General features: G+C 39.1%; 2 protein-coding genes and 2 non-coding genes across 4 annotated transcripts; all 4 read left to right on the top strand.

Moving 5' to 3' along the window:
* The first annotated feature begins 14,123 nt into the window (after positions 1-14,123).
* Positions 14,124-14,903, top strand: LOC130949548 (uncharacterized mitochondrial protein AtMg00810-like). The gene has a single exon (XM_057878232.1). It carries the CDS (start codon positions 14,124-14,126, stop codon positions 14,901-14,903), a length of 780 nt encoding a protein of 259 aa, XP_057734215.1.
* Positions 14,904-26,227: 11,324 nt separating this feature from the next.
* LOC130949546 (uncharacterized) lies at positions 26,228-27,617 on the top strand. Its single transcript, XM_057878231.1, has 2 exons — positions 26,228-26,323; positions 26,367-27,617. Exons 1-2 carry the CDS (start codon positions 26,228-26,230, stop codon positions 27,615-27,617), a joined length of 1,347 nt encoding a protein of 448 aa, XP_057734214.1.
* Positions 27,618-39,557: 11,940 nt separating this feature from the next.
* On the top strand, positions 39,558-39,665 carry LOC130953376 (small nucleolar RNA R71). The gene has a single exon (XR_009075546.1). It is a non-coding gene; the product is annotated as a small nucleolar RNA R71 (small nucleolar RNA).
* A 29,442-nt stretch (positions 39,666-69,107) lies between these two features.
* Positions 69,108-69,211, top strand: LOC130953095 (small nucleolar RNA R71). Its single transcript, XR_009075269.1, has one exon. It is a non-coding gene; the product is annotated as a small nucleolar RNA R71 (small nucleolar RNA).
* The last annotated feature ends 2,878 nt before the right edge of the window (positions 69,212-72,089 follow it).

The following is a 72,089-nucleotide window of genomic DNA, read 5'->3' as shown; positions in this document are numbered from 1 at the left end:
CTAAATTAAAATATTATATCCTACATAAATATCTTCTAATAAAAGTTATTAGTCAACCATACATGTATCCATTTCCAACACTACTCCATCTTTAGCCAATAAACCACAATCATAAATGGTTTAATCTTCATTATCATCCTCAATATATCCTGCATAATTATATAGAAAAATAATTAAAAAATATTTATAATGACATTTGCAATTATAAAAATAAAAAATTAAAATAATTATTTAACTGGGCAAAAATGCAAATATAAAATATAAATTAATTATTCATAAGAGATTATTGTCTTGGTAGTTTGCTTTCTATTTTATATAAATAAGCATAAAAAACCCGCCTCCTCTAAATTATTGGGCCAAGATGGGAACCTAAACAGAATGACATCAACCTAAGCTAATTCTACTCTTGTTAGTTGCTACTACTACTATTACTACAACTACCATCAAAGAAACCAGCATTGGGAATGAAATTATAACCCATTCATTCCACAAATTTTTAGGAGGTAACTATTTTAGTATCACTATTGTTCACTACAAAAATTTCGATTGGTGTATAATTACTAGCAAAGTAGTAAGGAGGGGAGATAATGTACTAATGTAAAAGAAATGGCAAAGCTATATTTTTGGAAGAAGAGGGTAATTGACCCATCAAGGGAAACAAAATAGAAAAAGCAAAAGAAAACAAAAACCCTTCCAATGTAGAGAGAAAGAAAGAAGAGAGCACTTGCTAATTGCTATTACCATTATTGGTTAAGCTTGAGATTTGTTAGTGTGTTCGGTAAAAGAAAAGATACAAAGATGAGTATATACCTTTCATTCCAACCTACCATCTAATTGTTTTTTTTTTATAAAGAAAATTTTCTTTTCTATTGCATTATTATCTTTTCTCCTCCAAAAGCATGTTCTAGAAGCCACAAAGATGCTGCCAAACAGCAACAATTGATGCACAACACTTTATTCAACTGACCTATGTATGTGACATTGCAGTAGCAACAATTGATGCAACTCATGGTAAAACAAATATATTAATTCTCAGATCAAAATGTCCAAAGAGACAACCATAATGATGCAAAACCTTGCTATAGGCATATTATACCAATGGTTATAAAAACAGACCTTGATTGAGTCAAAGATCCCATCAGCATCGGCAAGAAGTACACCAACAACAAAAGTCTGATCCTATATGCAAAAGGGGTGACTAAAGGTAGGAGAGGGTTTTTTAAATTAAAAAATATAAATATTTAATCAACAAATTTTATTACCAGATTTAAGTAAAAACATTTCATAGTGGAATGATAGATTTTACACAGCTAGAATGGTGTAAAAATATTAATCATGTAAAGGAGTTTTTGAAAGATAACTTTGTTTCATTGGTGTAAAAAAGGGCCAATTATATATAATATTACCATTAAGTAGTAAGCAACAAGATTATGTAAAGTAGTCAAGCTACAAGAATTAAACTTGATTTTCTGGAACTTACTTATATTTAGTTACTTTGAACAACCGCTCCGGGATTTCACTATTAAGATCATTTGAATCTAACATGCTGTCAAACAGAAGTTTGAACAACCAATCAGCTAATAAAATAGAAATAGCCCAATCATCAAGGAAGTTACGTTTGTGATCTTTGGAATTGGAACTATAGCCCTATACAAAAGTTAATAACAAGTAACTAGATATATTGAAGAAATTAAAGAGAAAAGAATTTCATCATAACTTGTAAATGAATAAAAAAGTAAAATAAATAAGGAAATGAGAGGGGTTAATTGTTTATACAGAAGAATATACTAATAGTGATTTTTGTGGTACTTGTTCCAACCTTTAATATATCATCTTTCAACTTCTATATCAACTTCTGTTGCTCATTAATCATTGTTGTAAGTTCTCTATTATCTTCTGTTCTGCTATTTTCAGTATGGATGTTTTCTCAGAAAATGTGACCTAAAAACAATAAAGTAATCAAGATAACAAAAATTTTAAATAGCCAGTAGTAACACTTCCAAATTATCTTTAAGAACAATCTAATATGCAAAAAATTATTGTTAATTTCACAACATGGACAATGTGTGTAGGAACCACGGGCTTTTTCTAATAAGCCTTGCTTAATGGAAGTTATATTATATAAATGGCTAGATGTATTATGCTTTTTCTTTTTTTTTTTTTTTTTCTTTTGCAAATTATCTTTTTGTTTTGGAGGGTAAAGGTAAGGGCACAATTGTATGTCCCATTGCAAAATAAACCATTCATACCTTCAACTGTGTTAGCTCGTGCTTCATTTATTTTACAGTTCTTAACTTCTTAACAAGCAGAAGAGACTCCATCCTGTTCATTTCCTCAATACTCGTAGCCACTTCCCAGTCTTCGGCCTCAATTGAATTATATCCCATAACCTGTATGTAGCTAACAAAAGGTTAAATAGGTAGATCGATAGACAGTGACACCTAAAATAGAAAGGCCACCAAAATGCACATTAACAAAACTAGAGAAAAATAAATTTACTTGCAAAATCATTACTTTCTTACGCAAGTCATCTACCATTTTTTCTATTGGCCTTGCTAGAAGCTTTTTCTTCATTGCTTCAAGAGCAGCCTCCTATATTAAGTGGAGCACAAAATAGCAAGAGCTTAAGGTCGGGAAAAGGAAATAAAACTATAGCACATGGCACATAATATAATTAAAGAGAGTACTTTGAGAACAATTATATAGATTCTATCTTTTTTTTTACAAAAAAATAGGAGAAAAACAAGCTAAAGAAAGAATAGACAAAAATATATAGCAATAAGGCATAACTTTTCAATCTCTCAATGAGTTTGAGAGGTTAAACATCTATTAGTCCTAATTCATGTGTCATGTAACAGAACATAGAGTTTTGTATAATTGCTGATATTTCAACTAGTAATGCATCTGATGAGCACTAGGTTACTTAAAATCTAAAAATGTGAAACCAAAATCTTTAGGTATTCACAATCACTTATGAGATAACATGAACAAACCTGTATTTAGAAGACTTCAAATTACTAAAAATAACCTTTTCCTTGAGCATTGCAGTAAGTTTCTTGACATCATTATGTTCTTCTCTTTCATTTGATAAGGTTGTTTCAATATTATGTAGCTCCATGTTCAGTTCCGAGATTTGCTTCTTCTTAGCATTTAAAAAATTTTCAAGCACACTATTTGAGTCTAAATTGTCACTGCAAGATTGCAAATTGGGTAACCTTACCCAGTGAAAGTAAGAACCGCTGTGTGTCCAACAAAGAGGGTAAAATTTACATTATTCTCTATGAACTAGTTAACTCAATCAAAGTGGTCAACAGAAGAAACAAATAAAAAATAATAGAATATATACCCATTTTGGTCCTCAAAGAATTTCAAATCAGACATTTTAGTCTCCAACTAAAATTAATTACTTGATTGGTCCCTAACAATTAATTCCGTCAGTCACTTAGGTCCTTGGCTCCGTCAACTCTAACGGAAGACAAAATGGTCACTGAAAACTCTAATATGGGACAAAATGATCACTGACAACTCTAGCAAGTGACAAAATCATCCCTGACCCCTTTATTCGATAACGACACTGTTCTTTTCCAATTTTTATCATATCTCGCATAACCCTAATATTTATACTCTTCTTCTTCACATTCACAGTCTTCTTTTCCATCTTTTTCTTCCTCCTCTTTAACTCCAAAATTAAACCATAGTGTAATTGTCACACGTGTCGCACCTATCTCAACATGTCATGAACCACACACTTCCTAAATCTTTGTGACTGGTACATCCACCTCCTCTGCACTTGACCCACCAAAAGCATCCACTTCCAAGTCTTTGATAACATCACTTCCGACCCCGACAACGTCCACGACATCCTTAAGACCAAGTTCCACAACTACTCCAAGGGCACGCCTTTCTCCACTCTCCGGCAAGCAATATAGATTATTGGACATTAGGACATCATGAGAAGATTCTCCTTCGACATCATATGCAAATTCTCATTTGAAATAGACATCGAGTACTTCATTCCTTCTTTCTCGGAGTCCAAATTGGCAGGCAGCTTCGACCTCGCATCCAAGCTATTACAACGAGCGATGTCGCCGGTGCCGCTCATATGAAAACTAAAGCGATTACTGAACATTGATTCGGAGAAGAAGGTGAAAGAAGCGATCGGAATGGTGGACAATGTGGTCATGGAGATGTTAGGACAGAGGAGGAGGGAGATGGCAATGACGACAATAAGTCTTAACAAATCAGACTTGTTGTCTAGATTCATGGGATCCATTGAAGATGACAACTAGTTGAGAGACATAGGCATTAGTTTCCTGAGTATGAATTGGTTAAGAACAAGTTAAGGATTTTTTTTCTTGTGAACATTAAATTTATAGAGTGTGCATTGTGTAGTTTGAAGTTACAGTGTTAGACTGTTAGTGTTATGCGAGATATGATGAAAATTGGAAGAGAACAGTATCATTTCTGAACAGAGGAGATCTGGGACCATTTTGTCCCCTGTTAGAGTTGTCAGAGACTATTTTGTCATCCGTTAGAATTAACGGAGTAAAGGACCTAAATGACTGACGGAGTTAATTGTTAGAGACCAATCGAGTAATTAATTTTAGTTGGGGACTAAAGTGTTCAGTCTAAAATTCTTTGAGGACCAAAATGGGTATATACTCAAAATAATAATCAATTCTCTATGAACTAATTAACTCAGCGAATTACGAAAATTAATCATTCTATAATTTACATTGAAAATTAAGAAATCAAAGGGAAAATACTAGAATCAGCGTGGAGAACCAGAGATTATGGAATCAGTAACTACCAACGTCCAGAAGTGCACCTTAGTGGAGAAGCCTTGGAGAACTTGAAATTCAATAGAAAATCAATCAAGACAGTCTAAACAAATTGAAATTCCAGACCCAAGAAACATAATAGCATGCTTAATTACCTATGAACTAAGATAAATGCTGATCAGAGAATCCTAATTTTAATCTAAATTAACCTAATAAGCAACAACTAGTTTGACTAAATAAAATTACTAAGTAAAAATTAAAATCTAACTAAAATGTAATAAATTAAATCAGAGAATAGAAAAATGGTGAGAGGAAATGGTGAGCGCAGAGACAACGAGGTTGAGCAGCGACAGTAAGCGCAGATATGACGACGATGACCAGCGATGATGAGAGCAGAGACTACGAAGGTGTGGTGACAATGAGTACAGTGGTAGGTGAACGCAAGTGAAGCAGATGAGGAGCATGGTAGCGACGAGTGGTGGTGAAGGGGAAGTAGTGAGTGGTCAGTGGTGAGTGGAGAAAGGTGAAAATGGTGAAGGTGAGGGTTATGCGTGTGTGCTTCTGGAGGGAAGAGGGTTTGTTGTGTGCGAAGTGGGTTGTGCGTGTGTGCTATCTGGAGAGAATTGAAATGGGAATAAAAAATTATTAAGATTTGACCCTACATACATTAGGAGTCACTTTTAAAGCGTACCCAAAACAAAATAAATAAGTTACTCTTTAAAAGCATTCTCTTTGATGCGAAAAGTGGACACATAGATATCAATCTACGGCTACGCTTTATAAGTGATTTCTATAATACCTAAGGCTACATTTTTTAAATGATGCCACAATTATGTATTCTTTTCTCTTATAAAAAGGCAACACGGAGAAAAGCGTAGCCTATTCATAGAATAGGCTACGCTTTTCAAATGTAGCTTAAAAAAAGTGTGGCTAAATAGGTATTTTTCTTGCAGTTCACGAACCATAATTGCTAGCATTTAGAGTAATTGAGATTAAAGGATTACCAGGATTTTTACTTGGATGAATGTAGTAGGGGCTAGATGGATCTTGCATTGGATTGGTATTGTTCTTTGCCATTTGAGCTTGAAATGTTGAGATTTGTTCTAGAAAGTTGCAATTGACTGAGCATCTAATGGATTAGAACTTGCTCCTTGATTATCAGCCATTACTGGTCAAGAATTGAAAATTGAAATTCAAGGATCGAGAATTGAAATAGTTGAGAACTTGCATATTTTCTTCGAAAGAACAGAGAAGTGAGAGGCCACAAGTGAGAATCGATGAATCTATTGCAACGTCAAACCCTGAGCCTTCTGTCCTCAGTCTCCTTAATCGGAGATTCACCTCTCCTCCACGCTCACTGCACCATGTAGAAATTAGTGAAAGAGAGGGTTCACTCTCATCAAACACTGTTAAATGAGTCTGAGAACAAAGAAAGAAAGAATGGATAAAGAGAAGGAGGTGAGAAGAGAGATGGTTCGAGAGAGAGAGAAAGGAAGAAAATTAAACAGAGAGCCAATATTGAAAAGGGGGGCTGAATGAATTTGATAAACCCCAATTTGACGGTTTATCTTGTATTGAATTTAGAGTATTTTGTAGACCTTTTCTCACATTTACCCAATGAATTAGCATGGTTTTGTATATTCTCTTTTAATTGTGCTTAAGAGTAAAAACATGCTTTTTAGGTCTTAAAGTAAATAAATTTAATTCACCTTGATTCCATTAGATGCCTTGATATGTTTGTTAAGTGATTTAAGGTTTAGGAGGCAAAGATTGGATCAAGGGAATGAAGAAAAAAAGCATGTAAAGTTGGAGAACTCATGAAGAAATGAAGAAACCGGAAAGCTGTCAAGCCCGACCTCTTCGCACTTAAACGACCATAACTTGAGCTACAGAGGTCCAAATGATGCGGTTCCAGTTGGGTTGGAAAGCTAACATCCGGGGCTTCGAAAAAACATAAGATTTGCCATAGTTGCATGCGCACAGTACGCGGACGCGCCGATGGTGGCACATGACCCACTTAATGCAAGACGTGGCCAGCGATTTTAGAAGCCTTGTGGGCCCAATCCAACTCATTTCTGATGCTATTTAAGCCAAGGATTGAAGGGGAATCAATATACATTACATACTTTTGATCATTAGTCATAGTTTAGTTTTAGAAGTAGTAGAGTTAGTTTCTAGAGAGAGAAGCTCTCACTTCTCTCTAAGATTAGGATTAGGATTAGGTTTAGTTCTTAGATCTAGGTTTTAATCCTTGCTTTCTTCCACTTGTACCTCTCAACTTTTTGTTGCTACATTCATCTTCTTCTACTCTTTTGTTGTAATTTCCTTTAGGTTGTTCTTATATTTTGTTGTAGATCAAGTATTGTTCCTTCTACTTTCTTCCAATTCAATAAAAGGTAATTCATAATAAATGTGTTTCTTTTAATTGTTGTTGCTAATTCATTGCAATAAATGTTGTTAGATTCTATTCATGTTGTCAATTTGCTTTGCTTTTCTTTTGTGCCTTCCAAGTGTTTGATGAAATGCTTGGTTGGATTTTAGTGTAGGTTTTGTTCCTCTTGGCCTAGGTAGAGTAATTAGTGACTCTTGAGTTATCTAATTCTTTTGTTGGTTGATAATTAGAAGTTGCTAATTAATTTGAATGCCTCTAAAGCTAGTCTTTCCTTTAGGAGTTGATTAGGACTTGAGGAATCAAATTGATTCATCCACTTGACTTTCCTCCATGGTTAGAGGTTAACTAAGTGGGAGCAATACACAATTCTCATCACAATTGAGAAGGATAACTAGGATAGGACTTCTAGTTCTCATATCTTGCCAAGAGCTTTGTTAGTTGTTAGTTTATTTCCTTTGCCATTTATAATTATTGTCTATAATCTCAAAAACCCCAAAATAACTCACAACCAATAACGAGACACTTTATTGTAAATCCTAGGGAGAACGACCCGAGGTTTAAATACTTCGGTTTATAGATTTTAGGGGTTTGTACTTGTGACAAACAAATTTTTGCATGAAAGAATTATTGTTGGTTTAGAGACTATACTTCAACGAGATTTCATTTGTGAAATTCTAAACCGTCAAAAATCCAATCATCAAAATGGCGCCGTTGCCGGGGATTTGCAATGGTGTTATATTATTGGTTATTGTACATATGTGAATATTGTAAATAGCTTGTCTTTTGCTTGTTTACTAGATTTTGTTAGTTTTATTTTGTCTTTCCCTAATGAATTCTCCCTATGGCTATGAGTTTGGTTCTAGTTTTGTTGTAGGAAATGTGCACCTCAATAATGATACTCATTATGGATGGAACCAACAAAGATGGGAGGAACCTCAAGGAATTGATCACTCCTATTGGCAACAACCTCCGGATACTTATTGGTATAATTTCCATCCTAATGCATGCCAATTTAATGGCTATGATGATTCTTTTTGCGACACTCAACAACCACCATCATATGCCTATGAATCTCATCCTCAACATGAACCTCAACCATTCTTACAAGCCATTCATTACCAAACACCACCCTATGATCCATATTCACCATATCACCAATCATCCATGCCATACTCTTATGACCATTATGAGCAAGAACCCTTAGAACCACCACAACCCTATCAAGATTACTCCCAAGAACCACCTCAATACACACAATCTCCACAACCTTACTAAGAAGAACCACCTTCCTATTATGAACCCTCTCTCCAAAATGATGAACCTTCCTACCCACCCCAAGCCCCAATAGACGATCCTCTCACTTTGTTACTTCAAGGACAAGAAGCTATGAAGCGGGATACATTTGAGTTTGTGACCAATTTGACCAAGGTGGTGCATACTTTAGCCCACCAATGTTTGAAGACTCAAGGTAATTCCGTGACCACATGTGAAATGTCAAAAGAAGAGCAAAGCATGAAGGAGAAATTGGAAAATTCGGTGGAAAAGGAGGAGTCAAATTTTGTGTTAGAACATTTGGAGAAGCCTATGATCATTGAAGAAAAGGGAGAAGTGGTTGAAGATTTAGGAGATGTTGAAAGTCCATAGGAATGTAGCATCATGGAGAACTCTTCCAAGAAGCTTGATATTGATGTTGAAGAGGGTGCACAACCTCCAAGGCATATCATCGTTGGAGACTTGGAAAAGGCTTATCAAGAGATGGATTCAATCATGGACGAATTTCTCTCTACAATGGAATCCTTGATGACAGGTCATCATATACCCATTTTTCAAGCTAATTTCATTTGTTTTACTAGTCTTTATGCACTTTCTTGCATCCTAAGTAAGCAATTTGGAATGAAAATGCATAACTTCTTTAAATCAAACAACCACCATTAAATTGATGCTAAATCATGAGGTTTGAGCTAAAATTAATGGAATTTTAATGAATTATAAACCTTATGAGTTTAGAGATACTTTGATTGGTTGTTTTGGTTTCTTGTAGGTGAAGAAAGGAAGAAAAGAAGAAAAATGTGGCTTAAGAAGTGTGACCAAGAGATGAGAAGTGTGGTGCAACATAGAAGGAGGAAGAAAACACTGCCCTCCACAAGAGCACACTGCCCTCCAGGGGAGAAGCATAATGAACCAAGCCTTGAAAAGCATCACTGCCCTGCCCACAATAAGGGCAGAGCACAATTTGATGCCAAGGACCAAAGGAAGCAAAAACTCTGCCCTGCCCTCCTCAAGAGCAATATCGGGCTTTCATGGAAAATAATTCAAAGGAAATTGCTTCCCAGTGCTTCCTATGGGTTTCGAACCCAAGAGCAAGGAGGAAAGAAGTAGCGCTCAAACACAAGGAAAACAAGCAAAAATTGGCTTGCTTTCAAACTCTAAGAATCGAACACGGCACCATGAGGAAGCAAGGAACTAGGCGTTACTTTGGTACCAAGAAAACCAAGGAAAAAGGAGCAGCATGTGCCTCCACCGAGTTTCGAACGTGGGACTTCACCATTTGCACATTGCCCTGCCCTCCACAAGGGCAGGGCAGCATTTCTTGGTGCATGGCACAAAAATTGGCGCGGCCAGCATGCACAATTAACGCGCACCAAGGGAGTTTTGGCCAGCAACAAGTGCGCACGGACAGCACTTGGCGCACCATAGCAACTCTGCCCTGCCCTTCACAAGGGCAGGGCAGCATCCTGACGCATCACACGCACCATGCGCACGCCATGAAGCCGCATGCACCATTTCCTGCTCTGCCCTCCACAAAGGCAGGGCAGCCTCCTGGAAGCTACTTTCTCATGGGCTGAAAATTGGATTAAAAATCCAATTTAATTCATTTCTTCACCAAATCAAAAGCCCATCCAAATTCTAAAATCCAAGAATAGAAAGTGTATAAATAGGAGATAGTTTGATGTAATTAGGACCTTCTTTTGATTTTTGAATTCCTACATTTTGAAACTTCATTTTTCTTTGAAAGCTTTGAACTGAGATCTGAGAGAATTGGGAAGGAGAATTGATCTCTCTTCTTCTTGGTTTCTGCTTGAGCACTTGTTACTTTTCTTGTTTGAGTCTTGGGTGTGAAGAATTGAGGAATTTCTTTCTCAATCTCCATTTAAGATCTCTGAGATTTCTCTACTGCATAATTGAGTTGAATCCCAATTCCTTTGCTGCTTCTTCTTTAATTTCTTGTTAATTGCTTTGTGAATTTGGATCTGGGAAGGCAATTGAGATCTAGACTTTGCTATCTAGTCTCTGGAGTCCTGAGATCCCATTTTCCTTCTGGTTCTTCTGTGAATCCCTGCTACAACTAAATTTTCCCTTCTGTTTGAGATTTAACAGAATTCAAATCATCTCTTGCTTTGATAATTGTTGCAATTTAATTTTCCTTGCTTGAATTCTGAAATCCCAGTCCTCAATTCCTTTTCCATTCAAGCAATTTATATTTCTTGCACTTTAAGTTACTGCAATTTACATTTCTTGCACTTTAAGTTTCAGTCATTTAATTTCTTGTTCTTTAAGATTCAGCTCTTTTAATTTCAGTTCTCTTTAATTTCTGCAATTCAACCCTCCCCCTTTACATTTTCTGTCATTTACTTACTGTTGGATACAAAATCACTCAACCAATACTTGGTTCGCTTGACTAAATCAACCACTGAACTAAAATTGCTCAATCCCTCAATCCCTGTGGGATCGACCTCACTCCCGTGAGTTTTATTACTTGATGCAACCCGGTACACTTGCCGGTGAGTTTTGTGTTGGATCGTTTTCCACACATCAATCCTCTCCCATTGGATATGGAGTTGAAATTATAGAAGAGTGTGCACAACCTCCCATACCCTTGGTGAACAATGAAGAAGAGCGTGAATCAAAAGAGAGCTACCAAGAGGAAAAAGTTGGCATGGTGTATATCAAAATTGAAGAATATGAAGAGGTTGATCAAGAGATGGATTTATTCATCAATGAATTCCTATCCAAAATTGACTCACCTCCCATTGGGCAAGATGAAGTTCTTGAAGACAACACCAAGCCAAGTGAAAAAGGGAAAAAGGTAGAAATTGAAAAAGCTTGCGAAGAGGTGGAAACAACTAAAGAAGAGCCTAAAGAAGTAGACCTTGCATTGTCTAAGTGTGGGGAGGTCTCCCTCCCCAAGTCACCATCCAACACAATATTCAAGTGGGTAAAACTCTTATCCCTAAGCTTTACTTTCTCACTTGAATATGGTTTAATTGAAAATGATGGTCAACTTAGAGCTCTTTGTGGAGTTAAAAGTATAAGAGAGTTGTGTAGTGGTTGGAAACATCATTCTCAGCTCATGACGGTTGTAAGCTCAAAATTCAAGAGCAATGGTTGGTGTAGAACCAAATTGCATGGGTCGAGGAAGTTGTTTGGAAGCTTCTTTGAGAATTCTAAGGTCATGCCACCCACATGGACTAATAATGATCAACTTAAAGATGGGTGTAGAAACAAGATATGGGATCCCGATATACATGAGGATCAACTTTGGGAGCCCCAAGCTTGTGAAGAACTCCATCAACACTTGGTGCAACAAATAAGAATTCTTGGGGCACAATGGAGAACCAAGCATTAGTGGGAGTTCCAAGATGAGTACAAGCACAAGCCACCTTGAGAGGAGCTCCCCATAAGTCCAACTTAAGGACAATAAACAAAAGTGCTAGGTGGGAGACACCCCACCATGGTAACATCTTTTCATTTTCTTTCTTTGTAAATATTGGTAGAATTAGTTTAATTTCGTGTTTTTACTGGTTTGTTAAGTTTAGTTAGAAGTATAATATGATAAATAAGGTTTTAGGGTGTTTTGGTAGCTGTTTTGAGGATTGAAAGGCATGGATTGGTGCAAGAACTTAGAAAAAATTTTGAAAAACAGAACACCATCCACGCGTGCGCGCACAGCACACGTACGCGCACCTGAGCATTTTTCGACCATCCACGCGAACGCGCACTGTACGCGTACGCGTGGATGTGAAAATTCTACCCCAGCCAAAAACCCGAGAGTTAGGCTTGCACTGTGCGAACATTGGGCCTAAGGCACAAGTCTGTGCACGCGTACGCGCACATGATCTTAAATTCGCAATGCACGCGCACGCACACTGTGCGCGCTTGCGTCGATTGCACAATCTGCACCCCCGGTACTTTAACCTGAGAGTTGTGCCACTTTTGGGCCAACATTATGCCTCTCGCCTAACTCGACGCACGCGTGCACGCATCTGGCGCGTACATGTCCTTAGGCCAATATGCACATCGACGCGTAAGCACGCATGACGCGTACGCGTCGGTAAAAAAAAAAAAGAGTTTTTTTCTCATCTTCCATTTTCTTTTGTTCATTACATTCGCATACTTTTACTCTTTCCATTTTCATTTTGTTTCTATAGCGTGTTTTCAGTTTTTTTTCTAAGTGTCATTTCAATAATGGTGTTGAATTCTTATACTCAATTATTGAGACTCTCTTGCTTTATCTTGGTGCTTTGTGATCTGTTTAACATTAATTAAAATGTTTGTTCCACACACAAGGTAGTGCTTTAGTCCTTCCTAACTCATTATCCTTTGTTTTTGTGCTTCATCATCATTGAGTTAGGTTGGGACCAAATGCCCTCATGCTTATCACTAATCTTGTTTGTGTCAATTCTTATTTGATCTTGATGCTCAATATGTTTTTCATGCTTTAACTTTACTCTTGCATCATGTGTTAAATCCTAGGGAGAACGACCCGAGGTTTAAATACTTCGGTTTATAGATTTTAGGGGTTTGTACTTGTGACAAACAATTTTTTTCATGAAAGGATTATTGTTGGTTTAGAGACTATACTTCAACGAGATTTCATTTGTGAAATTCTAAACCGTCAAAAATCTAATCATCAGAATTCTCAAAGAAAAAGTTAAAAAATACCTTAATACTATTTTTTGTTTGAATTCTAGAAACATTTTTATTTCAAAAAATGTTGTCTTCTATGAGGATTGCTTTTCATATTCTGTGATTTCTGATCATTCTCATGGACATGACCAACCTCAATTTGCATCCAACTTGAATCAAAATACCTTTGACCCTTTTATTGATGACACTACTAACTTGTGGCACCCTTTGCTAACCAATCCTGCACAAACTGCATCTCCAAACATTACAAGTGGGGACAACTATCTCTCGAGTCCCATTTCATCACATGCATCACAAACTACTCATGCATCATTCACACCTCAGCTAGCGCACAACTCTTCATTAAACACACAAACACCCCCAATTAAAGTAACAAAATCTTCAAGAATAAAGAAAATGCCAACATACCTTAAGGACTACCATTGTAAGATACATGCTACAACATCTATTGTCAATTTTCTTTGCAGGTACCCGATATCACAATATATGTCTTATGATGTACTTAGTCCCAAACACAAGTTCTTTTCTTTTGCTGTTGCTACAACTATTGTGCCTAGCAATTATGAGGAAGCAATTGTTCATCCTTGCTGGAGAGAGGCCATTCATAGTGAATTGGAGGCTTTGAAGCAAAATCAAACTGGGTGCATCATAAAACTCCCTGCTGGTAAGAAACCTATAGGTTGCAAATGGGTGTTTTGGATGAAACTTCACCTTGATAGTACCGTTGAACGCTACAAGGCCAGGCTTGTAGCAAAAGGGTTTACCCAAATAGAAGGAGTTGATTTTATAGACAAATTTAGTCCAGTGGTTCACATGACAACCTTGAGAATTGTATTGGCCTTAGCCGCGGCCAAGCAGTGGCACATCAAGTAGTTAGACGTTAACACTGCTTTCCTTCACGGTGATTTGAATGAGGAAGTATACATGAAACTTCCTCTTGGGCTTGATCATCCGGATGTGCAATCAGATTCAGTTTGTAAACTTCAAAAATCTCTTTATGGCTTGAGACAAGCGAGTCGACAATGAACTTAAAGTTGACTGAAACTCTCACCACTGCGAGCTTCACCAAATCTCAATCAGATCATTCTGTATATACAAAAATCACTCCTCAAGGGGTTACCATCATTATGGTTTATATTGATGACCTTGTTTTGACTGGTGGTGACTTGGATGAAATTGAGAGAATCAAAAAGTTACTTGATCTGCGGTTTAAAATCAAAGATTTTGGTGATTTGAAGTATTTCTTAGGAATGGAAGTGGCTAGATCCTCCAAAGGAATTCACATATGTCAGAGGAAATATGCGCTTGACATCCTCAAAAATTTTGGGTACTTAGATTGCAAACCTGTTAGCACGCATATGGATTACACTTGTACTTCCAAATTGTCAAGAGATAGTGGCATTGCTCTACCTGATCGCACTCCTTACCAGCAGCTCGTTGGAAGACTATTATACCTAACTAATACACGGTCAGACATTGCTTATGCTATGGGGCAACTTAGTCAGTTCATTGATTGCCCAACTGATGAGCACATGCGGGCAACTTTTCGTGTGTTAAAATACTTAAAAGGATGCTCGTCCATTGGTGTTTTCTTTTCAGCAGACAATGACCTCAAGCTTACTGGTTTTGCTGGTGCCGATTGGGCAACATGTGCAGATACTCGAAAGTCTATCACTGGCCACTACTTCTATCTTGGAAGTTCCTTAATTAGTTGGAAGAATAAGAAACAAAGTGTCGTCGCTAGATCCTCCTCCGAGGCAGAATATCGAGCCTTGGCATTGGCTACTTGCCAAGCTCAATGACTATCTTTCATCATGCATGAACTTGTACTGCCCTTAACGGAGCCCATTACTCACTTTTGTGACAGTAGATTTGCTATTCACATTGCCACTAATCCTATTTTTCACGAACGCACAAAGTATATCGAGGTGGATTGCCACATTGCTCGGAATTAGCGCCTTTCCGGTCTCACTCACTTGATGCCAGTCTCCTCATCCAATCAGCTCGCAGATTTTCTGACAAAAGCTTTGCCACTGGGTTCTTTGCGATTAATCTTTCCAAACTAGGACTTCTAAACATCCACATCCCTAGTTTGCGGGAGGATGTAATTTGAGTCATAAGTTGCTAATTATGCGCTATTTGGCATTTGGTTTGTTACCCCTAATGCCTCGGCAAATCAGTTATTCAATTATTGTTATTATGTACATATATATACAATAGCTATTTGGGTATTTTTTAACTTTTTATTTGAAAATTCATTCAACCCCATTTTTCAATATTGGTTCTCTGTTTACTTTCCTTCCTTTCTCTCTCTCTTTAGAACCATCTCTTTTTTCACCTCCTTCTCTTTGTCCATTCTATCTTTCTTTGTTCTCAAACTCATCTAACAGTGTTTGATGAGAGTGAAGCCTTGACGATGGCCAAAAGCATAGGTTAGAAATTTGATTATCAAAATGGAATCGGCATTGTAAGTATAGTCCTAACCCAACAAATCTACCATCAATCAAATGTTATCACAATTAAAACCAAATATAAATCGGGAGTTTTAAATCCCAGGTCGTTCTCCCTAGGAATTGCAATTAAGTGTCATATTATTGGCTATGAGATCAAGGGGGTTTGGATGATGGCACGGAAATGTAAATAGCAAGAAATGTAAATATACAAGAAGGTAACTTAACATGCAAAAAATTAAATGAAGGTAAGTAAAGGCAATGAAAATAGAAATTAAGTGCTAAAAAGGACTCTTGGCAAGAATTGGGTAATTAGGGATTCCTATTTTAGTTGTGGACCACAAACATGAAAATTATGTGGAATCAATCCAAACTAGTCAATCCTCCTTGAGAATTAGTCAGAAGGGTGTAATTGATCTCAATCCATAAGTCCTAGTCAACTCACTAATTACTTAGTGAAAGACTAGCGTCAATAGAAAGCAAAGCAATTAACTATTCTCACACAATGCGGAAAGGACATCCACAACTCAATTTCACCCAAACATCCAATTTCTCAACCAAGAATGTGAAACTTAACATGCAAGAAATTAAAAGTCAAAAGCAATAAAATGCATGGAAAGGAAACTTCAAATGCAAGAAAACCTCTTGGCAAGTAATTGAGAGCTAAGGTTACCTATCCTAGGCATTGACCACAACATATGATGATTATGAAGAGTTAATCCTACTTAGTCAATCTTACATCAAAGATAAGTCAAATAGGCATAGTTGATTTCAATCCCTAAGTCCTATGTCAACACTAAGGGGTCACATAGTGTCAAGGGAGACCAAATCAACTAACTACTCTAATATATCAAACAAGAATGGACATAAATGACTCAAGGATCACCAAAGTCAACAATTTCAAGCCAAGAGTGAAGAAAAACTAAGTAAAAACTAAGCCAAGCATTTTATCAAACACTTGGTGTGCATGAAAATAAAATAATATTAAATTGCAATAAAATAAATTCTAATGCTACCAAAGCAAGAAAATAACAATGACAACTAGAGAAAGCAATAAATGACATGGAAATATAAATTTGCATTAATTGGAATTAAAATAACAAAAGTGTGCATAAACATAAAAATGACAAAATAAAGGAAATAACAAGAGAAATGAAAAAGAACAAGATGAAGGAACATGAAAACATAAAGGAAATTACACTAAAACAAAAATTAAAGACAAAAACTAAAGAGAAATTAAACTAATAAATCCTAATTCTAGAGAAAGGGGGGAACTTCTCTCTCTAGAAACTAAAAGAAAACATCATAAAAGCTAAACCTAATTGCCCTCCCTTCATCCTTCTCTAATTTGGCCATAAATAGCTTCAAAAAATGAGTTGAATTGGGTTTTGGGGCCCAGAATTCACCCCGAGCAATTTGCCATTAATGAGGTCACGTGCAGGGACCTGTGTGGACGCACAGATGTGTGCGTCCGCACACATGCTAAATCCTGACTTGTGCGTACGCACAAGTACCTTTGCATATGCATGCCTAAAGTTATGTCCACTATAGAAAATTGCATATCATTTTGAAGGCAGCGGATGTTAGCTTTCCAATGCCGCTTGAACCGTCTCATTTGGACCTCTGTAGCTCAAGTTATGACCACTTTAGTATAGAGAGGTCAGGATTGACAGCTTTCCAAATCCTTCATTTCTTGAATTCTTCCCTTTTGCATGCTCTTTTCCTCACTTCTTCAACCCATACTTGCCTTGGAAACCTGAAATCACTTAACAAATACATCAAGGCACCAAATGGGATTAAAGTGAATAAAATTTACTAAATTAAGCACAAAAGAGCATGTTTTCACTTTTCCAATACAATTTAGGAAGAAATCTCAAAAGCATGCTATTTAGGTGAATAAATGTAGGTTTATGTGATAAAATCCACTCAAATCAAACCAAAATATATTGTAAAATATTGACTCATCAATTCTCCCACACTTAAACAATAGCATGTCCTCATGCTAAACACAACCAAAGGAGATGAATGAAGGGGTAAACATCTTATTGAATGCAACTATCTATATGTATGCAAGTATGTATATACTATATATACCTATATATACTATAGTATCCTATTGAATTGGTGAAAACAAACAATCAAATTCCCAAGCAAGTATATAGATATATAGGGCTAAGCAAAGAAGTAGCTCAATGTAATCAAAATCCAAAGAATTGATTTAACTCATCAAAAAGAAGCAACTTGCAAGAATGCATGATAAAAAGTGTGAAAACATAGAGTTGAGTGATCGAACGCTCACTAGGTATGTATACACTCTAATCACTCGTTGTCTAGGGGTCAATTCACTCAAGTCTCATCCAATCATGCTTTCAAGGTTTTGCTTTTCATGTAACAATCATCAACCATGTGATGCATGAATGCAATTATCATGAGGACTTATTAGGGTTGTAATGGGGTTAAGGTTAAGGTGGGGTAGATATGGCTAAGTGAACTAAAAAATTGGATCTTTGATTAGCTCAAGTATCTCACTCAACATATATCAACCAAACCACAAAAAATACATTCTAACCACCCATTACTTCTTTCCGCGCACATTTATGCCTTAGTTTTTATTCAAAACACATATGCATTTCTTATTCATTTTTTTCTTTTCTTTGGGACAACCTTTGTCCCATCTTATTACTATATTTTCTCTTTTTTTCTTTCATTTCATTTTTTTCTTCTTTTCTATTTCACTCTCTCTTTTTTTTTTTTCTATGACAAATGCATATAGTTAAAGTAAATTGAAACATGAATGTGCACCTATTTTTCAAATTTTTTTAAGAATTACCCAAAACAAAATTTTTCTCTACCAATGTTTCTCAAAATTTTCCCCACACTTAAATGACACGCATTCCTCAACCTAAGCTAATCAAAGATACAATTCAAGGTAATTCATGGTTTTTCGCTTAGGGTTGTGATGTGCTAACAATTAGAACAAAGGGGATTAAAAAGCTCAAAAGGGGTTAACAAAGGTAGATGCAAGGGTAGGTCCATATGGGTGAGCGAGTTTGATTCAAAAATGACCTCAATCATGCTAAATTCATTCAAAACATCAAACATCGGAAATAAAAAATCAAGCGAAACCAAGATCACAATCATAGAAGGATATATAACACACAATGAACAAAATTAGTGGTTAAGAGGTGTAACCACTCATTCAAGCTCAAAACTCACAAGGTATTTTATTCTTTCTCTCTTCTATGTTCCATAAAAATTATTCAAGCAAGTTAAAAAGAACAATTTTCCAATCAATGCAATAGAATGCCCTATACAAAAATTCTTGGAAATCTTTGTTTTTCACTAAAATTATTTCCTATATGTATGTATGATGTGATGGATGTAATTTTTTCAAAATTTTTCTAGTTCTCTTCCTAATTTTCAACAAGCAAAAATTAACATGAACAATTAGGACAAGATTGAACTAGGTGCTATACTATTCACATTATCCAATCACAACTTCTATTTATAAAATATATACTAAGAAAAGGATGCAAAAATGCAACATACAATAACTAGAAATAAACTATGTATAAGCTAAGATATATATACTAGAAGAAAATGCAATGCAACAATCAAAAGCACTCTAAATATCTACAAGAAACATGATAAAAAGAAAAAAAATAAATTGCAAAGTGTTCGGAAAAGAAAGTTTACGCCCTAAAATGACGAATCCTCCCCCACACTTAAGCGTTGCACGGTCCTCCGTGCACAAACACAATCCGGGGAGAATGTCTCTCACGAGCTCTACCTTTGGTTGGCGGATGCGGGGGCTCGGGTTGTGTGAAAATTGCCAAGTCCAATGTATGTTCGGCATCTCCTTCCTCAGTGTCCTCCTTCTCTCCCGGCTCCTTGCCTCACGTCTCATCCTCAAAAAGAATGAATAAAGTATAATTAGAAATCATAGGGCAAGTAACACAAAAAGGGTAAAGGAGAGAGTAAATAAGCATCTAATTAAGGAATTTTGCATAGTGATATGGAATACACACAACGGCCGGCTAACGTGACATCCACACAATGAAAAAGTAAGCATGAGTTCCTCAACTAAATGGCCTAAGATGCCAGCAATGGATGAGCAACATTTAAGCACGTACAAACTTAGGCAACAACAATCAATAGTGAATTGAATGTAGGAATTATTGAATATTAAAGTTGATCAATTGAACGAGCAAAATTGATATAATAGCACAACAAATAAGAACCAATGCAATGATAAAAAGAAAATTACTTATTCATTCTTAGGAAAAATCAAATAATCACATGGTTAAGGTGTTTGTTACAAAAAGTGACAAGTCTTGATAGGAATCAAGTCAAGTCAACTCAAACAAATGCAAAGCATTAACAAGAAACAAGGACCTCGTGATGTGATTATATTGACTTAAAAACCATGATGAACAAGAAAATCAATTCAATTCACTAAAGTAAAAGTGCACAATTCAAAATGCCACACAAGGATAAAGTTTAATGCATATGGTAGCTACAACATATGAATCAAACTCACAATTCAACTAGGCAATTAAACAAGGTTTTGATGCTCAGTGCACATATTCATCAACAATTACACTAAAACTTAAGCAAGAAGTAACCCAATCAACATCAAGCAAACACTTGCAACTTATTCAATTAACAAATAACTAAATAAAAACTAATATAATTACTAAAATAAAAATAAAATGCAAACAAAACAAGTAGAGCAAGTAGAGAAGAGGGCAAATCAAGAGAAGAGAGGGGTGGAAGAAAGAAGAAGAGAAGCAGTAGAGAGAAGAGAAGAAAAAAAAAGTGTAGAGGTGAGAAAATAGGGACGTGCGTACGCACAGGCATGTGTGCGTACGCACACTAGGTGGAAAATACGGTTATGCGCACGCACAACAGCGTGCAGGCACTGCGAACAGAAAGAGCACCGCGACCTGTGCATACGCACAAGGTCTTGTGCGCGTGCACAGAAGGGAGATGAGGGGGGATGTTCCCACGCACAAGGGGAGTGTGTGCTGCGAGCAGAGGGGGTTCCAAAAGTTGTGCGTGCGCACAGAGCTATGCGCACGCACAGGTAGGTTATTTTTTTTAACATGAAGTGTCATAATTGCCAGCTATCACGCCGTCTGTGCGTATGTACACAGGTCCGTGCGCACGCATAAGAGGCAAAAAGTAGAGGGTGCGGCCGCACAAGGTGTACGAATGCTCCCACCAGAAGGGTGCAAGCTAGTGTGCGCACGCACAGGTCGGTGCGCGCACACAGAACGCAAAAATGGGGGTTTTGTGCGTACGCACAAGCGTGTGCGCATGCACATGCTCTGTTTTTCTAAAAAAATTTTAGTGCTCTAAGGCATCAAACTTGATGTCCAAAATAGTTTTTCAACCCCAAAACATGTTATTCATCAAAAACACATAATCTAAACCAAAATCTAATCAATTAAAATTGAAATTAAACTATACCTAAGCCATTTACAAAGAGGGGGTTAGAAAGGTGTTACCATGGTGGGGTGTCTCCCACCTAGCACTTTCATTTATTGTCTTTAAGTTACACTTATGGAGAGCTTTAATGGAGACTTGTGCTTGTATTCATCATGGAGCTTCCAACAATGCTAGAATTTCCACAATTCCTAATTGATTGCACCAAGTTTGGATGGAGTGTCCAACAAGCTATGACCTCACAACAAGAAAAACAAAAAGCAAACAAGACAAGCATATTTATAATAGCAAATAAAAAGCAAGATATTCACATACTAACATATTCACAAAATCCAAAAAACAAGTAAGCAATATATGTACAATCAATCAAAAATAATCTATTTACATATTAACATATTTACAATAGCAAAAAACATACACCATTGCAACTCTCCGGCAACGGTGCCAAATTTGACGATGGCCAAAAGCATAGGTTAGGAATTTGATTATCAAAATGGAATCGACGTTGTAAGTATAGTCCTAACCCAACAAATTGACCATCAATCAAATGTTATCACAATTCAAACCAAATATAAATCAGGAGTTTTAAATCCTAGGTCGTTCTCCCTAGGAATTGCAATTAAGTGTCATATTATTGGCTCTGAGATCAAGGGGGTTTGGATGATGGCACGGAAATGTAAATAGCAAGAAATGTAAATATGCAAGAAGGTAACTTAACATGCAAGAAATTAAATGAAGGCAAGTAAAGGCAATGAAAATAGAAATTAAGTGCTAAAAAGGACTCTTGGCAAGAATTGGATAATTAGGGATTCCTATTCTAGTTGTGGACCACAAACATGAAAATTATGTGGAATCAATCCAAACTAGTCAATCCTCCTTGAGAATTAGTCAGAAGGGTGTAATTGATCTCAATCCATAAGTCCTAGTCAACTCACTAATTACTTAGTGAAAGACTAGCGTCAATAGAAAGCAAAGCAATTAACTATTCTCACACAATGCGGAAAGGACATCCACAACTCAATTTCACCCAAACATCCAATTTCTCAACCAAGAGTGTGAAACTTAACATGCAAGAAATTAAAAGTCAAAAGCAATAAAATGCATGGAAAGGAAACTTCAAATGCAAGAAAACCTCTTGGCAAGTAATTGAGAGCTAAGGTTACCTATCCTAGGCATTGACCACAACATATGATGATTATGAAGAGTTAATCCTACTTAGTCAACCTTACATCGAAGATAAGTCAAATAGGCATAGTTGATTTCAATCCCTAAGTCCTATGTCAACACTAAGGGGTCACATAGTGTCAAGGGAGACCAAATCAACTAACTACTCTAATGTATCAAACAAGAATGGACATCAATGACTCAAGGATCACCAAAGTCAACAATTTCAAGCCAAGAGTGAAGAAAAACTAAGTAAAAACTAAGCCAAGCATTTTATCAAACACTTGGTGTGCATGAAAATAAAATAATATTAAATTGCAATAAAATAAATTCTAATGCTATCAAAGCAAGAAAATAACAATGACAACTAGAGAAAGCAATAAATGACATGAAAACATAAATTTGCATTAATTGAAATTAAAATAACAAAAGTGTGCATAAACATAAAAAAGACAAAATAAAGGAAATAACACGAGAAACGAAGAAGAACAAGATGAATGAACATGAAAACATAGAGGAAATTACACTAAAATAAGAATTAAAGACAGAAATTAAAGAGAAATTAAACTAATAAACCCTAATTCTAGAGAGAGGGGGGAGTTTCTCTCTCTAGAAACTAAAAGAAAACATCATAAAAGCTAAACCTAATTGTCCTCTCCCCTTCATCCTTCTTTAATTTGGCCTTAAATAGCTTCAAAAAATGAGTTGGATTAGGTTTTGGGGCCCAGAATTCGCCCCCAATGATTTGCTATTAATGAGGCCACGTGCAGGGACCTATGCGTCCGCACACATGCTAAATCCTGACTTGTACGTACGCACAAGTACCTGTGTGTGCGCACGCTTAAACTTATGTCCACTATAGCAAATTGCATATCATTTTGAAGCCCCGGACGGTAGCTTTCCAATGTTGCTAAAACCGCCTCATTTGGACCTCTATAGCTTAAGTTATGACCAATTTAGTACAGAGAGGTTAGGATTGATAGCTTTCCAAATCCTTTATTTCTTGAATTCTTCCCTTTTACATGCTGTTTTCCTCACTTTTTCAACCCATACTTGTCTTAGAAATCTGAAATCACTTAACAAATACATCAAGACACCAAATGGAATTAAAGTAAAAAAAATTGACTAAATTAAGCACAAAAGAGCATATTTTCACTTTTCCAATACAATTTAGGAAGAAATCTCAAAAGCATGCTATTTAAGTGAATAAATGTGGGTTTATGTGATGAAATTCACTCATATCGAACCAAAATATATCGTAAAATATGGACTCATCAAGCCTCTCTTTCACCAATTTCTATAGTTTAAAATAAAATTTAATTTGCCAATTAGTTATAACTTAAATGGTATAGTCTTTCCATACTCACTTAAGAGATTACGGGTTCGAGTCTCCATGTCTTCGTTAAAATAAAATTTAATTTTATGCTTTTATAAAATTTTTGGATAATCGAAGTTGATCAAAATATTTTTTTGCTAATTATCCCTATTATAACTATCTTCATCATCTAACGTTCTCTCTCCTCCCTCCTTTCTCTTCTTCAGCAATTAGTACACCATTTCTTTCATCAACAGCAATGTCATCTCCTCCTCAACCTTACTATCACCTTTCTTCACCATACTACTGTCACACCCACGATCACCTCTATTTCCACTTCGTCACAAGTCACACTATCTCTTTGTCTTTGTCTCTAACTCTTTTTTAAAGGTCATGTTATGGTCAATAATATTTTTTAATAAAAAATAACGATCGATCTTTTTAGATGAAAAAATAAAAAGTAAAATTATCGCGTGCAGTGCACATTTTTCTTTTAAAAAATTAGTTATAATTTTTTTATTTTTTACCTAACTAATTTTTCAAATAAAAAAATCTCAAAAAATTAAGTTGAGTCAAAGATTAGTACATAACAATATAGAAACTTACATAACAAAAAGTCTATTAATAAAATTTTTACTAACACATCAAAAGAATATATATTAATATAAAATAATAAAAGATTAGCTTACACTAGCTATCTATTAACTCTTGTTCGCTAAACTATTATTTATGTGCTTCTACGCCTAAAACAACTTACGTTTTGTTTTTGAATAAATAATTACTACCATTTGTACTCAGATATCTAGATTTATATTCAAGAAGTATAGTTCGATCAAAAGTGGAGGTGCCCCAATGTATTTTCATATTCTGATATGTTATCTATCATTTTAGAATTATGGCGAATTGAGTTGGCCATAAGAAAAGGAAGTTTATCCTTTTCTTTTTATAACAGCAGCCTCCCAGTTGGTTGAAAAACGAAAAAGGATGATATGATATGATATGATATGGCCTGCTTCAGTTTTGTTCTTAGACGGCACACCGAAGAAAACTGAGTAGGAAAAAAAAAACCACCTGAGTTTAATTAATTATTAATAGTCTGGGATTAATTAAATTGGCATTTTTGCCCTTTAATAAATTATAAATACTAATTTTCTGGTGTCTGGGATTTAAAGAGACTTACAAATAAATAATTTTTATGAAACTTAATATCTTTTGAACTTATTCCAATTGAATTGAAGTAGTTAACTTTTTCGTAATAAAATTGACAAATCGGTAGAATATAATTTACTGAAACAATTGGATAATTAATGAAGGGAAAACCAATATAAAATCTATAATAAAGTAATTTTCGCACTAAGTGAAGGTTCCAATAAAATCAAATCAAAGCAAATATCAAAGCTTCCCACTTAACAACAATGATCAACAGTGATCTTTGAATTTGACGGCTTCAAACCATTCTAGAAGACAAATAATAATATGGAATAAAATACTATTTTGGTACTAAGGTTCAAATTTTAGTTTGGTTATTAACGTTTTAAACATTTTATTTTTGTTTTAGAAAATTTTAAACAAATTTAATATTGTCTTACCATTAAATTTGATACTAATAGTTAATAAAATAAGTATTATAAATGTTAATAACATTATTAATTAAGTTATATCTTTTTTCATGTGTTAAGAAACATAATCAAACTTTCTTATAATATTTCTTTTTCTCAATTTTTTTTATACAAAACTCGCTCTTCATATTTTAATAATAATCAATCATCAAGGCCTTTTAAAATTAAAGTAAAAATTTTTATATTAATAATTATTGGTATATTAGATTTATTTACATATTAAAATTGAATGTTATTGACTTTTTAATATGTGAATTATTTGTGTCAAATTTAATGGTAGAACAATATTAATCTCATTTAAAATCTTTTTGAAACTAAAATAGAACATTTAAAAATTTGAGACTGAAATAAAATATTTAAAATCTTAGAGATTAAATTAAAATTTAACTCAAATATTAGAAGACTAAAATAATATTTTATCGATGGTACTTGATGATGATCACATGATGTTGAAGAAACTTCATTGAGTTTATTAATCATTTCTTGTAATAGCGTGCGCTTAGTGTTTCTTTTATGGTCTTCGACTCTTCGTACAGGTGCACAAGTACAACTAAAATTGAGGTTGAAGCACCATATGAGACGACAATGAAAGAAATACATAGAATTATCTATGAAAAAGTAGCCGCAATGTGTCGCTTATTATTTTTTTTTTGTGTGTGAGAGAAAGGAGTGTGTCTCACAATAATGTGAGAAGAGATGAGTTTTATTCTGTTATGGTTTGAATAAATTGGTGTCTTCGATTTGTTTCATCTTTTAAATCAACAACCACAAATTGGACAGTTCGATTTATGTTTTTAAAAATAAAAAATTTTTAATGTTAAAATTGGGGCAATTTACTTATTTAAATTGTTTCACTCTCAATATTACGCAAATATATTGTTTCAAAAACAAATACGTAAATACATTGATTCACATATCACTAGTAGCGGTTTACAAGAGAACAGAAATCGTTAGTACCAGCCACGGTTTACATGTATGCTGTGTTGGTCATAGGCAGCAGCGGTTTATGTAGTTGGTGTGCGTGCGTAAACCGCTGGTGCCTATAGCGGTTTACGTTTAGTATGTGTCAATGGGCTCCCTATATAAACCATGTAGGGGCCAAATGTGGAGAGGTAGAGTGTTATTAACAAATGGATGGGGAGGATAGTTTTGTGGCTCTGGTCCACTGCTCTGGAAAAATTCAAAAGAGCGAAAGGCATGGTGTGAAATTCACAGATAGAGAACTGGTTAGTATTTTTATCCGATTTTCAAGTATATTGTGTGCCGGAGGTTGAATTTGAGGCCGGACCGAATCGAGTTGAGAATGCGCTGTGTGATGATGATTCCGATGAGGAGCCGGTCGATATTGGTAGGGACAGTGATGATGATATACCAAGAGGTACACGTACAACCCATGGAGGTTCCGGTTCTGGAACACAAGAGTACCCTCCGCACCTGTCGTTTTTGAACTTGGAAGCCATCGGCCAACACCAGAATGTAGAGACAACATTCGATGGACAGGGTATGCATGATGGGACAGGTTTGACTGAATTTCAGATTGGCCAATCGTTCCAGAGTAAGGAGGAAGCCGTGCTGAGCGTAAAAGATTACAGCATTCGGCGTGGAGTTGAGTACAGGATTATGGAGTCAGACAATCTAAAATACCAAGGGAGATGCAAGGAGTTCGGTAACGGGTGCATGTGGTTGATTCGGATAGTCATGCGGAAAAGGAAGAGCACATGGGAAGTTAGGAGATACAACGGACCACACACGTGTATGGCCACATCGATATCGAGCGACCACAAGCAGCTTGATTATCATGTCATCTGTGCGAGAATCTTTCCATTGATTAGAGCTGATGCGTCGGTGTCGATTAAGGTGTTGCAAGAGGCAACAGAGGCAACATATGGTTTCAAGCCTAGTTATCGGAAGGTGTGGTTAGCGAAGCAGAAGGCAGTAGCACAGATCTACGGTGATTGGGAAGAGTCAATAGCAGATCTGCCCCGCTGGATCCTTGGGGTCACATTCACCATGGACGATTTCGTTGCTCTGCTAAAGACCTCCCCGGTTAGAGTGGGTGACCAGGTTGATGAAGATAGAGTCTATTTTCATCGCATGTTTTGGAAATTTCTTCCATGTATTGAGGCATTCCACCACTGTAAGCCACTCGTCAGTATCGACGAGACACACTTGTATGACAAGTATGGAGGGACCTTGTTGTTGGCGATTGCTCAGGATGGGAATTTGAATATTTTCCCTGTTGCGTTTGCACTAGTGGAGGGAGAAAATGCAGAGTCTTGGTCATACTTTCTGTCCAATCTTAGAAGACATGTTACTCCACAGGAAGGTATTCTCGTGTTCTCTGATAGACACAACGGCATCAAGGCTGCGCTGGAGTCCCCAGGTAGTGGTTGGCGACCTCCCCATGCTTATAGGGCATTTTGTATTCGGCATGTTGCTGCAAATTTTGCCCTCACCTTCAAGGGGCAGGATGCGAGGAGGTGGTTGGTAAACGCCGCTTATGCGAAGACAGAAGCATAATTTGACTATTGGTTTGATATAATGAGGTCAGAGAACCCAGCCATGTGTGATTGGGCAAACAGGATGGAGTATGAGATGTGGACACAGCACAAGGATGCGGGGAGACGATATGGTCACATGACGACCAACATTTCTGAGTGTGTGAACTCTATTTTGAAGGGCACAAGAAATCTACCTGTGACGTCCTTGGTTAAGTCCACTTATCTTCGGCTTGCTGAGTTGTTTGTTGTCCGGGGGCAGACGGCAGAGGCACAGTTAGGGTCCGGTCACCGGTATTCGCAGGCACTTGTTAAGGCCATTGAGCGTAACTTGAAGGATTTGAGGTGCTTCACTGTGCCTGTGTTCGATAGGCATCAACTTCATTATACAGTGGCTGAGACTACCCCCACAGGCAGATTCTCATTGGGTAGCTACCGGGTTTCCTTAAGGGATCGTACTTGCGACTGTGGATACTTCCAGGCGCTACACTACCCATGTTGTCATGCCATCGCATGCTGTGCGCAGTCACGGCTAGATTGGGCAACTTATGTTGATGAAGTGTACATCATGTCTGAGGTATTTAAGGTGTATCAGATGTCTTTTGCACCTTGTATTCCAGAGGAGCTTTGGCCCCCCTATGACGGTCCGACTGTGATCCCCGACCCGAACATGAGACGGGCAAGAGAAGGACGACCACGGTCCACCCGCATCCGCAACAACATGGACGAAGCTGACACCAGTCGACCGAAGCGGTGTGGCCTGAGCAGGCAGCCCGGTCACACCCGAAAGGGTTGCCCTCAGCGAGGTTCTACCAGCGGCATCTAGACATATCTATTGGTTTATATACTTTGTAATTGTTTACATGTCATGTTGTCAGTTATCTGTTTAGTGTTTGTTCCTACAAATGTATCCGTTTGTATCAGCAATGAGTTTTAGTTATGATCAGTTTATTAGTTAATCTTAACTCAATTAGTTGTTTATCACTTTTGTAGATTTATCATGGTTTAGTTCCATTATATAAGCGATCAATAATAGTATAGTAGTAAATGATATGCCAAAATAACAATCAACCATAATAATTAAACATAAAGTCCTTAACGAGTTCAAAAATCACATAACCAAAAAACACAAAATACAACACAACAGTCTAATTATCGCGATCATCCCAGGCTGCATCATGAAAAGGATCAAGCAGATGAGATCCCGTTCCACATCGCGTGGGACGCCTGACTCTAGTCGGTGGGCCAGCCTCCTGAACAGCATCATCAACCGGAGGGTCTAACCCAAACGCAGATTGAGGGGTGCCTCCCATGGTGAACCAAGTATCCAAAGGGCTACCTGTAGACTCGTTAAGATCCACTGCATACTGTCCCTAATAGTCAGGTGTCTGGGACTGCATTTCTGTCATATGTGGCTGGTAAGCTGTGGTATCAAACTGCACATACGGTACTTGCGGCTAGTAAGGCGGGGCATCAACCTACACATGGGACGGGCCGGCATCATCCCTAAACACCGCAGCGAAGTCTGCATAAAATTGTGCACTACCCATCTGATAATCTACATCCATAGTCATCGTAGGCGTAACAGACTAAGTGAATGTATCGCCTACAGTCTCAGTCTCTGTGGTCCCACTAACTCCACCACCGAACTGGGTAGCACCCTCAGTGCCCCGACGTCTGGCACTAGACCGACGAACATGGTGACCACCCCCATCAGCAGCCTTCCCGCCTACATCATCCTCGTGCAGCATATCATATATCCATCGCCACTCTCGACCGGTATCACGCGTACCAACACGACGGCATCTCTCAACACGTCGGTTATCCGGCATATCAGGTAGCTGTGATCTGCATGGGACCTGTGACGAGCCTCTCTGTAATGCCTCTTGAGGTATCTCGGTGCCCCTGGGATCCGTGAATGCAACTCCTGGGCTAAGGAACCTATGAGCCTCGCGGTACCACCAATCTATGTAATCAGCGGATGGACCCAGATCTGCCACTCACTCAATGGAAATGACTGCATCAAGTCTGTTCCCCCAGTGTAAATGCCAGGCCTGATAGTAATGGGGGAACCACCTATCTCCTCCCCTCCCGTCCTTAGCATGCAGCCAGTCTATGTTCAAAGCATCGTTGGGGATATGCTGCACTCCACCCAGCTGTGGGACAACCCTATCAACCTGATGCCACTCGATGACCGCAAAGTATATCAAAGTAGTGACCGCTTGCCATATGCGACTATGCTCCTCTTTAAGTATCTCCAGATGGACCACAGCAAGTACATCAAGCGCGGAGTAGGGCTCCCATACAATCTGAAAATTCAAAATACATCAGACATTACCATAACAAGTATATATGTAGTCACGACTCGAAAGCAAACCACAAACAAAACCATAACAAGTGTAATACTTACATCACGAGCGGTCAAGCGATCCAATGCAAGCCGATAACTTAGGACCCTCTGTTCCTTGCCATCGTTCGAAGGTAAGTAAGCAGACCACCTAATTGTAAAGCAGATGAGACACAAACTTAAAAAACACAACATAAATTTTTGAAGCTTTCAAAAAACATAACACATACCTGGATGCCAGCGGAAAAGAGAAAACCTCAAACCCGGACGGCCTCAACGAGGGGAAACGCCAGAATATCCAACTCTGTAGCAACTGGAGGGGACCCGCAAGGTTAGTCACATTTCTATTCGCTACCCGACACATACATCGGTACAACCAAGCCAAAGCAGCCGAACCCCAGCTATACCTCCCCATGTCATCAAGGTTCGCCACAAATGACAACCACCGTATATGTACCTGGTTTGCACTCTTGTCCCCAAATAATTGAGTAGATAAAAGCATCATGATGTAGGCACGTGCGTAGATGCGGACTGTCTCCTCATTCACATCTGGTGGTAGCACACTAAACCTCTCGTGGAACCATGTAAAGTGGACCGTCATCTGCTTGACCTTATTCGGTGGTGGCACCTCACTGAATAGGTCCTGAAACTACTCCCAAGCTGGTCGGCCACCCTCCATGTATGTCTCAAACTCACCAAGACAACCACTCACAGCCTCCCCATCGACAGGCAACCCAAGCTGAAAAGCCACGTCTTGCAATGTCACTGTGCACTCTCCGAAAGGCATGTGGAACGTGTGCGTCTCAGGATGCCACCTCTCAACGAACGCACTAACCAATGGCTCATCCAACCAGAACCATTGGCTGTTTAGCCTGGCCAAATGGTACAATCCAGCCCTCTCTAAATACGGGATGATCCTTTCATGCATGGGCATATTCTGTTGCCATCTCACACTGTATATACACCTAGTGGGCTGCACAGAACATGAAAGAAATGCAAGATACAATTAAATTCTCCTATCCATAAGAAAATTCCCTATCTAACAATAACAAATATCTTAAATCATCATCAAATTTTGAACCGGTAAATAAATTAATCCCTAAATCCTATAACTAAGTCGTCAATAAACCAACGATATTCAAATTATACATACTTATTACAATAGTAAAAATGACAACACACTAAATTGATTAAATAACAGCCACAATTATAAAAGTATTATAAAACTTTAACAACAAAATTCAAAACAGCAACCCAAACCGATTAAACTAACATCCTAACATGCGAAGCCTAATTTCAAACTAGAGGTACTAATCTATAAATTCTGTATATTCTACCTTACATACCATTTTTCTAACTAAAAAAATCATAAGCCTAAAAAAATATCTAAATTATTAACTAACCTCGTCACCAATGGAACCGGCAACATGCGCAACACCGTTTAGTTGGTACAAGCTCCTTCTGTCTGCCATGATATCCCGCCGGAGGTCGCTGCTCAAATACCTCGGACCCGCTCTCAACTTGCTCTGACCTCTCTCTAGAATTTCCACTCTCTAACCAACCTTACAAAACCTCAAAATGAATAATCCGCGGCTGGCTCCACAGTTTATATAGGCAGCCATCCTCCACGTAAACCGCTATAGGCTCTAGCGGTTTACGCACACACACCAATGCACAGGCAGCAGCGGTTTATGACCAATCCCTTTCAAACGTAAACCGCGGCAGGTGATAGCGGTTTCTATTCTGCAACCTTTGCTTGTAAACCGCGGCTGGTACTAGTGGTTTCTGTTCTCTTGTAAACCGCTACTGCCAGTAGCGGTTTATATAGATATGTGAATCAATGTATTTACGTATCCATTTTTGAAACAATGTATTTGCGTAATATTGAGAGTGAAACAATTTAAATAAGTAAATTGTCCTTAAAATCGGACTGTCCGATTTTTATTTTAAAAAATAAAAAAAAATAAAAAATACAAATCGGACTCTTTGATTTGTAGTTTATTTTTTTCTCCAAACAAATTGAACCCTCCGATTTATAGTTTATTTTTTTTCAAACAAATCGGACCGTCCAATTTAAATAAAACACCATATAAAAAAAATTTAATCTTCCAATATCAATATATTACACATATATTTAATCAATATAAAAAAAATTAGCCGCAATGTGTTGTTTATCGGAAGAACGAGATAAGTGATGCAACTTTTCTTTCTTATTAGTGGATATATATCAATCTACATTTTCGATCTCTTAATTCAAAGTGAATAGTGTTGATTGTAAATTATAAATTTTAAAATTAAATTGAAAATATAGGAGGATAATTATCATTGGTTTTAGTTTGGTAAAATATTTTCTTTGATTCTTTTACCATCCATTATTTTTGTTAATTTTTTTAATTCAATAAAATTATATAGTATTTTTAGAATAATGTGACTAAGAAGAAAATTAAAATAACCCAACTACCTGAGTATATTACAGAATATCGATACATTACCACTTTTTCCATATTCTCAGGGAAAAAGGAAAATAAACCAGCTTTGTATATATATATATATATATATATATATATCTAACAAGTAGAATTTTATATACTTTACAGGATGTATTTTGTATATAAAAAATTATAGAAGAATAATGTATATTGTAATCGACACGAACAACGGATAAAAAAAGATAAATTAATTTAGATTCTTAATTAATTAATTAATATTAAATTTTGAAATTTTAAAAGTAAAGATTTTAGTAATTTTATTGTCACTCATACAGTTATTTTATTGTTCTATGTCTGTCATTTACTATACACTTTTCATCTTCGATTTACCACTACAACTTGATTTTGTCGTCAGAGACAGCTGTCTAGATGCCGCCATTTTCCCTTATCCCGTTTAGACGCAGTAGAACGCTGTTGTCCCCTCTCCCCGTAGTCTGTGCAAACGCAGCACAGCCACACCTGATCATTTTCGTCACTTTTTCGTGGTGCCTCCGTCTCTCCCATTCACGTTGGGAGTTGTTACGGTACTATTATCGGCTGTTGCCGTGCAAGTTGTAAACCCCGCTAAAATCGGTAAATAATTAGTTAATAAATTGAATTTTTATTAGGAAAGCTAAAAATGCAAAACTAATACCAAAATAGGATAGAGCTCGTCGAAACGAGAATTTTGATACCAATTTCAAAAAATTGGCCCAAAAATCGGACCGAAAAGACCGAACTGGTTGAATCGGGGCCCAAACCGGACCCGTGAGTCCAACCGGACCCATAATTAAAAAGAAGCAGCAGCTTTTTCTTCTTCATTCTTCACCATCGTTGCAAACAGATTGGGAAGAGAAGGAGCTTCCCTAACCCTCACCTTTCCTTCTCACTACCATAACTCCTCCGTCCGGGCTCCAATCGCCACACTGGTGCGCGAAATTGTGATCACTACAACTTCACACAACTAACCAGCAAGTGCACTGGGTCGTCCAAGTAATACCTTACGTGAGTAAGGGTCGATCCCACGGAGATTGTTAGCATTGAAGCAAGCTATGGTCATCTTGTAAATCTTAGTCAGGCAAACTCAAATGTATATGATGATGAACGAAAATAACATAGAAGATAAGGATAGTGATACTTATGTATATCATTGGTGTAAGAGCTTCAGACAAGTGTATGAAGATGCCTTCCCTTCCGTCTCTCTGCTTTCCTACTGCCTTCATCCAATCCTTCTTACTCCTTTCCATGGCAAGCTCGTATAGGGTTTCACTGTTGTCAGCAGCTACCTCCCATCCGCGCAGTGAAAGCTAATGCACGCACTCTGTCACAGTACTGCCAGTCACCGGTTTGGTTCCCTCCCCTACCGGAATAGAATCACTCTTTTGCGTCTGTCACTAACGCCTAGTAGGTTACAGGTTTGAAGTACGTCACAGTCATTCAGTCATTGAATCCTACTCAGAATACCACAGACAAGGTTAGACCTTCCGGATTCTCTTGAATGCCGCCATCAGTTCTTGCCTATACCACGAAGACTCTGATCTCACGGAATGGTTGGCTCGTTTGTCAGGCGAGCACTCGGTTGTCAGGCGATCAACCATGCATCGTGCAATCAGGAATCCAAGAGATATTCACTAAGCCTCAGATGCTTGTAGAACAAGAATGGTTGTCAGTCACCTTGTTCATGGGGTGAGAATGGTGATGGGTGTCAATCATCACCTTCATCATGTTGAAGAACAAGTGATATCTTGGTAAAAGAACAAGCGGAATTGAATGGAAGAACAATAGTAATTGCATTAATACTCGAGGTACAGCAGAGCTCCACACCTTAATCTATGGTGTGTAGAAACTCCACCGTTGAAAATACATAAGAACAAGGTCTGGGCATGGCCGAATGGCCAGCCTCCCAAAGAGGGTTCAATCATAAAAACATGATCAAAAGGCTCTCCCTAATACAATAGTAAAAGGTCCTACTTATAGAAAACTAGTACATAGATGAGTAAATGACATAAAAATCCACTTCCGGGCCCACTTGGTGTGTGCTTGGGCTGAGCAATGAAGCAATTTCGTGTAGAGACTCTCCTTGGAGTTAAACGCCAGCTTTAGTGCCAGTTTGGGCGTTTAACTCCCAATTAGGTGCCAGTTCCGGCGTTTAACGCTGGAATTTCTTGAGGTGACTTTGAACGCCGGTTTGGGCCATCAAATCTTGGGCAAAGTATGGACTATTACATATTGCTGGAAAGCCCAGGATGTCTACTTTCCAACGCCGTTGAGAGCGCGCCAATTGGGCTTCTGTAGCTCCAGAAAATCCACTTCGAGTGCAGGGAGGTCAGAATCCAACAGCATCTGCAGTCCTTTTGAGTCTCTGGATCAGATTTTTGCTCAGGTCCCTCAATTTCAGCCAGAAAATACCTGAAATCACAGAAAAACACACAAACTCATAGTAAAGTCCAGAAAAGTGAATTTTAACTAAAAACTAATAAAAATATAATAAAAACTAACTAGATCATACTAAAAATCTACTAAAAACAATGCCAAAAAGCATACAAATTATCCGCTCATCACAACACCAAACTTAAATTGTTGCTTGTCCCCAAGCAACTGAAGATCAAATAAGATAAAAAGAAGAGAATATGCAATGAACTCCAAAAACATCTATGAAGATCAGTATTAATTAGATGAGCGGGGCTTTTATCTTTTTGCCTCTGAATAGTTTTGGCATCTCACTCTATCCCTTGTAATTCAGAATGATTGGCTTCCTTAGGAACTTAGAATCCAGATAGTGTTATTGATTCTCCTAGTTAAGTATGATGATTCTTGAACACAGCTACTTATTGAGTCTTGGCTGTGGCCCAAAGCACTCTGTCTTCCAGTATTACCACCGGATACATACATGCCACAGACACATAATTGGGTGAACCTTTTCAGATTGTGACTCAGCTTTGCTAAAGTCCCCAATTAGAGGTGTCCAGGGTTCTTAAGCACACTCTTATTTGCCTTGGATCACAACTCTTATTCTTTCTTTTTCTTTCTTCTTCTTTTTTTTTCTTTTCGGTTTTTTTTTTTTTCGTTTGCTTCCTTCTTTTTTTTTTTTTTTTGCTTTTTCTTGCTTCAAGAATCATTTTTAATGATTTTTCAGATCTTCAGTAACATGTCTCCTTTTTCATCATTCTTTCAAGAGCCAACATTCATGAACCACAAGTTCAAAAGACATATGCACTGTTCAAGCATACATTCAGAGAACAAAAGTGTTGCCACCACATCAAAATAATTAAACTATTATAAAATTCAGAATTCATGCAATTCTTTCCTTTTCAATTAAGCACGTTTTTATTAAGAGAGGTGATGGATTCATAGGACATTCATAACTTTAAGGCATAGACACAAAGACACTAATGATCACAAGACACAAACATGGATAAACATAAGGCATAAAAATCGAAAAACAGAAGAATAAAGAACAAGGAAATCAAGGAACGGGTCCACCTTAGTGATGGCGGCTCTTTCTTGCTCTTGAAGATCCTATGGAGTGCTTGAGCTCCTCAATGTCTCTTCCTTGTCTTTGTTGCTCCTCCCTCATGATTCTTTGGTCTTCTCTAATTTCATGGAGGAGAATGGAGTGTTCTTGATGCTCCACCCTTAGTTGTCCCATGTTGGAACTCAATTCTCCTAGGGAGGTGTTTAATTGCTCCCAAAAATTTTGTGGAGGAAAGTGCATCCCTTGAGGAATCTCAGGGATCTCATGGTGAGAGGGGTCTCTTGTGTACTCCATCCTTTTCTTGGTGATGGGCTTGTCCTCATCAATGGGGGTATCTCCCTCTATGTCAACTCCAACTGAATAACAGAGGTGACAGATGAGATGAGGAAAGGCTAACCTTGCCAAGGTGGAGGTCTTGTCCGCCACCTTATAGAGTTCTTGGGCTATAACCTCATGAACCTCTATTTCTTCTCCAATCATGATGCTATGAATCATGATGGCCCGGTCTATGGTAACTTCGGACCGGTTGCTAGTGGGAATGATTGAGCGTTGTATGAACTCCAACCATCCTCTAGCCACAGGCTTGAGGTCATGCCTTCTCAATTGAACCGGCTTTCCTCTTGAATCTTGCTTCCATTGTGCGCCCTCTTCACATATGGTTGTGAGGACTTGGTCCAACCTTTGATCAAAGTTGACCCTTCTAGTGTAAGGATGCTCATCTCCTTGCATCATAGGCAAGTTGAACGCCACCCTCACATTCTCCGGACTAAAATCCAAGTATTTCCCCCGAACCATAGTGAGATAATTCTTGGGATTCGGGTTCACACTTTGGTCATGGTTCTTGGTGATCCATGCATTGGCATAGAACTCTTGAACCATCAAGATTCCGACTTGTTGAATGGGGTTGGTGAGTACTTCCCAACCTCTTCTTCGGATCTCATGGCGGATCTCCGGATATTCACCCTTTTTGAGTGAAAAGGGGACTTCGGGGATCACCTTCTTCAAGGCCACAACTTCATAGAAGTGGACTTGATGCACCCTTGAGAGGAATCTATCCATCTCCCATGACTCGGAGGTGGAAGCTTTTGCCTTCCCTTTCCTCTTTCTAGAGGTTTCTCCGGCCTTGGATGCCATAAACGGTTATGAAAAAGCAACGCTTTTACCACACCAAACTTAGAATGTTTGCTCGTCCTCGAGCAAAAGAAGAAAGAATAGAGTAGAAGAAGAAGAAATGAGGAAGAGGGGGAAGGTTTGTGTGTTCGGCCAATAAGGGAAAGAAAGGGTGTTTAGGTTGTGTGAAAATGAAGGGTTGAAGAAGGGTATATATAGGAGAGAGGGGTGTAATGGTTCGGCCATGGAGGGTGGGTTTGGGAGGGAAAGTGGTTTGAATTTGAAGGGTGAGGTTGGTGGGGATTTATGAAGGATGGATGTGAGTGGTGAAGAGAAAGATGGGATTTGATAGGTGAAGGGTTTTGGGGAAGAGGTATTGAGGTGATTGGTGAGTGGGGGAAGAAGAGAGAGAGTGATGGTGGGGTCCTGTGGGGTCCACAGATCCTGTGGTGTCAAGGAAAAGTCATCCCTGCACCAAATGTTGCTCAAAATCACGTTTGAGCTATTTCTGGCGTTAAACGCCGGGCTGGTGCCCATTCCTGGCGTTTAACGCCAGGTTGTTGCCCTTTACTGGCGTTTAACGCCAGTCTGGTGCCCCTTTCTGGCGTTAAACGCCCAGAATGGTGCCAGACTGGGCGTTAAACGCCCAACAGCTAGCATTACTGGCGTTTGAACGCCAGCTTCTTCTCCTCCAGGGTGTGCTGTTTTTCTTCCTGTTTTTCATTCTGTTTTTGCTTTTTTCATTGTTTTTGTGACTTCTTATGATCATCAACCTACAAAAAAGATAAAATAACAAAAGGAAATAGTTAGCTATAAAACATTGGGTTGCCTCCCAACAAGCGCTTCTTTAATGTCATTAGCTTGACAGAGGACTCTCATGGAGCCTCAGAAGTGCTCAGAACCGTGTTGGAACCTCCCAACACCAAACTTAGAGTTTGAATGTGGGGGTTCAACACCAAACTTAGAGTTTGGTTGTGGCCTCCCAACACCAAACTTAGAGTTTGACTGTGGGGGCTCTGCTTGGCTCTGTTTTGAGAGAAGCTCTTCATGCTTCCTCTCCATGATGATAGAGGGATGTCCTTGGGCCTTAAACACCAAGGATTCTTCATTCACTTGAATGATCAACTCTCCTCTATCAACATCAATCACAGCTTTTGCTGTGGCTAGGAAGGGTCTGCCAAGGATGATGGATTCATCCATGCACTTCCCAGTCTCTAGGACTATGAAGTCAGTAGGAATGTAATGGTCTTCAATCTTCACCAAAACATTCTCTACAAGTCCATGAGCTTGTTTTCTTGAATTGTCTGCCATCTCTAATGAGATTCTTGCAGCTTGCACCTCAAGGATCCCTAATTTCTCCATTACAGAGAGGGGCATGAGGTTTACACTTGACCCTAAGTCACACAAGGCCTTCTTGAAGGTCATGGTGCCTATGGTACAAGGTATAGAAAACTTCCCAGGATCCTGCCTCTTTTGAGGCAGTTTCTGCCTAGACAAGTCATCCAGTTCTTTGGTGAGCAAGGGAGGTTCATCCTCCCAAGTCTCATTTCCAAATAACTTGTCATTCAGTTTCATGATTGCTCCAAGGTATTTAGCAACTTGCTCTTCAGTGACATACTCATCCTCTTCAGAGGAAGAATACTCATCAGAGCTCATGAATGGCAGAAGTAAGTCCAATGGAATCTCTATGGTCTTATTTTGAGCCTCAGATTCCCATTGGAACTCAGAGGAGATTGGTACACGCTCACTGAGGTCTTCCTCAGTGGCGTCCTCCTCTTCTCTTTCCTCTCCATATTCGGCCATATCTATGGCTTTGCACTCTCCTTTTGGATTTTCTTCTGTATTACTTGGGAGAGTGCTAGGAGGGAGTTCAGTGACTTTCTTGCTCAGCTGACCCACTTGTCCTTCCAAATTTCTGATGGAGGACCTTGTTTCATTCATGAAACTTTGAGTGGTCTTTATTAGATCAGAGACCATTGTTGCTAAGTCAGAAGTATTCTGCTTAGAACTCTCTATCTGCTGCTGAGAAGATGATGGAAAAGGCTTGCCATTGCTAAACCTGTTTCTTCCACCATTATTGTTATTGAGACCTTGTTGAGGTCTCTCTTGATTCTTCCATGAGAAATTGGGGTGATTTCTCCATGAAGAATTGTAGGTGTTTCCATAGGGTTCTCCTAGGTAATTCACCTCTTCCATAGAAGGGTTCTCAGGATCATAGGCTTCTTCCTCAGATGAAGCTTCCTTAGTACTGCTTGGTGCATTTTGCATTCCAGACAGACTTTGAGAAATCAAATTGACTTGTTGAGTCAATATCTTGTTCTGAGCCAATATGGCATTCAGAGTGTCAATCTCAAGAACTCCTTTCTTCTGACTAGTCCCATTGTTCACAGGATTCCTTTCAGAAGTGTACATGAATTGGTTATTTGCAACCATTTCAATCAATTCTTGAGCTTCTGCAGGCGTCTTCTTCAGATGAAGAGATCCTCCAGCAGAGCTATCCAAAGACATCTTGGATAGTTCAGAGAGACCATCATAGAAAATACCTATGATGCTCCATTCAGAAAGCATGTCTGAAGGACATCTTCTGATTAATTGTTTGTATCTTTCCCAAGCTTCATAGAGGGATTCTCCATCCTTCTGTCTGAAGGTCTGGACTTCCACTCTAAGCTTACTCCATCTTTGTGGTGGAAAGAACTTTGCCAAGAAGGCATTGACTAGCTTTTCCCAAGAGTCCAGGCTTTCTTTAGGTTGAGAATCCAACCATATTCTAGCTCTGTCTCTTACAGCAAAAGGGAATAGCATCAGTCTGTAGACCTCAGGGTTAACCCCATTAGTCTTGACTGTGTCACAGATTTGCAAGAATTCAGCTAAGAACTGATGAGGATCTTCCATTGGAAGTCCATGGACCTTGCAATTCTGTTGCATTAGAGAAACTAATTGAGGCTTAAGCTCAAAGTTGTTTGCTCCAATGGCAGGGATAGAGATGCTTCTCCCATAGAAATCAGGAGTAGGTGCAGTGAAGTCACCCAGCACCTTCCTTGCATTGTTGGCATTGTTGTTGTTTTCGGCTGTCATGTCTTCTTCTTCTTTGAAGAATTCGGTCAGGTCCTCTAAAGAGAGTTGTGCTTTGGCTTCTCTTAGCTTTCTCTTCAAGGTCCTTTCAGGTTCAGGGTCAGCTTCAACAAGAATGCCTTTGTCTTTGTTCCTGCTCATATGAAAGAGAAGAAAACAAGAAAATATGGAATCCTCTATGTCACAGTATAGAGATTCCTTGAGGTGTCAGAGGAAAAGAAAAGTAGAAGACAGAAGTAGAAAATTCGAACTTATCAAAGAAGATGGAGTTCGAATTTTGCATTAAAGAATAGTGTTAGTCCATGAATAGAAGGATGTGAGAAGAAGGGAAGTAATTTTCGAAAATTTAAGTAAAAGATTTTGAAATTAGAAATCAAAAAGATTTGATTGAAAACTTATTTAAAAAAAAAAAAGATGTGATTGAAAAATTATGGTTTTAAAAAGATATGATTGAAAAGATATGATTTGAAAACAATTTTAAAAGATATGATTTGAAAACAATTTGAAAAGATATGATTTGAAAATTAATGACTTGCCTAACAAGAAAAGATATGATTCAAACATAAAACCTTTCTTAATAGAAAAGGCAAAAAATGTTCAATCAAATCATTAATTGTTAGTAAGTATCTTTGAAAAAGGAAAGAAATTGATTTTGAAAACATTTGATTGAAAAGATATGATTTGAAAGAGATTTGGTTTTGAAAAACTTTGAAAACTTGAAAAAAAATTGATTTTGAAAACAAAATCTTCCCCCTAGCACCATCCTGGCGTTAAACGCCCAGAATGGTATACATTCTGGCGTTTAACGCCCAAAATGCTACCTCTTTGGGCGTTAAACGCCCAACCAGGTACCCTGGCTGGCGTTTAAACGCCAGTCTGCCTTCTTCACTGGGCATTTTTGAATGCTCAGCTTTTTCTGTATAATTCCTCTGCAGTATGTTCTGAATCTTCAATTCTTTGTATCATTGACTTGAAAAGACACAAATTAAAAATATTTTGGATTTTTAATAATCAAAATGCAACAAGAATCAATTAACAATGCATGCAAGACACCAATCTTAGCAGTTTGTGTGCTACTGACACTATATGAGACACATGAACACTCAAGTCAATAGAATTTAAAGATCAAAACAAGAAATATATGCATGGATTCGAAAAATATAACAAAAACATGCATTTGACACCAAACTTAAGATGAGACTCTAGACTCAAACAAGAAATATTTTTGGATTTTATGGTTTTGCAAATTTTTTTGTATTTTTCGAAAATTAAGTGGGAAAAGGTATCAAAATTCTTAATGAGAATTCCAGGAATCAGTGCAATGCTAGTCTAAGACTCCGGTCCAGGAATTAGACATGGCTTCACAGCCAGCCAAGCTTTCAAAGAAAGCTTCGGTCCAAAACACTAGACATGACCAAAGGTCAGCCAAGCCTTAGCAGATCACTGCTCCAAAAGCAAGATTGATTAAAATCAACAAGCTCTTGTGGTGATAAGTTGAAACCTCGGTCCAATCAGATTAGACATGGCTTCTCAGCCAGCCAGATTTCAACAAATCATCATGAAACTCTAGAATTCATCTTCAAGAATTTCGAAAAAAAATACCTAATCTAAGCAACAAGATGAACCGTCAGTTGTCCAAACTAGAACAATCCCAGGCATTGTTACCAAAAGCTTGCTCAAAACTTGAACAATCCCCGGCAACGGCGCCAAAAACTTGGTGCGCGAAATTGTGATCACTACAACTTCACACAACTAACCAGCAAGTGCACTGGGTCGTCCAAGTAATACCTTACGTGAGTAAGGGTCGATCCCACGGAGATTGTTAGCATTGAAGCAAGCTATGGTCATCTTGTAAATCTTAGTCAGGCAAACTCAAATGTATATGATGATGAACGAAAATAACATAGAAGATAAGGATAGTGATACTTATGTATATCATTGGTGTAAGAGCTTCAGACAAGTGTATGAAGATGCCTTCCCTTCCGTCTCTCTGCTTTCCTACTGCCTTCATCCAATCCTTCTTACTCCTTTCCATGGCAAGCTCGTATAGGGTTTCACTGTTGTCAGCAGCTACCTCCCATCCGCGCAGTGAAAGCTAATGCACGCACTCTGTCACAGTACTGCCAGTCACCGGTTTGGTTCCCTCCCCTACCGGAATAGAATCACTCTTTTGCGTCTGTCACTAACGCCCAGTAGGTTACAGGTTTGAAGCACGTCACAGTCATTCAGTCATTGAATCCTACTCAGAATACCACAGACAAGGTTAGACCTTCCGGATTCTCTTGAATGCCGCCATCAGTTCTTGCCTATACCACGAAGACTCTGATCTCACGGAATGGTTGGCTCGTTTGTCAGGCGAGCACTCGGTTGTCAGGCGATCAACCATGCATCGTGCAATCAGGAATCCAAGAGATATTCACTAAGCCTCAGATGCTTGTAGAACAAGAATGGTTGTCAGTCACCTTGTTCATGGGGTGAGAATGGTGATGGGCGTCAATCATCACCTTCATCATGTTGAAGAACAAGTGATATCTTGGTAAAAGAACAAGCGGAATTGAATGGAAGAATAATAGTAATTGCATTAATACTCGAGGTACAGCAGAGCTCCACACCTTAATCTATGGTGTGTAGAAACTCCACCGTTGAAAATACATAAGAACAAGGTCTGGGCATGGCCGAATGGCCAGCCTCCCAAAGAGGGTTCAATCATAAAAACATGATCAAAAGGCTCTCCCTAATACAATAGTAAAAGGTCCTACTTATAGAAAACTAGTACATAGATGAGTAAATGACATAAAAATCCACTTCCGGGCCCACTTGGTGTGTGCTTGGGCTGAGCAATGAAGCAATTTCGTGTAGAGACTCTCCTTGGAGTTAAACGCCAGCTTTAGTGCCAGTTTGGACGTTTAACTCCCAATTAGGTGCCAGTTCCGGCGTTTAACGCTGGAATTTCTTGAGGTGACTTTGAACGCCGGTTTGGGCCATCAAATCTTGGGCAAAGTATGGACTATTATATATTGCTGGAAAGCCCAGGATGTCTACTTTCCAACGCCGTTGAGAGCGCGCCAATTGGGCTTCTGTAGCTCCAGAAAATCCACTTCGAGTGCAGGGAGGTCAGAATCCAACAGCATCTGCAGTCCTTTTGAGTCTCTGGATCAGATTTTTGCTCAGGTCCCTCAATTTCAGCCAGAAAATACCTGAAATCACAGAAAAACACACAAACTCATAGTAAAGTCCAGAAAAGTGAATTTTAACTAAAAACTAATAAAAATATAATAAAAACTAACTAGATCATACTAAAAATCTACTAAAAACAATGCCAAAAAGCATACAAATTATCCGCTCATCACACACCATTCGCGGCCACGCGCTCAGCACGTCGAGCTCTACCTTTCTATCCGAAACAATTTCACTGGTGAGCCTCATATTTAGTTCAGAATCTCTACCCCTCTTTCTTTGGTGAAATTGAAAAGCTATAGTGAATCTTATCCAATTTTTGTATTCTAGGTTCAAGTTAGCTTTCAAAACTTGTGAGATCAAGCTATTGAGCATATGGGTATGGTAAGAATACCCTAACTCTAGGTCAATCTTGTATTTATAATGGAAAAATTGAAATTGGAACATGTATATGTATTACGTGTAGGTATATATGAATTGGAATTGAATTGGGAATACTTGGAGGCTTTTTGGTGGTCAAGGCTTGTTTGGGGCTGTTTTGATTGAGCTTGGAGGGGTTGTGATTTGTGTTGTGAGGCTGCCTTGGGTGAAACTAAGTGGTCGGCCAATGTATGGTTTAATTTTCGCACGTTTAATATTTACGATATTGTGAAAACTTAGGTTAGAGAAACCATAGGATAAGTTGAATTGTTTGTTGTATTTAATTATTAGCCTTGTAATGTTGTGGGAAAAGATTTGTTGGTGGATATATACTGGAATTATGAGGTGTGGAAGTTATTAATGGTATGCTCTTGTATTTATTTATGATGGATTATGGCTGGTGTTTGTTAATAAGGATGTAGAGTTGTGTTGTGGTGGTTTTGCATATGCTGTAACTAATTCTGTGATGATCGGAATTGCATGGAACCAAGTCCTGGTTAAACCACGGAATATTTAGAATTGAACTGGAGAATTTGGGATATTTTTGTTAAATATATGATTTATGTTGAATTTTCAAATTGTAGTCATGGAATCTGATTTTTACTGCATAATTTTTAGCAGCAGTAACTTGTTGGTTCTGCTGCAAATGTTTCAAAATGAATTTTGAAATGAAACCAATTTTACATAAAGCTTTAGTTCTATTATTTTAATGTCGTAAAATTTTAAAAATATGAATTTTTGAAATACGATGCATTATACAATAAAAGCCAGATTCTATTTTCTTATATCAGCAAACTTGAGAGTTTATAACTTCTAATTATGGTTAGCAGTTGTGATTTAAATTTCAGGGTTGTCCATGTTTTAATTAGTGAGTTATGGGACTTGGAAGAGGACATGTTCATTGGCTTTTAAAACAGAATTTTGCAGAAAGTTACTCAACTTCCAAGTTACATAACTCCCTCATTAAAAATGATTTTGACATCAAATCAATTGGAAATGAAACCTCGATAAATTAAATTGAACTATATTAATTTTTAAGGTGATTAGATTTAATTTTAACTTTATATGAAATTTTAGATATCGTATGCTGCTGCTGTTTTCTGGTTTCTAAGCACTGTAGAGCAGTCAGCGTTTCTCTTCTATTTCTGACGCTAGTTAAATCAGAAAATTATGATTTTTAATTTGTTAGAAAGCTTATTTCGAGATGAATGGCTGGACATAAAGTTTCCCTGATTCTGAATTTATTTGTTATATTAAAAACAGAAAAGAAATTAGAGTATCGAGGATGTCTTAGTGAAAGTCATGGGTCCGAGAAGTCAAAGATTAATCTTCGTGTTATGTGATTGATTTAATGTTAGAGTTGGGTCGATTTTAAGATGATTTGATATTAAAAAGGTTGAGAAGAGTTTGATAAATGGTTTGGTCAGGACCTGAAAAGGGTAAACGTGATGAGTTATAAAGGAATGATGTGAAAGCTAAATGAATACATGTTGCTATGGCTATAAAGAACGAATGTAAGGAAATGATGATGATAAATGTTGAGATTTGGGAATGAATGTGTGTGGCTGAAATGGTCGATATGGCAAGTTGAGGATGGAAGTTCCCTCTCTTAGCGTGATGCAGGTGTGGGGAAGGTGGAAAGGCACTCTCCTTCATATTATTTCCCGCACATTTTTCTATGGTTGCAAGGTGAAATGACACACTCCTTCGATGTGGAAAGGCACTCTCCTTCATGAAACCTCCAAAAGAAGGTGGAAAGGCATTCTCCTTCGTTTATGATCCTCCTGGAGATACGTAACGTAGAGACCAATGTCTGGGTTAGCTACCAGATGTGTCGGGTTCTGGCAAAGTAACTGACACGTGAGCTCACGGCCAGTAGGATAGACATTCATCATATGCATTTGTTTGTTTTGATTGTTATGCATTTCCTGGGTTTGCCTAATTGATATATATCACCTGCTACCTATTATACTTGCTACTTGTACTATCTACTCATTACTTGTGCGTGAACTTGTTTGGTTGCTTGTTTTTGTTACATTATGGATGATGGAGGGATGGAGGAAATGGAGAAATGGTTTGGTGCTAGATTAGGATTGAAATTGAGTAAGTTAGGTAGATTTAGAATACCTACCCCTGTTTATGGCTTCTGTTTAGTAATTAAGTTGGATAATTGAATAATGGAGTTCTAGGATTGCCTTTGGCATTCTCAGGACCTTATTTATTATACGCATGGCACTTTTACCATGCTGAGAACCTCCGGTTCTCATTCCATACTCTGTTGCTGTTTTTCAGATGCAGGTCGTGAGGCTCCTCGCTAGGCATCTGGATCTTGAAGCGAAGTAGTTCCTGGATGTCTTTTGGGTTTTTTTTTGTATTTGTGTATACATGTGTGTAGTTTACTCCCCAAGTAACATGTGTATGTTGCTCCTCTTAGAGGTTGAGGGAGAGATAGGAATTTATTTTGGTATTTCGGCGTATTTTGGGAATACCTATGTATGTTCATATGTATATATATATATATATATATATATATATATATATATATATATATATATATCCTCCGGCCAGCCTTAGCTTCGCAGGCTGAGTCAGGGGCTAGTTATACTGTTTCCTTGGATTTTCTTTACTCTTTTGTTTACTTTAATCTTTTTCCTATTAGGTTTCTTAGCACGCAAGTAATTCGATTCCTCGAGCATTGCGCTTTTTATTTTGCAAATTTGTCTTACCCGTTTTTCAAGGCTCCTAGTTAAGTATCTTTTTATTTTGCGCTTTTAGAAGTTGTAATACCATACTATCTCAGTCTTATTTCTTAAGCATAAGATTAAGTATAGTAGGGTGTTACATTATGGTATCAGAGTAGTTCGTTCCTATAGAGCCTAAGGATGGACTGAATATGCTATTGTGCATTCTCTGTGTATGTGTCTATGTGCTATTAAGATATCTAACTGATATATGTAGCATACATGTTCGTGAGCTTGCATTTGGGACTCTCTTAAGCACTAAACTTGAGATATTGAGACTGATCACCTTAATATCAATTGTTTGGTGTAAATAGGGACCAAATGTCGACTCGCGGATCCGAGCGAGGTAACTAGGAAAATCCTAGGACCAAACCAATGCGAGGACTCCGAGATGGAAGCTCGGGTGCTGGTACGAGCAACATAGATCAATACTATAGGTCCATTACCCTTACTGATTTCCTCAAGAGTGATCCACCCCGGTTTAATAGAAATGCCAATGCGTTAGAGGCTGATCGTTAGTTTCGAGATGTGGAGAGATTCTTATACACTCAGCACATACCGAAAGTACAGTCGGTGAAAATAGTGACTTACATGTTAGAGGGTGATACTGAGGAATGGTGACAGGAGATATATCACACCTTGCAGATAGAGTTAACAGATATCCCTTGGAGTAGATTCAAGATGGAATTTTACGGGAAATATTTCTTACATGCAATTCGCATTGCAAAAGAATTGGAGTTAATGCAACTGAAGTAAGAAAATATGTCTGTTGGTGACTATACCCGTGAATTCGACAACATGTGTCATCTCTCAAGAGTTTGTCAAGGAAATCCAACCGACTATGAGGCGTGGAAATGTGTTTAGTATGAGAAAGGGCTTAGAAGAGACATCTTTAACTGCGTGAGCCCGCAGGGGTTAATGAATTTTCCTGAATTGGTTATGGAAAGTCAATTCGTAGAACGTTACTCCATGAAGTCAACAATATTATAGGAAGGCTATAGAGAGACTACTCCGAATGAGCCGTATAGAGCCGGACTAGGCGTATGTTGTAAGTGCAGGAAGCCGGGGCATATAGCTCGAGATTGTCCACACAAGAAACGCCGGGATGCAGTCGAATCCGATCTTCAGACCCGAGGTAACCATAAGCTAGCAGTTGAGTTTTTAACTACCTTGGGTATCATTAATGTATGTATGATCCATTTGTAAAGCACGACAAGTTTTGATGATCATGGAGTCCGAACCGATGGTTAGTCGAAGACTATAAGCTGTTGAGATGGAGCGATACTTAGCTAATTTAGACGAGTGGCTAGGTTCTTAGAAGATAAGAATCAGAATGATGAAATGGAAGCCGGGTGAATTATACCTAAGGAATTGGAACCGTTGAGAGCTATGCAGAGTTACCGTTTGAAATCCAGCGATGTTAAGATTTCGAGGAAAAGGAATAGAGCGAGTTCAATCTTTAGTTGTTAATTGATCGAGAGACAAGTAGAGGTGAGACCGAATTCCTATACGAAAGAGTTTCCAAGACCATTCTTGAAGATGTACCAAAATTTCCACCTTAGAGAAAGCATAAGTTGGTCATAGATGTTGTGTCAAAAATTGGATCAGTGTTGATTGCACCACAAGTAAAGACATTATTAGAATCAGTAGAGTTCAAGACCGAGTTAAAGAGAGTATTGGAAGAGAGGATTGTCCAACTAAGTCTTTCTTTGCGAGAGCGTGCCAGCTAATATTCACGACTTAATCTAACCTTTCTCTTATAGCTTGGATTGAAAGTTCTATCTTGAACCATCTCTTGTAAAAGCCCAACTCATTGTTCTTCCGATCTTGTTCCTTACTCGTACAAAGCTTGTCTCTTTTGAATTCAGCTTGAACTCATCCTAATATAATCACATAACTTTTGAATCATGGTGACCTGCGGTGCGTGAAGTTGCTCTCTTGTGGAAACTCACATTCCTTTCAAGCCAACTAGAACCTATTCAATCCAATATGCCTTATTCTTTCTATTTAAGCTTTGATTCGAACTTCTTTCTGAAATGCAACTAGGTTTCTCTTCTTGTGCATCCCATTAGTTTTGTACAACTCCGGTTAACTGTATGCAAGACTTTCTTTTGAATTCTTGTGAACACCGTTCGCGCTACTCGTTCATCCCTTTGAACATAACTTTTGTTTAAAAAATAAACTCGTATTGGATTTTGCGTCACGCATAACTCTTAGATTCAATTATTTGAGTGTCAATCCTTTAGGGCAAGACTTTGGAACATGAAAGTAAACAAGTAACATTATGAAGGAATTCAAAACCTTAATCCTTGCCTATCGTATCGCTCGTGACTAGATAGATGCAATGAGGTGCACCGTGTGAATAAAATACCAAGATACGATGAAAGCCTTCGAGTCATGGAAAGAAGATCTATCCTTATGCCAATACTTGTATCACTTGAACCTAATGAACCATTTGGGAATTTATTACGAGGCATTATTGGAAAACTTAAGATGCGTGCCGAAATGACATTGTGAGATCGTAGCAAACACCTTAAGCAAGAAGTTTCTAAGGGATTCTTGGACGCTATTTCCAAAGGAGAAAATGTTAGATGAGTTAAAGTTCTAAGTTGGAGAGTGAGAGTGTAGTTGGAAGGGTCAGACTAAATCCATTGCCAGTTTACAACATGGTAAACAAAAGGGAACTAAGAAGAGATTTATATGGCTAATGCCGAAAAGAGAGATCGTAGAGTTAAGGACTTAGAGAGTGCAATAATGGTGATAAGGAGCTACTAAGAGTACTAAAGCCGGTTGAATCAAGAAGATACCAAGAGAGGGTTATGTGTCAAAATCGGAAATTGAAATGAGAAACTATTGTCCAAAGCTTATAAGAGAGGATTTTCAAATTTACCTTAATATTTCTAAATCCTACCACGAATCCAAGAAGATATTTTGAGCAGCCAAAAGTGAAGACGAAGTGGCAATCTATGTAATTACGAGTTTGACGCATGAGAAAGAAAAGAGAGACCACCAGGAGCTGTGTAGAATGCTACAACCATCGAAGGTTCTACATTAAGGGTAATAGAGAATAGCCATTGATTTCATAATAGGTTGCCAAGAACTAGGACAAAAGGTGATACTGTTTGGGAACTGTAGATCAAGTGACAAAGCTAGCCTATTTTGCCCATCAGAGTAAACTACTGATTGGGGATATCAAAGAGACTATACATCAGAGAGAACGTAAGACTTCACAGTATGCTAAACACCTTTGAATTAACCGAAAATCGGAATATCGAACGTCTTAGTTCCTAAATTTCACAGCCGAGACAACGAAGGAAGAGTTACGCAAATTTGAGTTAGAATTTTCACTATGAAAGCCGACAAAAGAGTTAGGCGGAACTAAGAAGAAGACTTCTCAAGTTAGAAGGAAGAAGATACCTGTTCCGAGGGTTACCTGAAACGTGTAGCTCGGTCGTCTGGAGAGACCCGAGGTGGGGGGTCAGTGGCCCGAGCTTGATATGCAGAGCGGTTGGTGGTTGTACCTGCAATGACACTCCGATGCTTAAGTTAGCATGGGTCCAAGCAGATATGTGTAGAATGTGAATGAATGCCATACCTGGGTGCTCCAGTGTATTTATAGTAGTTGGCCGTGATCTTCCCTAGATAAGATATTCTTATCTTATCTTATCTTTTTGGGAGTTTTATCTCTATCTTTGTAGAACCGCCTTTTCTAGGCCTTTTCGGCCTTTAGGCTTTGGGCTGCGTTCCTTTTGATGGGCCTTCCTTGCTTTATTGTCCGAGGTCCGACCTTGAGGCGTGAGCCTTAGGACGAGGTCGGACCTTTTATGGATTCTCCGAGTTGGAGGAGCCCGGTCAGGGTATGAACAGTGCCCCTGCCCGAGTTCGTCCTTTTTTGGAAGGTCGAGCTCGGGCATAGTAGTTTTTCAAAATTCAAAAATGGCCGTTCCTGCATTTATTGCATTTTACCGTTTCTCCTCGATTTCCGTTCGGGTTTTGTGAAGGCTTTATTTATTTGCCCCTTTTCTTCTTTTTCTGCGTTTTTGTTTTTCTACTACCTTTTCGAGCATTGCTTCTTCTTTCTCTTTGCTCTACTTCCCCGAATCTCTCCGTGTGTCTTTCTGGGATTTCCTCTGTGCCGTCGTTCTCCTTGCTTCGGAGCTTGTCGTCCTCGTTTCTTTCTTCCAGGTTTGTTCCCATGTTTCTCTTTTCTTGTGTACATGTGCTTCTGTTCTTTGTGTGGCTCTTGTTTGTTTCTTTTTCTTTATGCCTGGGTTGCCCCGAAAAGAGGCGCCGCCATTGCTTGTTGTTTGTATATGGGGGGGGGGGCTCTTTTTGTTCTCTGGTATGTTTTGTTCCGGGTTGCCGCATTTACTTCGTGGGTTTTTGTTTCTTGCTTTGCTGAATGGGTTTTCGCTGTCTTCTTTATGTGATTTTGCTTGCTGTTGTATTCTTCTTTGTAGGTAAGAATTTTATGTCTCGAAAGGTTCTTCAAGCGATGTCGACTAAAATTCCATGTGGTCTTGATTGGGTAGACCCTCTTCCTCTAAAAGTCCCTTCTGTGGTAGATTCTGAGTATTTAGCTAGGTTCCGTAGGCATTGTAGCATATGTGAAAATAGAGAGTCTGAGAGGGATTATGAACTAGTAGCCCCGGATTCTGAGGAGAGAGTGTGCTTCCCGCCCCTAGATAGTTCCGAGAAGCTCTTCTTTTATGCTTATGATTGTTTTTTCTCTAAGCTGAGTGTCCGACTTCCTTTCACCGATCTGGAGTCTGAGGTGTTATGGTCTTGTAATCTTGCTCCTACGCAGCTCCATCCAAATTCTTGGGCGTTTTTAAAGCTGTTTCAACTTTTATGTCAGTTCTTGGGCGTTGCTCCCTCTATTTCTCTTTTTTCCTACTTGTTTGTGTTGACAAAGCCAGGGTCGGGTGGAGGGAAGGTATCTTGGGTTTCTTTTAGGGCTAACCAGGGAAGGAAGTTTTGCACTCTGTATGATGAGTCCTTTCATGATTTTAAGAACTTCTATTTCAAGGTCCGGGCTATTGGAGACGTCCGACCTTTCTTTTTGGATGAGAGTGGGGAGCCTTCTTTTCCTCTTTGTTGGCAGGAGAAAGTAGTGTCTACTAAGTATACCCTTGAGAGTCTAGATGAGGTGGAGCAGGCCTTTGTGGGTGTGGTACGCAGTTTATGGGGTCGGGCACCTCACTTGGACACGAAGAAAATGTTGGAGGATCCAAGCCTTCTCCGTTCCGAGTTAGGTAGTTCCCGACCCTCCGAGAGTATTTTTGCTTTTTTTGTTTTGGTGGAATTTCTGTTTTTGGTGATCCTTTTTCTTTTAATTTTGCAGAGATGTCTTCTCAGACGGATTCTATGAAGTTCCTTCGTCGGACGAAGAAGTCCGTGGCTGCTCGGAATATTGAGGCTGAGGCTTCTGCCCGATCTTCTCCGAAGAAGATTACCGTGGGTGTCACTACTCGGTCGAAGGCTATTCCGACTCCCCAATTCCGAGCTATAAATCAAGATCCTCCGACCTCTGGACCCGGTCACTCTTCCCCGCCTTCGTCCTCGGGTCCTCTTCCCAAGAAACAGAAGACCTCACAAGAGCTTGCGGGTTTTAATGACAAGGATTTTGATGCTCTTGGTTGGATTGAACAGCACATTCTCCCTCAGACCTTTATTTCTACTGATGATGTGTCTATGGAGCATCATTTTCAGTATATGGCGCGGAGTTGTGTCCGGATGGCTAGTCTTCATGCCGCTATTGCCCGGGAGTTTAAGAAATCCCCCCTTGGTGCGACCAGCTCCCGACTTGAGAAGACTCAGTCTGAGTTCGAGAGGATTAGTGAACTGAAGGCTGCTAGGATTACTGAGCTGGAGGCGTCTCTGGAGAAGGAGAAAGCTAAAGCTACCGCGGCTGTGGCGGCAGCGAAAGCTTCTGAGGAGATGGCGAAGGCGGCGACGGAGAATTATACTCGGACATATGCCGAGCTCGTGGAGACAAAGGAGAGATTACAATCTGCTCAGGATGATTTTTACGAGCTAGAAGGTCATGTGGCTAAGGGTATGGATGCTATGTTTGAAAATTTGAAGGCTCAGGTCCGGGTTCTTGCTCCTGACCTGGATCTGAGCTTATTTAGTACGGATAACGTTGTTGTGGAGGGAAAGATTGTTCCTGCTCCCAACGAGGATGAGGTTCCGGTGTGCGACCCCAAAGTTCTGGTTGCGAACCCGACTTCACCTTTGGACGGGGATGGATCTGGTGTGGAGGTTTTAAACCGAGATGACGGTGCTGTCGATGCTGTCCCGATCTCTATGTTTCCTCCGCAGCCTTCTGTTAATGTGGAGTCCGGAAAGGACCTTGATTCTCTGTAATCCTTTTATCTTTGGTTTTTTGCCCGGCCTGTGGGCTCTTTTGTTTTTGGAGGGTTTCTGTGGACGCTTTGGACACCTTTTCGCTTTTAGCTACTTGTAGTAACTTTTTAGCTTATTATGCGGTGTTTTGTTCGCGTTTTGACTTTTTGCTCCGCTTTATGCTTTTTTAGTTGTTTTTGGATAACAACTTTTTAGCTAGCGCTTTTTCTTTGAAACTTTGTTTTTTCCTTTTGATTTCGTTTTATCGCTCGTACTTTTAGTTGTTTTTGTATAGCAACTTTTTAGTAAGCGTTTCGAAATCATTGTTTTTGCCGTTTTAAGGCTTCTTTCTCGGATCCGGGCTTTTTCTCGGACTTCGGGTGGAGTGGTCGAGTACTTCCCTTCGTTGGGTCCGACCTTGTCGTGGGTCGGCCTTTTAAGTTATTTTTGTAATCTCTTTTTATTTGGCTTTTTGAGCCTTTTCAGAGTTGCTTTTATAACTTCTCACATTAATTTGAACCTCGTCGCTTTATCTTTGCCGACCTTGTGTGGTCTCTTGGCAATGATTTTTTGCGTTTTGTCGAGCATAAATTAATGCGCCTTGGCGGGGTACTTTTCAGGATTTATTTCATCGCGAGGAAGGAGAAAAGAGAATAGAAAAATTTGATTAGTGTTTAAAAAAGAAAGAATATTTACAGAGTGTTTACCCTTGACTAGGTCGGGTGCCTTACTTGACCGGGTGTCTCATTAAAAAACCCTTGTAGGGAAAAAGAGTACACCTTGGGTTATCTTTTTCTAGCTGTAGTATCGTCTTAGATTACAGGCGTGCCAGGCCCTGGGCAACTCATTGCCTTCTAGGTCAGATACTTTGTAATAGCCTGTTCCTAAGACTTCTGTTACTTTGTAGGGCCCTTTCCAATTTGCAGCTAGCTTTCCTTCTCCTGACTTTTGTGTTCCGATGTCATTTCAGATTAGAATCAGGTCGTGAATGGAGAAGCTTCGTTTTATTACCTTCTGATTGTATCTGAGGGCCGTTCGCCGTTTTAAGGCTTCTTCTCGGATCCGAGCTCTTTCTCGGACCTCGGGGAGGAGGTCGAGTTCCTCTCTTTGTGCCTGCGGGTTACCTTTTTCGTTGTAGAAGATGGTTCTAGGTGACCCCTCATCTATTTCGATAGGAATCATTGCCTCCATCCCATAAGCTAGTCGGAATGGCGATTCTCCCGTTGTAGAGTGTGGAGTTGTCCGATATGCCCATAGCACCTGGGGGAGCTCCTCGGCCCATGCCCCTTTGGCTTCTTGTAGTCTTCGTTTTAACCCGGCCAAGATGACTTTATTTGCAGCCTCTGCTTGTCCATTGGCTTGTGGGTGCTCGACTGAGGTGAATTGCTGTTTGATTTTTAGTTCGGCTACCAAGTTCTGAAAACTTGTATCCGTGAACTGTGTTCCATTGTCTGTTGTGATGGAGTAGGGGACTCCGAACCTTGTGACGATGTTTTTGTATAGGAATTTGCGGCTTTTCTGAGCCGTGATGGTGGCTAAGGGTTCAGCTTCGATCCATTTTGTGAAGTAGTCGACCCCTACTATGAGGTATTTGACTTGCCCCGGTCCTTGGGGAAACGGGCCGAGTAGGTCAAGTCCCCATTTTGCGAAGGGCCATGGTGCGGTGATGCTGATAAGGTCTTCGGGTGGTGCCTTGTGAAAATTGGCGTGTTTTTGGCAGGGGGGCATATTTTCACAAATTCCGTTGCGTCTCTTTGCAAGGTCGGCCAGTAGAACCCGGCTCGGACTACTTTCTTGGATAATGCCCGAGCTCCGAGGTGGTTTCCACACATGCCTCCGTGGACTTCTTCGAGGACGCTTTTTGTTTCTGAGGTCGGGACGCACCTAAGGAGGGGTTTTGAGAATCCTCTTCTGTATAATACGTCGTGAATTAGTGTATAATTCTGGGCGTCTTTCGTGAGTCTTTTAGCTTCCTTTCTTTCGGCGGGGAGAGTTCCTGACTTCAGGTAGTTGAGTATGGGGGTCATCCATCCTTGCTGTTGGTTGGATATATTTAGCGTTTCTTCCTCTCTTAGCACGGAGGGGGATTGTAAGGTTTCCTGGAGGAGACTTCTGTTGTTGCCTCCGGGCTTGGTGCTGGCAAGTTTTGAGAGGGCGTCTTCCCGGGCGTTTTGTTCCCGAGGTATGTGCTGAATCTGTATCTCTGAAAAGTGGCGTAATTGTGCCTGTGTTTGGTCCAGGTATTTTTTCATATTTGGGTCTTTGGCCTGGTAGCTTCCATTTACTTGTGATGTGACGACCTGGGAGTCGCTGAAGATCGTGACTTTCTGGGCTCCGACCTCTTCGGCTAGCTTTAGACCTGCTAGTAGGGCCTCGTATTCGGCTTGGTTGTTCGAAGCCTGGAACTCGAATTTTAGGGACAGTTCTATCCGCGTTCCTTGGTCGCTTTCGAGTATAACCCCGGCTCCGCTTCCAGTTTTGTTTGAGGACCCGTCGACATATAGGTTCCATGAGAGTGGGGTTCCAGGGGTCTCAGTGTATTCTGCGATGAAGTCGGCTAGATACTGAGATTTTATGGCAGTCCGGGTTTCATAGTGGAGGTCGAACTCGGACAGTTCCACCGCCCATTGCAGTATTCGTCCTGCCAGGTCTGTTTTTTGGAGGATGTGTCTCATGGGTTGGTTTGTCCGAACTTTGATGGTATGGGCTTGAAAGTAGGGACGGAGTCTCCGAGCTGTGAATACTAGGGCGTAGGCGAATTTTTCTATCTTCTGATAGTCATCATTCGGCCCCTTGTAGTGCCTTGCTTACAAAGTATATGGGGTGTTGTCCTTGGTCATTTTCTCGTATTAACGCTGAGGCGACTGCTCGATTTCCGACCGAGAGGTATAGTACGAGTTCTTCTCCTTTTAAAGGTCGAGTTAGGATTGGTGGCTGCCCAAGGAATTCCTTAAATTCTTGAAAGGCTTTCTCGCACTCCGGGGTCCATGAGAAGGGTTTCCCTTTCTTTAGGAGTGAGTAGAGAGGTAGTGACTTTATTGCTGATCCTGCCAAGAATCTTGATAGGGCGGCTAGCCTTTCATTCAGTTGTTGTACTTCTTTGACACACGTCGGGCTCTTCATATTGAGTATCGCTTGGCATTTGTCCGGGTTTGCTTCGATGCCCCTTTGAGTCAGCATGAAGCCTAAGAACTTTCCGGCTTCTGCGGCGAAGGTGCACTTTGTCGGGTTGAGTCTCATGTTGTGTTTTCTGAGGGTGCCGAAGATACTGGTGAGGTCGGTCAGCAAGTTTCTGTCTTCTTGTGTCTTTACCTGCATGTCGTCGACATACACCTCCAGCTGTAGTCCGATGTGCTCTGAGAACACTTTGTTCATTAGCCTCTGGTAGGTTGCCCCTGCGTTCTTCAGCCCGAAGGGCATTACTACGTAGCAGTAGTTTGCCTTTGGGGTTATGAACGAGGTCTTTTCTTGGTCGGGTCCGTACATCGGGATTTGATTGTATCCTGAGTATGCGTCCATGAAGGAGAGATATCTATAGCCTGAGGCTGCGTCTACTAAGGCGTCGATGTTTGGTAGTGGATATGGGTCTTTGGGGCAGGCTTTGTTGAGATCCGTGTAATCGACGCACATCCTCCATTTTCCGTTGGGCTTTTTTACCAGGACCACGTTTGCGAGCCATAGGGGGTATTTTACTTCCCTAATGAACCCTGCATCTAGTAGTGCTTGTACTTGTTCTTCTATTGCTTGCATGCGCTCGGGTCCGAGCTTTCGGCGCCTTTGTTGGACAGGTCGGGATCCCGGGTAAACTGATAGCTTATGGCACATCAGGTCGGGGCTTATTCCTGGCATGTCGGAGGCTTTCCAGGCGAAGAGGTCGGAATTCTCCCTTAAGAGGGTTATGAGTTCCTCTTTTAGGCTCGTTTCGAGGTTTGCTCCTATGTTTGTTATTTTTTCAGGTGTGTTCCCAATCTGGACCTTTTCGGTCTCTCCCTCTGGTTGTGGCCGAAGATCTTCTCGGGATTGAACTCGTCCGAGTTCTATCGTGTTGACCTCCTTCCCTTTTAGGCTCAGGCTTTCGTTGTAGCATCGCCGCGCTAGTTTTTGGTCACCTTTTAGGGTAGCGATTCCTTTTGCGGTAGGGAACTTCATACAGAGGTGTGGGGTCGAGACTATAGCTGCCAATCTGTTTAGGGTTGGTCGCCCGATGAGGGCATTGTATGCTGAAGTGACGTCGACTATAATATAGTCGATGCTTAATGTTTTAGATTGCTCGCCTCTTCCAAAGGTAGTGTGTAGCGAGATGTATCCTAAAGGATGGATCGGAGTATCCCCTAGTCCAAATAGGTCGGTGGGATAGGCCTTTAGTTCTTTTTCTTCAAGTCCGATCTTGTCGAAGGCCGTTTTGAACAGGATATCTGCTGAGCTTCCCTGGTCAATCAGGGTTCGATGTAAGTTGGCGTTTGCTAGGATAATAGTGATTACCATTGGATCGTCGTGTCCGGGAATTATCCCTTGAGCATCTTCTCGGGTAAATGAGATAGTAGGTAATTCGGGCAGGGGACTGTCTTCTCGGACGTGATAGACTTCTTTGAGGTGTCTTTTTCGCAAAGATTTAGATGTTCCTCCGCCTGCAAAACCTCCGTTTATCATGTGAACATGTCTTTCAGGGGTTCGCGGGGTTTGTTCGGCCCGATCTTCGTTGTCTCCCCGCCTTCTCTTCCTGGTCTCTTCTCCTTTCTCTGCTATGTATCTGTCGAGTTTTCCTTCTCTGGCTAGCTTTTCTATAACATTTTTTAGGTCGTAGCAGTCGTTAGTAGAATGACCGTAGAGCCTGTGATATTCACAGTATTCGGACCGATCTCTCCCCGCTTTTTTGTGTTTTAGCGGTCGGGGCGGTGGGATCTTTTCGGTGTGGCATACTTCTCTGTAGACGTCTACCAGCGAGACTCGGAGGGGGGTGTAGTTGTGGTACTTCCGTGGCTTGTCCGAGTTGGGTTCTTCTTTTTTCTTCTATTCCCGATCCCGATCTCGGGGTGGGTAGGTTGATTCCTTCCTAGCAGAGTCTCTTAGCCGGGAGGTTTCCTCCATGTTGATATATTTTTCTGCCCGCTCCTGCACCTCGTATAGGGAGGTCGGGTATCGTTTGGATAGGGATTGGCTAAACGGTCCCTCTTTTAGGCCGTTTGCTAGTCCCATGATGGCTGCTTCAGTGGGCAAGTGTTGTATGTCCAGGCAGGCTTTGTTGAATCGCTCCATGTATTCTCGGAGAGTTTCTTGGTTACCTTGTTTGATCCCGAGTAGACTGGGGGCATGTTTTGTCTTGTCCTTTTGAATAGAGAATCTTGTTAGGAATTTTTTGGTTAGGTCTTCGAAGCTGGTGATCGATCTTGGTGGCAGGTTGTCGAACCACTTCATGGCTGACTTGGTGAGAGTGGTGGGGAAGGCTTTGCACCGAATCGCGTCGGAGGCGTCGACTAGGTACATTCTGCTTCTGAAGTTGCTGAGGTGATGACTTGGATCGGTGGTGCCGTTGTAGAGGTCCATATCGGGTGGTTTGAAGTTTCGCGGTACCTTCTCCTTCATGATCTCTTGTGTGAAGGGATCGTGGTTGCCCTCGGTGGTGGTGCCGCGTTCCGTCCGGTCTTTCAGGTTGGCCTCTATTTTCCGCAGTTTTTCTTCCAATTCTCTGCGCTTTCGAGCCTCCCTTCTCAGATCTTGTTCGGTTTCCTTCTGCTTCTTTATGTCCTCTTCGAGTTGTTTCAGTCGGTTTTGTTGTGCCCGGACTGCTTCTAGAATTTCCGAGCTCTTTTCATTTTCGGAATTTTGTGGATCTTTGTTTGGGAGTGATGTCTTTGGGCGATTCTGTTTGTTTCCTCCTGGAGTGCGTGGTGATAGAGGGTTGTCCGGTCGTTCTCCGGTATCGATTTCGTCCTCTTGTTCAGATGTTGCGTGGTCATTGTTGAGAGGATCGTCCGCCATGGTAGGGGGATGACTTCCAGGTCCCCGGCAACGGCGCCAATGTTCCGAGGGTTACCTGAAACGTGTAGCTCGGTCGTCTGGAGAGACCCGAGGTGGGGGGTCAGTGGCCCGAGCTTGATATGCAGAGCGGTTGGTGGTTGTACCTGCAATGACACTCCGATGCTTAAGTTAGCATGGGTCCAAGCAGATATGTATAGAATGTGAATGAATGCCATACCTGGGTGCTCCAGTGTATTTATAGTAGTTGGCCGTGATCTTCCCTAGATAAGATATTCTTATCTTATCTTATCTTTTTGGGAGTTTTATCTCTATCTTTGTGGAACCGCCTTTTCTAGGCCTTTTCGGCCTTTAGGCTTTGGGCTGCGTTCCTTTTGATGGACCTTCCTTGCTTTATTGTCCGAGGTCCGACCTTGAGGCGTGAGCCTTAGGACGAGGTCGGACCTTTTATGGATTCTCCGAGTTGGAGGAGCCCGGTCAGGGTATGAACAATACCTATTCCTAAAGATCATTTCAACGAACTAGAATCGGATGACCAATAAAAAACTAAAAAGCTAAATCCTCGTCACATCGGACCAGTGGCGTATAGGATCACTTTACCACTACATCGTTCGAACCTGCATGACGTGTTTCACATATTGTAGCTTCATAAATACACTTTCGATCCTAGTCATCTCCTAGAACCAGAATCAGTTCAAGCAAGAGAAGATCTGACGCTTCCAGTAACTCCGGTTAGGATTGATGATACCAACATCAAGCATCTACGTGGAAAGGAGGTTTCCTTGGTGAAAGTAGCTTGGAGTCGGGCTGGTATTCAAGAATATACCTAGGAATTTGAATCAGAGATGCGGAAGGACTACCCACACCTCTTTTCTGGTAACTCACTCTGAATTTTGGGGACAGAATTCCTAATTAGGTGGGTAGGATGTAAACCCCGCTAAAATTGATAAATAATTAGTTAATAAATTGAATTTTCATTAGAAAAGCTAAAAATGCAAAACTAATATCAAAATAGGATAGAGCTCGTTTAAACGAAAATTTTGATACCAATTTTAAAAAATTGGCCCAAAAATCGAACCGAAAGGGCTGAACCGGTTGAACTAGGACCTAAACCGGGCCCGTGGGTCCAACCGGACCCATAATTAAATAGAAGCAATAGTTTGTTGTTCTTCATTCTTCACCATCATTGCAAACAGATTAGGAAGAGAAGGAGCTTCCCTAACCCTCACCTTTCCTTCTCACTACCATAACTCCTCCGTTCGGGCTCCGATCGCCGCACCGTTCGCGGCCATGCGCTCAGCGCGTCAAGCTCTACTTTTCTATCCGAACAATTTCACTGGTAAGCCTTATATTTGGTTCATAATCTCTACCCCCTCTTTCTTTGGTGAAATTGAAAACCTATAGTGAATCTTGTCCAATTTTTGTGTTCTAGGTTCAAGTTAGCTTCTGGAACTTGTGGGCTCAAGCTATTGAGCATATGGATATGGTAAGAACACCCTAACCCTAGTTCAATCTTGTATTTATAATGGAAAAATTGAAATTAGAACATGTATATGTATTAGGTGTAGATTAAGTGGGTATATATGCATTGGAATTGAATTGGGAATACTTGGAGGCTTTTTGGTGGTCAAGGCTTGTTTTGGGGCTGTTTTGATTGAGCTTGGAGGGGCTGTGATTTGTGTTGTGAGGCTGCCTTGGGTAAAACTAAGTGGTGGGCCAAGGTATGGTTTAGGTTTCGCACGTTTAATATTTACAGTGTTGTGAAAACTGAGGTTAGAAGAACCATAGGATAAGTTGAATTATTTGTTGTATTTAATAATTAGCCTTGTAATGTTGTGGGAAAAGATTTGTTGGTGGATATATATTGGAATTATGAGGTGTGGAAGTTATTAATGGTAAGCTCTTGTATTTATTTATGATGGATTATGGTTGGTGTTTGTTAATAAGGATGTAGAGTTGTGTTGTGGTGGTATTGCATATGCTGTAACTAATTCTGTGATGATCAGAATTGCGTGAAACCAAGTCTTGGTTAAACCTCGGAATATTTAGAACTAAACTGGAGAATTTGGGATCTTTTGGTTAAATATATGATTTATGGTGAATTTTCAAATTGTAGTCGTGGAATATGATTTTTACTGCATAATTTTTAGAACAGTAGTAACTTGTTGGTTCTGCTGCGAATGTTTCAAACTGAATTTTGAAATGAAACCAATTTTAAATAAAGCTTTAGTCCTATTATTTAAACTTCGTAAAATTTCAGAATGGTTGGACTTGTGGTTTTAAAGATATAAATTTTTGAAATATGATGCGTTATACAATAAAAGAAAGATTCTGCTTTCTTAGATCAGCAACTTTAAGAGTTTATAACTTCTGATTATGGATGGATATTCAGGTGCAACCAATTGGAGGTTAAAATTAATTATGCTTAGCAGTTGTGATTTAGATTTCAGGGCTGTCCATGTTTTAATGAGTGAGTTATAGGACTTGGAAGAGGACATGTTCATTGGCTTTTAAAACAGAATTCTGTAGAAAGTGACTCAACTTCCAAGTTACATAACTCTTTCATTAAAACTTATTTTGACCTCAAACTAATTGGAAAAGAAACATGGATATGTTAAGTTGAACCATATTAACTTTTAAGGCGATTAGATTTAATTTGAACTTTATATGGAATTTTAGATATCGTATGCTGCTGCTGTTTTCTGGTTTCTAAGCACTATAGAGCAGTCAGTGTTTCTCCTCTTTTTCTGACACTAGTTAAATCAAAATATTGTGATTTTTGATTTGTTAGAAAGCTTATTCCGAGATAAACGTCTGGACATAAAGTTTGCTCAATTCCTAGTTCATTTGTTATATTAAAAACAGAAAAGAAAATAGAGTGTCGAGGATGTCTTAGTGGTAGTCATGGGTCCAAGAAGTCAAAGATTAATCTTCGTGTTATGTGATTGATTTAATGTTAGAGTTTGGTTGATTTTAAGATTATTCGATAACGAAAAGGTTAAGAAGTGTTTGATAAATGGTTTGGTCAGGACCCGGAAAGGGTAAACGTGATGAGTTATAAGGGAATGATGTGAAAGCTAAATGAATACATGTTGCTATGGCTATAAAGAACGAATGTAAGGAAATGATGATGATAAATAATGAGATTTGGGAATGGCTGTGTGGCCGAAATGGTCGATATGGCAAGTTGAGGACGAAAGTTCCCTCTCTTGTTGTGATGCAGGTGTGGGGAAGGTGGAAAGGCACTCTCCTTCATATTGTTTCCCTCACATTCTTCTTTGGTTGCAAGGTGAAAAGGCACACTCCTTCGATATGGAAAGGCACTCTCCTTCGTGAAACCTCCAGGAGAAGACGAAAAGGCACTCTTCTTTATTTATAATCCTCCTGGATATGCAGAACCTAGAGACCAATGTTTGGGTCAGCTACCAAATGTGTCGGGTTCTGGCAAAGTAACCGATACGTGAGCTCCCGGCAAGTAGGATAGACATTCATCATATGAATTTGTTTGTTTTGATTGCTATGCATTTTCTGGGTTTGCCTAATTGATATATATATCACCTGCTACCTGTTATACTTGCTACTTGTAGTATCTACTTATTACTTGTGCGTGAACTTGTTTGGTTGCTTGTTTCTGTTGCATTATGGATGATGGAGGAAATGGAGAAATGGTTTGGTGTTAGATTAGGATTGAAATTGAGTAAGTTAGGTAGATTTAGAATACCTACCCCTGTTTATGGCTTCTGTTTAGTAATTAAGTTGGATAATTGAATAACGGAGTTCTAGGATTGCCTATGGCATTCTCAGGAACTTATTTATTATACGCGTGGCACTTTTACCATGCTGAGAACCTCCAGTTCTCATTCCATACTCTGTTCCTATTTTTTCAGATGCAGGTCGTGAGGCTCCTCGCTAGGCGTCTGGATCTTGAAGTGAAGTAGTTTCTGGATGTCTTTTGGGTTTCTGTTCATATTTGTGTATATATGTGTGTAGTTTACTCCCCAAGTAACTTGTGTATGCTGCTTTTCTTAGAGGTTGAGGGTGAGATAGGAATTTATTTTGGTATTTTGGTGTATTTTGGGAATACCTATGTATGTTCATATGTATATACATATATCCTCCGGCCAGCCTTAGCTTCGCAGGCTGAGTCAGGGGCTAGTTATACTGTTTCCTTGGCTTTCCTTTACTCTTTTGTTTACTTTAATCTTTTTCCTATTAGGTTTCTTAGCACGCAAATAATTCGATTCCTCGAGCGTTGCGCTTTTCATTTTACGAATTTGTCTTACCCGTTTTTCAAGGCTCCTAGTTGAGTATCTTTTTCCTTATATATATATATATATACTACTTTAGAAGTCGTAATACCACACTATCTCAATCTTATGACTTAAGCAGAATATTAACTATAGTAGGGTGTTACACAAGTGATGCCATCGCGCGCGTTCCCCATGCGTCACTACGGTTGTCTCGCGCTGTCTTGTTGCCATCCTCCTTCCGCCGCCGTGATTCTCCTCCTCGTCCTCCTCCTCTTCTTCTTCTTCCCCTTTTCAGGATGTGATGTTCATTTTACTAGGTATGTAGATGGTTATTTTCTTTCTAAAGTTGATGTTTGGTGGAGAATTTATAACCCACAAACTAATCGGCAAGTGCACCAGGTCGTACCAAGTAGTACCTCAAGTGAATGATGATCGATCCCATGAGGATTGATGGACTAAGCAGCAATGGTTAATTAAATTACTTAGTTAGACAAATAGAAAAGAGCGTTTGGGTCTCAATTGCATCAAACAGTAAATTCATAAAACTAATAAAGCAATCAGTAAACAAGTTGTGAATAATATATGGAGAAAACAGTTAAGGCTTCAAAGTTATCTATCTTCCGGATTGATTTTTCTTACTACCTATTTTAATCATGCAAGATTTAATTCATGGCAAACTATATGTGACTAAACCCTAATTCCTTAGACCTTTTTAGTCTCATCTAACCTTCATCAACCGCCAATTTCTTGGTCACTTAATTCCACTTAGATGGTGAAGTTCAATTCTAGTTTATGTGCCACAGAAACCCTAATTACCCAAATATAAGAGGACTATATGTCACGTATCCCGTTAAGTCCAGATAATTAGAAATTTAGGAGAATATGTTTTCAAGCTGTTGTCCAAGTAAAGAGCTTTTCCAATTTATACAAGAACTCAATTAGAATAAGGGTCATACTTCCGTTCCACCCAAATTTATAAAATAAAGAACGAAAAAATTCTTGAATTATAAATCAGTACATGAGTTAAAATAGAAAAATAATAGTATCAATCCATACAATAGACAGAGCTCCTAACCTTAACAGTGGAGGTTTAGTTGCTCATGGTTCAGAGAGAAAACTAGGATTCTGTAAAACTGTAAATTGCGTAATGAGGTAAGAGAGAAGAGATTTTTTTTTCCGAAGGGTGATTCTTTTCCCTTTTATATCTAATCCTAATTAATGTTATTTCCTAAAATAAAATAATATCTTTTCCTATTTTAAAATAAAATACAAATTCAATCAAAATTAATATAGCTTCATGCGCAGCTTTCCGAGTGCTTGGGGACCACTTGGGGTATTCGGATCCATGCTGAACTTGGAAATTCCCAAGTTCAGCGTGGAGGAGGCAGCAGCGTTTTGCTTGTTTCCCTTTGAGTCCATGCTGAACTTGGATTATCCCAAGTTCGGCGTGGAGTGATGCGTGATTCCTCCTTTGTGCTTTTGATCCCCCGCGGAACTTGGAGTTCTTCAAGTTCAACGTGGGATTGTATGTATGAAATGGACAAGAAGGGTATATTATTATATATCGTTGGAAAGCCCTGGAAGTTAGCTTTCGAATGCTACTAAAATCGCATCAATTGGACTTCTGTAGCTTAAGTTATTTCGGTTTGAGTGCAAGGAGATCGGGGTTGACAGCATCATTCGTTTTCTTCTTTTTCTGCTACAAAACTCTGTCAAATCCATCCGAATGCTACCTTAAATAAACAAAAATTGAAAACAACTCAAAGTAGCATTCATAGTGGCTAAAGGCAATTAAGTCTTGATTAAACTCAACAATTTGAATGCAAATTCACTAGAAAAATATAGAAAAGATGCTTACGCATCACAACACCAAACTTAAATTGTTGCTTGTCCTCAAGCAACCAAAACTAATATAGGCCTAGGATGTGAATTTGCATGAGAGTGAGAGTTCAATTAAGCTCATGTCTCTTCTTAAAGTGGGGTTTACAACTGCAATCCTAAATAGGTTTGGCATCTCACTATCCTTTAAATCAGAAGAATGTTACTGTCATTCGGAATTAGAATTATGATAATATTATGAATTCTCTAATATTTTATACTTCAATTTAATCCTTGAACACAACAAATTTCCTTTAATTCTCTTTTCTTGGGTGCTTTGCACCCTGAGCCTAGCCGTGACTTTAAATGTTTTGTCTCAAACTTTACTTGACACAGAAACACTACAAGCACTTGACTGGGGAACTCTTTCTAAGATCTGATTGCTCTTTTAGTTTTCCCCAGACAGTGGTGCTCAAAGCCTTTGGCATACTCTGCTGAATGCATTTAGCACGACCCTAAATATTCTGTCTCAAGGGTTACTTGAAACAAGAATACCACAAGCATATGACTAGGAAAATAACTCTTTGAGATTTTAATTATTTGAGACTCCCTAGTCATTGATGCTCAGAGTCTTGGACCTTGCTTTTATGCTTATTTTGCTATCTCTTTTGCTTCAAGGATTAAATTTTTGTTTATTTCAAAGAAGTCATAATAATTCTCTAAATTCCTGTTCCTCATACATTAACTTCCTTTGATTCAAATTCAAATATGCACTGTTCATGTCATGCATTCAGAATCACAAATAATACCACCACATTTAAGTAAATAAGATTACTCTTAAATATAAACTCAATTTCTCATGCAATACATCACTTCTTTTTCTTTTGAATTCAAGCTCAGTGAGCAATACATGAGACAAATTTTTTTAACTAAAAGCAAATGATAGAATGAAACTAAATCTAAGAACTGAAAGTATTAAGGATTATGCGGGCAATCAAAGCAACAAAAAATAGAAGACAACAAAATAAGAAGGGAAGAGAAATAGAATGAAAGGAACTCAACCACCTCAGTTATGCTAGTGGCCGTCTCATTCTTCAGGCTGTGCTTCTCCGTGGAGATAATTTGCCTCCCTTTGGTGTCACTAAAATAAACATAAAATCCACAAGCGACGCGACAACACCAAACTTAAAAATTTGCTTGTCCTCAAGCAAAGAAGAACTAAAAACAAAGAGGGACATAAAAAGATAGACGAAGGAGGAAAAATAAATATTAGTATATAAAAAAATAGAATAATAAAAGAAAAAGAGAGGTGAAAATAATTAATAGATATGTATATATATATAGTTTTTTTAATTATATATATTTATTTTTTATTTTTTATAAGGTATTTATATATATATATATATATATATATATATATATATATATATTAAGGAGAGGGTGTTACGGTGGTATGGTGAATATATATATATATAGGTGATGAGAGGGGGGTTACAGGTTGTTGGGAAAGATTGGGGGCTAATGGTTCAGGAAGGCTGGGAATGGGGAATGGTAGTTGTTGGGAAGGGGAGAAAGAAAGGGAATCAATGAATAGGTGTGGAACCAGAGGGAAGTGATTTGGGAAGGATTTGCTTAAGATATATGGTTTCACGTTGAACTTGAAAGGGGCCAAGTTCAGCGCCGCAACCCCGTATGTATTCTTCCTCTCCACGCTAAACTTGGTGCAGCCCAAGTTCGGCGTGGACCCATAGTTTTTTTTTTCACGTTGAACTTGGAAATGGCCAAGTTCAACGTGGACCATCCCGAAAGCAACTACCTTTGTATGCATGTATCCACGCACTGGCCCTGATTCACGTTAATTACGTCGTTCTCCACGCTAAACTTGGAACTTTCCAAGTTCAGCGTGGGTCTTCAAGCATTTTTACCCACCTTGCGTTGTATGCCACGCTGAACTTGGAATTTTTCAAGTTCAGCGTGGACTTGGCAGAGGCTCCCTTCCAATTTGCCACGCCTATGCCAAGTTCAGCGTGGAACTAGCAGACCCAACCTTCTCCAGAGTGTTCCAAAATTTTTCTAAGTATTCGGTTATTGTTGTAAAAATTCTGCATGATCAAAACACAAGTAAAACAAAGAAAAACCGTAAAAACTCGGTAAAAATTAAACAAATAATATAATCAATGCTACGGAAAAAAATAACTAAGGATACGAAATTATCGGGTTGCCTCCTGACAAGCGCTTCTTTAACGTCATTACCTTGACGGTCAGCTCCTCTAAGGAGGAGGATCATAGGGGCTCAGCTATTCTCCCCTCACTGTGAATCTTCTCCCTATGTCCCCATAACATAGCTCAACATGCTCCAGAGAGAGGATTTTGTTAACTGTATAAGTCCACATTGGATTTCTAGTCAACACCACCTTCATTCCTGGGGAGAAACCTTCAGTGGAGATCTTTTTATTTCTCCATCCCCTGGGTACTTTCTTCTTTTTGGGAACCTCTCCCTTGCAGTGGATGATGTATTCCCGACACCAAACTTAGGTTTGATGTCAGGAGGAATTTTATTGATTATCACCAAAGGAGGTTTGAGATGCAGATTCTGCTGTGCATCATCAGAGGGTTCTTGAAGGTTTGGATCAATAAGCTCAGTCTGCATGCACCTTTCTTCTTCACCAGCTGAATGTATATCTTTGAAGACATGAAAGACCAGTTGCTCATTATGCACTATAAGCACTAATTAACCTTCTTCCACATCAATCAGAGCTCTTCCAGTGGCTAGGAATGGTCTTCTTAGAATTATAGAGGCATTCTCATCCTCCCTTGTGCCAAGAATCATAAAATCTGCTGGGAGGAAAAACTTACCCACTTTGACCAAGATATTCTCCACTAATCCGTATGCAGGCTTTATAGATTTGTCTGCCATTTGTAATGCTATCGTTGTGGGTTGTGCCTCTTGGATTTGCAGCTTCTTCATCACAGACAAGGGCATTAAATTGATGCTTGCTCCCAGATCACATAATGCTTTCTCAAAGGTTGTGCTCCCAATGGTGCATGGAATTTGAAAGCTCCCTGGATCTGGCATCTTCCTTGGCAAGTTATTCTGAATGATGGCACTACATTCCCTAGTCAGGACCATTGTCACATCTCCCTTTAAAGGCTTCTTCTTTGACAACAACTCCTTCATGAATTTGACATAGAGAGGAATTTGCTCCAAAACCTCAGCAAAAGGAATATTTATTTGCAATTTTCTGAAGACTTCCAAGAACTTTGAAAACTGCTTGTCCTTGGTCTCCTTTTGAAGTCTTTGAGGATATGGCATTTTAGGCTTGTACTTAGGAGCTTTAGGCAATGTAGGATGAGTGTCAAGAGAGACTGGGAAGAGGTTGTCTGCACGCCTAGGAGGGGCGTGTTCCACCTCCTCTTTCGTCTCTGCTGGAGATTCTTTTTCAACTGGCTTCTCCCTAACATGTGCTTCCATACTTGCCACTTGTCCACTTATCAAGGTGATAGCTTTGTATTCCTCTCTTGGATTCACCACTATATCACCAAGGAACGTACTTGGAGGCCTCTCAGGTATTTGCTTGCTCAACTGGCCCACCTGTACCTCCAAGTTTCTGAGGGAAGCTCTAGTTTGCTGCATAAAATGATTCATTACTGCTTCCATATCAGTGTTCTCCTGGGGCTAAGAATTTGCCTGCTGAGGTGGTTGTTGATGATGAGACTGAAATTGGCAGTTATTATGATTATTTTGCTGAAAACTGCCCTAAGAATTATTGATAAAATTATGTAATCCCTAAGGTTGCTCTCTCTACCAAAAATTTGGGTGGTTTCTACACCCCTGATTATAGGTCTTAGAGTATGGATCATTATTGGGGTTTCTAGGAGAATTTCCCATGTAATTGACCTGTTCAGAAGAAAATTGAGTATAATCATAATTCTCATTTTGCATAAAATTTTCTGTCATGTCATAAGGGACCTCTTAAGGTGCATTCTGAGTGTTGACAGCTGAAACCTGCATCCTACTCAATTGTTGAAAAATTAAACTCATCTGCTGACACAAAATTTTATTCTGAGCAAGGATATCATCAAGATCTTCTACTTCCATTATGCCTTTCTTTTGAGGGGTCTCAGAGTTCACAGGATTCCTGTTAGATGAATATAAATATTGGTTGCTAGCAACCAATTCAAAAAGCTCAGTAGTTTTCTCCGGTGTATTCTTAATGTGCAATGAACCACCTGCAGAATTATCTAAACACATCTTGGACATTTCACCCAAGCCTTCATAAAAGATGTCTAACTAAGTCCATTTAGAAAACATGTCAAGAGGACATTGTCTGGTCAGTAGCTTGTATCTCTCCCAAGCTTCATAAAGAATCTCCCCATCCTTCTGTTTAAAGGTCTGAACCTCCACCCTAAGCTTAGTCAGCTTCTTTGGTGGGAAAAATTTAGTAAGAAACCCAGTAACAACCTTATCCCAAGTATCCAAACTCTCCTTGGGTTGAGAATTTAGCCATAGCTTTGCTCTATACCTCAGAGCAAATGGGAAGAGCATGAGTTTGTACACCTCAAGATTCACTCCATTTGTCTTCACAGTATCACAAATCTGCAAAAAATTAGAAATAAATTGATTTGGGTCTTCTTGGGGAAGTCCATGATACTGACAGTTTTGTTGCACAAGAGTGACAAGCTGATGCTTCAGTTCAAAATTACTTGCAGCTATAAGAGGCACCACAATACTTTTGCCATAGAGGTCTGCATTAGGAGCACTGTAAGAGTCAAGCACTCTTCTAGGTTGCTCATTCTCATTTAGATTTGCCACATTGGCATTAGCAGCATTATTATGATCCATGTTGGACTCTGCAGCCTTGTACAGTTGATGAGCGGATATTTTATACGCTTTTTGGGGGTATTTTCATATAGTTTTTAGTAGGATCTAGCTACTTTTTAGTATATTTTTATTAGTTTTTTTATGCAAAAATCACATTTCTTGACTTTTCTATGAGTTTGTATATTTTTCTATGATTTCAGGTATTTTCTGGCTGAAATTGAGGGACCTGAGCAAAAATCTGATTCAGAGGCTAAAAAAAGACTACAGATGCTGTTAGATTCTGACCTCACTGCACTCGAAATAAAATTTTTGGAGCTACAGATATCCAAATGACGCGCTCTCAATTGCGTTGGAAAGTAGACATCTAGAGCTTTCCAGAAATATATAATAGTCTATACTTTGTCTGAGTTTAGACGATGCAAACAGGCGTTCAACGCCAGCCTTCTGCCCTATTCTGGCGTTAAATACCAGAAACAGGTTACAAGCTAGAGTCAAATGCCAGGAACAGGTTACAACTTGGCGTTAACTCCATAAATAGCCTCCATGTGAAAGTTTCAATGCTCAGTCCCAGCACACACCAAGTGGGCCCCGAAAGTGGATTTCTACACTATCTATCTTAGTTTACTCATTTTCTGTAAACCTAGGTTACTAGTTGAGTATAAAAACTACTTTAGAGATGTATTTTGTACCTCATGACATTTTTAGACCTGAATTTGTATCTTTGACGGCATGAGTCTCTAAACCCCATGGTTGGGGGTGAGGAGCTCTGCTGTGTTTAGATGAATTAAGGCAATTACTTCCGTTTTCTATTCAATCACGCTTGTTTCTATTCTAAGATATTCATTCGTACTTCAACATGATGAATGTGATGATCCGTGACATTCATCATCATTCTTAACCTACGAACACGTGCCTGACAACTACCTCCATTCTACCTTAGATTGAATGTATATCTCTTGGGTTCCTAGTTCACGAGTTTGACTGCCTCTCCTGACAACAGAGCATTCAAATCCGTGAGATCAGAGTCTTCGTGGTATAAGCTAGAATCAATTGGCAGCATCCCTGAGATCTGGAAAGTCTAAACCTTGTCTATGGTATTCTGAGTAGGATCCGGGAAGGGATGACTGTGACGAGCTTTAAACTCATGAATGCTGGGCACAGTGACAGTGTGCAAAAGGATCAATGGATCCTATTCCAACATTAGTGAGAACCAACAGATGATTAGCCATGTTTATGGACCCTTTTCACTGAGAGGACGACTGGTAGCCATTGACAACAGTGATCCACCAACATACAGCTTGCCATGGAAGGAGACCTGCATGCATGAAGAAGAAGACAGTAGGAAAGCAAAAATTTAGAAGACAGAGCATCTCCAAAACCTCGACCTGTTCTCCATTACTGCATAACAAGTATCATTTAATTCATGCTCCTTTACTTTTTGCAATTAAAACTAAGAACCCTTATTGATATCCTGACTAAGAAAAATAAGATAACCAAAGCTTGCTTCAAGCCAGCAATCTCCATGGGATCGACCCTTACTCACGTAAGGTATTACTTGGACGACCCAGTGCACTTGCTGGTTAGTTGTGCGGAATTACAAAGTGTGATTGTAATTTTCGTGCACCAAGTTTTTGGCGCCGTTGCCGGGGATTGTTCGAATTTAAACAACTGACGGTTTATTTTGTTACTTAGATTAGGAAAAAATTGTCTTTTTGGTTTAGAGTCTTTTACTTTCCTTTCAAAAAATTTTCTTCAAAAATATTATTTTTCTTTATTTATTGTTAGTTTCTCATTGAGTCTAGTTTCATGTTTTAAGTTTGGTGTCCTTTGTGTTTTTGTCATCTAAAAAAATAGTTTTTCTCTATTCAATCCTTGCATTTGTTGAATGTGTCTATGTTCTTGGGAATAGTTGCTCCTTTGAGTCTTCCTTTCTAAAATCTTTTTAAAAAAAATAATTTTTTTTATTAAATCTTGTGCCAAATTTTAAGTTTGGTGTTCTCTTGTTAGTTTTTCTTTAGCTTTCAAAAATTTTATTTTGGTTTTCTAAAAAGTTTTAAGTTCGGTGTTCTTTCTTTTTGTTCTTGTTGTTCTTGTGAGTCTTCAAAGTGTTCTTAAGTCTTCTTTGTTTTTTGATCTTAAAATTTTTAAGTTTGGTGTGCCTTGGTGTTTTTCCTCCAAAATTTTCGAAAACAAGGAGCATTGGATCTAAAAAGTTTAAGTCTTGTGTCTTTTATGTGTTTTTCTCTTTCATAATAAAATTTAAAAATCAAAAAAATATATTTTCCTTTAATTGCTCATAATTTTCGAATTCATTAGGTTGATTTGGTCAAAATTTTTAAAAATCATATCTTTTTCAAAAACTTCTAACCATTTTCTCTCTCCTCGTTCTTTTTCAAAAATCCTCATGAAATATTTTCAAATTTTATTTATTTATTTTATTTTATTATTTTAATATCCATTTTCTTATTCT

Source organism: Arachis stenosperma, chromosome 9 (genome assembly GCF_014773155.1).
Source record: "Arachis stenosperma cultivar V10309 chromosome 9, arast.V10309.gnm1.PFL2, whole genome shotgun sequence".
Taxonomy (NCBI): Eukaryota; Viridiplantae; Streptophyta; class Magnoliopsida; order Fabales; family Fabaceae; genus Arachis; species Arachis stenosperma.
The sequence above is the reverse complement of the archived record's forward strand: the minus strand, read 5'-3'. Positions and strand labels throughout refer to the sequence as shown.

Bases quoted from the DNA above. Each gene is read 5' to 3' on its own strand.
- LOC130949546 (XM_057878231.1), top strand. From the start codon at position 26,228: ATGGATGGGGAGGATAGTTTTGTGGCTCTGGTCCACTGCTCTGGAAAA. The intron at 26,324-26,366 runs GTTAGTATTTTT...TGTGTGCCGGAG, and splicing joins AATTCACAGATAGAGAACTG to GTTGAATTTGAGGCCGGACC.
- LOC130949548 (XM_057878232.1), top strand. From the start codon at position 14,124: ATGAACTTAAAGTTGACTGAAACTCTCACCACTGCGAGCTTCACCAAA.